Consider the following 72,089-nt stretch of genomic DNA (forward strand, 5'->3'; position numbering starts at 1 on the left):
TTCACTGCTGAACTGAAGCCAAGTACAGGAAATATTCTGGGCAGTTGGGAATTTCAGGAAGGTGAGGCTGAGCTCTGACATCACCCTGGGTATCACTGATTGCTCAGAGGAAGGAGGGCAGCCCAACAACCTGTTCAAGGCTGCAAGGACCACTGCAGCCTAGTTTTATACTCTGAATCGGATGTTTGTCAGCTGTGGACCTCAGTAGAATCTGTCACACAGTGGCAGAATGAATCTCTCAGTGGCCAATTTGTGTGGCTTCTTCCCCACTGCAATAGGGCAAGGGGTTATACCTGAGCACAGCCCTGCAGAAACACAATCAAAGTGCTTTTAAGCACCTCCACATGGCACTGGCACATCCATCTTGTGGTGAGGTGCCCTGAGGGAGCTGCCTCCCCTAGCTCCTTGGTAGGGCACTTCTGCTGCACACATCAAAACCCATGCTCTGTACCTGGGGGGTTTGCAGGTGCCTGAGACAAGCTTAATTCTATCAGCCTGCAATAGAACTCCTAAGAAAGGGAGTATTTCCTAATGAAAGAGCAGTTTGCTTTGACCAGATGGGGAGTGAAGGAGGAGTTTCTGCCAACAGAATGTCAGTGGCTGAAACAGCCACTCCTCATGGGCGTGCAGGATCAGGGAGGACTTTGGTTCCTAACAGGAAGTTTACTTCTAAGCTTGCAGATACTGCACAACATCAGCTAGTTTGGGTGAGCTCATGGCAGAAAACAATTGCAATGGTCACTAGAACATAATTTAGTATTCTGGAGTTACAAAAGCTCTTGTAACCATTCACAGTTAGTTTTCTGGATTTTAAAATGCCTTTCATATAGGAAACAGATGTTAAGAGATACTGAACTTCTAGTTTAGAAACAGTATTGCTACAGAAACATAAATATTCGAAAGTGTCCTGATTACAGCAAAAGCTTCAGGCCTCTGGATTGATTTATGGTATTACTGAAGTACACTCTGGCTTGAAAATTTTATTTGTATATTTTCAAGACTGATTGGATGGGAATAAAATAACTGTGGAATAACAATGAAAATACTATGACAAGAGGGTATTGCATAGTTATGTAATAATTTGTTATTTAACTATAACTGCTTTAAATATGACTGTGATAGATGCCATTTTCCTGTGTGTCTAGGACATACTCTTTAGACTACCACCAGTGTCTCATGACACTGGTGAGAATGATTCAAAGGTGATTTGAATGGATTAAATGTAGCTGCTGTCTTTGAACAGGTTTTTGTGGAACTCAACCTCAACAGCCTCCATATGAACCATGGAAAAGGGTACACAGGCATCTGTGGAAAGACAAGTCTGTCTTGGCCTTATTTTGTGAAACTTGGGGGTTAGTAGGGACAGCATGTAGCAGAAGAGCAAGAAAAGAAGTATCTTGATCCAAGATAATAGGTGAAAAGCTAAAAAAAAAATTCCTTGGCTGAGTGTCCTGCAAAAAGGGGAAAGACCTATGTGCAGAATGCTGAGCACTTGCTGTTTAATTCTTCCTGTGTTGAGGAGAAAAAACTTTGGGTGATCACTATGAATAGAGAGGATAGCCTAAACCTCGTATTGCTTAGTGAGCAATTTTTATTCCTAACAGATCCCACCTGCAGGACTGTGCATTGCAACCACTCAGGTTAAAAAGAAATAGTCCTATTTTCTTCTTAAACACTTTTAGAGTATCATTAAAGTTCATATATGAACTTTGCATGCAGAGCTATTCTGCAGACCTATTTATAACATTGTCTTTAGAAACCCTCTTCAGAAACATAACTCAATGTCAAACTCCCTCTAACCAATCAATCTCTGTTATAAAATAAACTGGTTGCTGATAGAACTACCACTCACTTTTTTTCCCTTTGAAAAAAACAGTCAAACCGTATTTTCTTTAGCACTAACAGAGGCAAGGCAGGAACCTGTCCTTTTCCAAAATGAGGTGATGTGCATCTGTGTGCTAACAGTAACTATGTTATCTAGAAATTCTTTCAAGCCACTGAAACTCTTTCAATAAGCTCCTTTATTTCCAGCTTCAACTCCCTTCTCCTGTAAAAAAATACCAAGTCTGGGTTGCTTTAAAAAAATCAAATACAAACTTACCTATTACCTTTATGCCTCTGAGAATGATGGTTGTGTGCTACAAGATGTAGCAAGCTCATGCTAAAACAAAACTCTTTCTGTGGCATATCCATTATTGTCCCCTACTGAGTAACTATCACCTGCCTTCTACAGATTCTTTATGGTTAACAGAGATGCTGCTTCTGGCCAGAGCAGCTTCAGTACAGAGTCATAGCTTCCAGGGCTGTGTTATCATTTACACCTGTGCAAAGTAGATATAAACTCACTTTGCACTCACTTCACACAGGTGCAGATGACTGCACAAGGTGAGAGGCAGTGGACAATCAAGCCCAGAACGACTGCAAAGTGCTTAGGCAGGGTATGATGGAGACCAAGAGACACACACGGGATACAGTGATCAGTAGGCAAGCAAATGTCAGCAGTGGTTTTGGGAGTCGATTTTCCCTCATTGTGCCAGCAGTGTCTATTATTTGCAGTGGAAGTCATCCGTGTGTGCCCAGCAGATAATAAATCAGCTGCTGTGTGAATACCACAGGCCTGCCTGCTCCAGCTCCCTCTGGCACTGCTGTTAGGCTCCGGCTGCAGCAGGAAACCTGTGCTGCCACCCGGGCTGGAGGATGCTGGGTGGCTGTGTGGCTCTGAGATCTGTTTATGTGGAGAATCAAGCTAAGCCTAGGGGCTTTGGCTTGGTTTAGGGAATGTTTCTTGTTGTGAGTTAAACAGCTTACGCAAAAACCTGGCTTGAACACTGCTGAAGTAGTACAGGTGCTCCTAGCCCTTTTTGTTATATTGCCTCCTAAAGCTGCCCAAGAGCTAAGGAGTGCAAGAGCTTTCAAAGGAAACTTTACTTTTTATGAGCTGTTGGATAGGACAGAGTAGACAGATCTAAAATTAATCTGCTGCCCTTTGTCAGAGCTCTCTGACCATACGGATAAAGACAGTAATTACCACAATGGGCTGTTTGGGGGATGTTGGAGAGAAATTTTTTCATGCTGAGTTTTTTAGCTTGAAGATTAGGGTTTATATAACAACTTTGCATGGTAGTCTGAAAAAGACCTTCTGAAATGTGTTCCTCTTAGCCTTACACCTGCCAGCTTTCTTCACTCTTCTTTCCCTAGCCTACTAATAGCGATGGTAAATGCATCCAGAGAAATATGGTTGCTATAAAGAACCAAAGTTTCTGTGTAGCGTGACATAAAATTTCTGAATGTGAAATAAAGTATGTGTGTCATTTTTCCAAGGGACTTTTAAAATGTGCCTCTGGATATATGTGAAAATATAAAATACTGCTCACAAAAAATTAAAGCAGAAAGCATACACTTGTGAAAGAAAACTACTTCATTTGTTACAGCTATCTTTTCAAGGCAAAGCAGTCACACTCTGTGTGTGACAGGCTGGAAATCTACGTGTCCCCACTGATTTTGCTGTGTTTGCAGTACCTGGTGTGAGAGAGGGCTGGCCATCAGTGCAGGAGTGTTTTCTCATGGCTACAAAGTTCTGCAGAGCCTGCTCTGAAGTCAAGCCCAACATTCATTCACATCCCACGACAATCAGGCTAAATGATTCACAAGCAAGATGATGACAGCTAGGACAAGGGATCATTTTTTGTTTTAAAACAAGCAATTTTGAGCATGTGATTGTGGCAAATAATCCAAACAGTTTCTTATTTAATGAAAGCACTTACCAATGACAGCATCAAAGATGTGGTGGCAAGGGAGGGTAGGTGAGGGGAGGGTACTGACCCACTGCAGGCCCCTATGGGCTGGAAAAATCAGACTCTAGAAATAGACAACTGTCTCAATACTTACATTAACAATAGAGTGAAAGAAGTCTTTTTTTTCAGGAACAGGATTGAGCAAAGGACTTTTACCCTCTATTCCTGTTTTCCTAGTAAGTTATGAAATATTTATTTACCCCAAATCAGGTACCTCTAGTGGCTTCTTCTGTAATGGGCTTTTAGGGGTCTTTTCAGCATGAGCTACAATTAACAGAAAGAACATGTTCCCTTTAGATAGAGCAGGATGAAAGCAAATCAGAGGAGGAATTAACCCCACACAAATATATTGTGAGAGATTCCATGTCAAAACTACAGCTTGATAGGGAAAAACTAAAGTAAAGGCAATAATACAAAAACACCAGAATACAACCCGCCAGCCTGTTGGTCAGGGTGGTGATAACAGTCCAGTTAAATGGTGGCTGCAGTCCCGTTGGAGTGATGGATGTGGTCTGGCTGAAGTGGTGATACTGAAGAAAGATCTGGTCTGTCTCTGGAGGTCCATTGGTGACTCTCGAGCTCTTCTCCTCTGGGAATCCAGTGGAAGTTATAGTCCAGTGTTCCAAAGTCTCAGTTCATACTCAGGAAGGAACGTTCAGTTCCTCCCCTCTGGGCAGGACATCTCACAATGGGATGACGTAATTCTGAGTCATTCCAGGTGACCTTGATGGCCCATTAGCAGAGATGGTCCCCACAGAATGGATGCTGCATCCCTGGAGGGTGTTATCAGGGCTGAGTCACAGAGAGGATAAAGAACACTGCCCCACTTACCTTAACAGCTCATAGAAATGGTAATAGAGCACATTTTTGGGTACACCTTCCACATAACCCAAGACAAGCTGCAAGGGCCTGAAGTTCCTTCAGCTGCTCTACTTCATCTTCTTCACCTGCAGTCCCAGATGCAGCACACTCCACGTTGCCTCAAAGCATGTGTTTCTTCACAGTATGGGAACAGCAGTGAAACGTCTGTACCTGGTTGTGTTGAAATCCCTGGAGGCAGCTGAGGTAAGATGTGGGCTATTTCACCATACTTGGCACTTGTCAGAGGATCCCTCCATCACCTCATCAATGACAGCTGACACCTGGTGCCCACAGTAATGCCCTGCTAGTCATGGTCCTTGGTGTGCACAGTCTTCAGCTTCTGTGAAATACTGTGACTAGATCCTTGCAGATTTATCAATATATCTCCTAGGTCTATCAAATGCCCTGAATTAAAAAGGCAGGCTGACAGCAGCCTGGTATCAGGTACCTTCTATGCTGCTGCTATGAAACCATTTTCTTCTTCTACCCAGTCACTATTAAATCTGCTGATATTTGCTGAAGGTATATTTAAAGTACTAAAATGTCTTTCCTTTTTAGTGGGTATTTTTTCACTAAAACATATCTAAAGCTGTGGTGGATTCTTTATTATTTTAAAATCTAAAGTCAAGGAAGATTTAAATAGCTAAATATAAAACAGATTATCTGGAAAACGGTCCCTTATTAAGAAACCATCATAGTGCCTAAGTCTCCTCTTCAGCCCTCATTTTTTTTTTGGTACCCAAGGAACCAACTTAGGTCAGTCCTAACTTATACCTAAAACCAGGCTTGAGATTTTTCTTTTTCTAAGTCCCCAGAGGATCCAGTTTTCTCTCATACACGCACACCAGATAATGCTTCAGCACAAAATCATGGAAAGTTTTTTCCTTAAAACATATCCAGCAATATGTCACCTGAGACTTCCACCTTGTCCAGAGTTTAGAGAATTTTGCTGGAAGCTGGAGGACCAGGTTTCAATGCTGTTGCATTCTCTCCTGTGAGTATGCAGGACCACCAAGAGTGCTGTGTGGTCACCCTGCTGGAAGGGTCACTCAGTCCCTTCTGCTGCAATGGAGCATTTCTTGTGAGAGGAAGATGCAGAGAGGGTCTGTGAAGGAGAGATGCAGAAAGGTAGAAGGGAATGGGAGCACAAGACAGTGAGGAGCTCTGGGAGAAGAAGGGTCAGGTCCTGTCCCTAGAAGCTCCTTGTAAGGGACAGGTGGGAAGCCCACATGCCCTTCTCCCAGCAAAGTGTTCCTACCAGTACACTGGCAGCCTCCACCTTCCCTGTGGGACAACAGATGCCTCAAAGACTGTGTGCCACATGCAGAGGGAGCTCCATGTAGTTTCTCCTGCCTGGACTGTCTGACAGCCTCTTCAAAGCTCCCCACACCAATGGGAAGCTGCTCACTGCAACTGCCTTATGCAGGTATTTGCTTTATCATTCATGCCTTGTGCACATTCCTCACGTTTAAACTATGGAAGCAGAACAAATTGAGCATGTCAACCTTTCTTCCCTCCTTCTTGTCATCCAGTTTGCTTCTACAGATCTTCTACCCACTCTTGAATGCTGCTATAGCATGTTAACAGATTGGCCTTCAAATGTTTCCATTTACATCTCTTTTTCCCCCAGTTACAGACTTAGCAATCTATAGGGGAAGCATCCAGCATGCCCATAAATCACAGTATAGTGGAGAATATTGCTTCTGTTTCCAGCTTGTGTGTAGGAACAGATCTATTTGGTCTGGAATTATCAACACTGACTGCACCCAGCACACACAAGCTACCACATACCTTTGCTGTCTGCGCCTGCAAAAATGAGTCTGCAAGTCTTAGAGATGTCTGTCTAAGACTTGGTATTGCTCCCTTGTGCCTCCTGTCTCCCTTTCCTCTGCTCTGGAGGGTTACTCAGCATGAACAAATGGACTTTCCTTTCTCTGTGGGCTCCTTGTTTCTATTTGCCAATGCCATGTTTTGGGATTACAACTTCTGAAAGCTTTCATGAGCCTGAAACTGAGAAGATCAAATGGAGACCATTGAACCCTAATGTGTCTATCAGCTCAAAAAGCACCTCTTTTTCACCAGTCTCTTATTTGTCTAAAAATATATTTTTACAAATGAGTGTGTACAAGCATGTGTGGGTGCAAAGGCAAGAATGCAATCTGAGAAAAAAACAGCCCCTCTTGTCCCCAGCTTGGCTGCCCCATCATTTGGTTGCACTTGCACTGCCTGGTTCTGGTCCTGTTTGGCTCAGGAAGGTTTGAAAATGCTGTCTTTTTTTTTTTTTTAACCAAATTCACTGCTAAAGTCCAGCAATCACTGACATCCAGTGGCAACTGAGGATAATTACAAATGTTTATTTTCGGAGAGGCTTGTTTGCTGCCTGGGGAAGACCCAGTTACACTGGAGGTTTATTTTTGAGCTCTACAAAAGGAGGATAAGTCAATTGAAGTAAAATTCTGCTTTTGTTAGGTGGGAGAGGGCAGGTACCTGAGAACCAGTATCAAAAAACGTCTCTATGTTTCCTCTACACAGGGTCTCCAAGTCTAACTGTGCTGCTGAACAGTTTGGGAGTAAACCCAGATGGGAAACTGAGTTCTGCCTTTTGGAAACTCCAGTGAGACCAGACCTGAAGTTTCCTGCCCCAAGCCGTTTTGAGTGGAATAAAATTAGGCCTTGAGCAACAGTGACCCCACTATGTTGGTCTAATAAAAACACTGTGCTGCAGGGTGAGCCCTTCAGCCTCTCCCCAGGAAGGCTCAAATATCAATTAAATCCTCTGGTGGGTGACCCTGCCTGAAGAAAACAACATCAAAATTATAGTTTTTGCTTAATTCCATTCAGTACAGATAATTAACAATTTATTCATACTGGAAGGGGGTTGGGAGTGCATTGTGTACCTTTTTTATAACAGTGCAAATACTACATGTTCATAAATGTTTGTTTACTCATCTTTATTTCTGTAAAAAACAATGTGGGCTATGGGACAACTGCTGAGAGAGCTACCTAGTTCTTTGGTTTGGTCTTTTTCCATGCAGTCACTCTCTACAGTGTTAGCCTGCATTTGGAGAGTGCTTAGAAGCCATTGTAAGGAAAAAAGGTCAAATTCCCATAAAAAGCATGGAGATAAGACTTTGGATGGCACAGCCAGGCAGAATTACTACAGTAAATCAGTAAATGTTGATTTGTCAGTGAAAGCATAACTATGAAACTGAACTTCTGTGCAGGACCTCTCTGATGCTTGTTTCTCTCTCTCTCTCTCTTTTTTTTTTTTTTTTTCCCTTTTATGCGGGGAAAGAAGGGTAACAAAAAGAATAAATTCATCTTACTTTTATTTTAATTCCTATAATTCTTTCAAGTGTATTAGAGTAGAAGGTAAATTTTGACAAGCATAAAATACTTCCCGTGCAGCAAACTTTAATGGTTGCTGACATCACTGTAATTTATACTTTGGGCCTTTGTAAACAGTTTGCACAGAATGCTTTGTAAGCAATCTGAGCTCATTGCAAGGGCTCTGACACTTTCTAGATGCATGACTTCATCTGTCTCTTCCCCTTCAGCCTCCAGCCCTTTTTTCTTCACTCCTTCCACCCTTTCTAATACCTCTTGCAGAGAGAGTATCCTTACAACTTTTCTGGCAGTCACCACAGGCCCCTTCTCACTGACATGTCACAGTAGTATCTCTTGGAGCTTTGGCCATAAGCAAGACCCCATCATAGGGCATGAGCCATTTAACAGATGCTCTCTGCTGCAAGGGGTTCAGAGGTGGAGGATGCACCCAACACAAAGGGAGCCCATAGCTCATGCTAAGCTCTGGCTGGGATTTGAGGCCACTTTCACTTGTGTGTTCTGCTCCAGGTGAGATGCACTGAGGAGCAGCAGAGAAAGCTGGGAAGGGAGAAGCAGCAGCACACTTGAAAGTGACAGATTTAAATGTAATGAAAAAAGGAAATTTCACTTCCTTCCCTTGAGTTTGATAGATTTTAGTTTGTGTCCTCTGCCCATCTGGGTAGGGAAATTTTCTGTTTTGCATTGTATGGAGGGCCAAACTGAAGAGCCATGGCCTAAAAAGTGGGAGAAAGGAGTAACACCTCCCTGGCAACACATGAGACCACTCTCCCTGGATCATCTTGGCTGACAATGCTGGGATGTGAGCAAGGGCTCTCCTCTTCCCCTGCTCTGTCTCACCAACAGTGAGAGCCATTGAATGCTCATGGAGAGCATTAAGAGAAAACTGCAGTGATCAGGGAAGTGCTCAAGAAGCTGAAGGCGCTGAGCTTAGTCTGAGGCTGACACAAGTCTCTACACAGCATCCCTAATGAAGGATTGCTCTGCCCATATTTGGGGAGAAAGCCAGAATCTCCTTTCTGATACTGAAATAAAGCAGCCCCCTTTCAGACCAGTCAGGAAAGTAATTGTTCATTCCTCAGGTTGAGCCGCACATATGCAATCTCTTTGTTAAGTAGCTTTCTAAATTTTTGCTCCTTGGCTCTTCCAGTCGCAGCCTGTGTGATTGCCAGCCCTGAGTGCTGGCCAGGAAACCCCAGCCCCAGCCCAGGAGGGGTGAGTGCAGCACAGCTCTTACAGCACAGACACGGCTGGAAATGGGCCGCTGCTTGCAGCCACTGGGGAAGCGGGGGAAAAGTCCATGCTTCCCAAATACAGCTTCCAAAATTCAATACAGGTCCTCTGGCTCCAAAGCATGCAGAGATCTTAATTCTAAGAGAAGAGCAGTGTGTGGAAAAGAAAGGGAAGCCTTGGTGGCTACTGCTGGCAAAGGTGAGATGGACGAGCAGAAAACCATCTTTTCTTACACAATATCTATCAGCCTCAATGTCATTACACTTTAGGTAAATATGCTCAGGCAGAAAGCCCAGCAGTGTGAAAGAACAGGGTAACTAGTTCAGATAGAAGGGAATTAAAACTGTGGCAAGCTAAAACCAAAGCCAGATCTGTTTGTGGTGTGGAAATAACTTTGCTACTGCCTTGAACGCCACCCTTCAGAGTGGTGGAGTTGGAGCATGCTGTGGGGGAGATGTCTTACAGATACCTGTCCCTCATCTGCATGGTCAGATCTGCAAAGTGGCAGTCTGTTTCTAGGATCTGGAAGTGGTGTTTAGGTAACCAAAGCTCTGGTTCCCATCTAACTTACAGCTTGCAAAGTCACCATATATCTGTGTAGTTTTGACATTAAAAACCACCATGGCAGCAAAATTACATTTTGTACCACTTTGTACAGGCATAAAGGCTTCGTAGACTTAGGCTGCAAAGAAATGAAGAGGGAGAAACCCTTGTCCCATATCATTCTCAGCGCATTGAGACTTCTGGACTGGAGGAAGGCAAAAAAGCATTGCTCGATTCATTTCCATTAGAAATTGAATGGGCTTCCACATTCCTGGACAGCACATGACAGGAGGCATTGGCTCATAAGGAGCTAGTTTGCAATTTAACCATGACTGGCTGAAGGACTTGGAAATAAGAAGTGTTTTTCCACATGGACGCTATTGAAACGTGAGCCTGAAAGTTTGTCCAGCCAACAGCTGGGATTCACACCTTTCTTTCTGTACCTCTATTTCTTGGTTCTGCCAAGGGTGGGTATTATCTGTCTGTTTCATAGCTTTAAGACTGGAGAAGGCCTTGGCTGAGATGAGGTAATATTTCTGAAAGCAAATCATAATACCAGGGTTAAGAAACAGGCAATTTTTGTTGCTGGTGCTGTTTTCTGCAAGAAGAGTCTCACTGTTGTGTGCTGAGCAGCCCAGGCCAGCGGCTTAGTTACCAGGCTGCTAGATGTCACATTAAGGACTGGCAGAAGGGGCCAAAAATAACTTTTCTGCATGACTCTTCTTCCTAACATAATGGGTGAGTGGTTCCTGTCTTCTATGACCACAGAAAGTCCTGCTCAGGTTACCAGCATCAATTACTTTATGAGATCTAAATATGTCCTTCTCAGGAGAAAAAGATGGTTATTTCACATTTTATGTAGAAACAGAAAAAATGAGCCTGCAAGGTCTCCAATCCAGAACACCAATTTTGAGGCTGTTTACCTACTTTGAAGAAAACATGTACTGAAGTCCCTGGTTTTTGTCAAATGAAGGGTTTTGAAATCTTTGCCTCCTTCTACTGAGCAAGAGAATAGCTCTTTGCTGGCTAGTGTCTCTTATGAACAGATCCACAGATAGACACTCAGCTTGCAGCTTAGCACTTGGGTTTTAATCTTTACTCTGGTTAATCCTAACACAAAGCAGAACAGCTTTAATTGCAGATGATGAGCATGAGAGAGAGCAAACCCCAGCATTTCTGGCAGCCAAATACTTGTTTGGGATTTGCCACAATGACAAGCAATTTGAATTTTCCTCCTCCATATGTTTAGCAACTATTATGGCCTGCTGGGCTTTTCTGAAATACAGCTGCCAGGCTCTGACCAGAAATTTTGTCATGGCTCTGAGAAGATACCCCATGCAGTCAGTATTTTCCTCTTGCTTTGTCTCAGGGCTGCTGCTCTGGGTGAGCGCTGTTAGCACGTCAGGACTCAGTAGCAGAGAACATTCCATTCCTGCTGTCCTCGTCAGGACCACAAAACCGGAATGATAATTTAAAAAATTGTTTTGGCTCAGACCTGGAGTTTCAATAATTCTTGAATTTTCAGCAAACCAAGAACCCTGTGCTGATTGAATGGGTCATCTTGTTTCCCTGTGTGTTTTTTAAAATAGCACCATTGAGCCATAGCAAAAGCAATGGCAACACAGATCCATGCACTCTTCACAGCATGTGGGGTGGCATCTCTCCTGCACCAGCCTCCAGAGCAGAAGGCAGGAGGTTTGTATGGGGAGGAGAGGTGGGATTTTACGTTGCTATGCCTAATGCAGAACAGTTTCCAACCAAATCAGGTCTGTGTGCAGCACACCCTAGTCATGTGCTGTAGGATCCATGGGGGTAGAGCACTCCCAGAATCCCCTCTCCTTGTATTTGACATATATCATTGCATATCTGTTGGAGGAGGAAGAAGCTGGGTTTGCCATTCCCACACTCTTCGGTTGTTTTTTGGTTGGACAAAGCAGCACATCAGCTGACACACCTCTGATGTTCTCAGTTCCTTCTGCATGAAATTTACCATTGAAAGGTTAAAAATTATCTCACCACTTCATATTGCTAATTCTTTTGGGTTGGTGAAAATTGCTGTGCTGCTATTTCTCTCTGGATTTTTTCTTCTTTTAGGCAAATAAATGAGATGTGGGGTGGCAAATCCCTCAGCCTACTACTTATGACTCTACACACAAGGCTGGGCTAAAATTAGGAGGATAAGCAGTGGGAAAGACCATGTCCAGTGACACACATTAATGAAAGAGAGGATACATGTGACAGAAGGCAGGTTTTCCATTTTGTTGTTTTCTTTCTGAGCCTACTCAGTGCAACTATACTCAGAGGCTTATATTAAGCCATGCTTCAGGGGGTGGAAATGAAGCAAAAAGATCTTCTGTCTCCTTGGGGTTGGGAGGCAGCTTGGGTTTTCTGTGGGGTGACTGGGGCAGCATTCAAAAGGTCTTGGGGGCTTTGCATGCTCAACTTCTTCAGCATACTAACTCACATCCACTGGCCAGTCTTTATGAAGCATTTAATTCTGTAGTTTTAGAGCTGTTGAAAAAGCAAAGGGAAGATTTATAACAACATTTGCTAACTCTAGGCCAACTGGTTTGGCACAGGAAAGAACTATGTTTTTCAGAACAGCTTTTCAACATTCCACTGTTAGCTAAAATGTATGAAAATTACAGTTTTTAAATGACCAGATGTTTTTCCCGAGAAAGAAATAGATTGCCTGAAAGGGGAAGATGAGGCCTGAACTCGGGCTTCTATGCTACTACTGTCAACTTTTCAGCTAATGGATGACCTACTACCATCTAAAACTACTAAATTTGTGTGATTAATGCTGCTAAATTGCAGCCACAGTATATTTATAATTTTCTGTGTCAGCTTGATACCATTTGTGCAGCATCACTATAAAAGGTGAAGGAGAGAAAAGGCGATTAATCTGGCGTCCTTGTACAGAACAATATGGCATAGCTCTCCTCGAAGCAGAAGCTTTCAAGTGAATTAAACTAATGGTTTCATCTGTTTCATTTCCAGCTCTATTTTTTTTAAATCAAGAGCAGCAGATCCTTTCCATGTTGTCTGCTTCTCTAGACAGAAACTGAGACTAGAAATGTTCTTGCTTTTGGCTTCAAATTGCTCGCTACAGCACGATCATCCAGTATTTTATTCATGTGACTTATCAAGAGCATGGGGATCTTATTTTGGCCACCCATAATAGTCTAATTGGACTTGCCTGTGTTAAAAATCTGTGCTGGATTGATGGGATTCTTCAAATGCTTTTCTTATTGCTCTGTTGAGCAGTTACCAGTCAAACGAGATTAAGAACAAAGAGCAGATATGATGGCCTTGGGTTTCAATCCTCCTCCTTACTTTATAGCCATTGTTTAAGGTGTCCAAAAGAAATCCCATAATAGAAAAGCTCTTTTTTCCTCTTCTCCTTCAAAGCAGACCCTTGTTAAGGGGGAAATTAAATGAAGCTGAAGATGGTGGAGGAGTTATTGAAAGTACAATTATGGCTGTGCAATGCCGTTCTCCAGTAGAAAAGAGCCAGTTCCTTTGCCAGGCCCAGCTGGCTGCCTCCATGCCCAAATACCAGGAGTTCTTGTTTGCCACCATTGCATTATAGGTGAGAACAGGAGCATCCCAAAGCCCCCTGACCAACCCCACAAGGTGTAGCTTAGCCCTTGGCAGGAGAAGCCAGGAGCAGTCAGCACTATGGGGATCAAGCCCAGAAAGTCCCTGCTTCTTCTCCTAAAAAGGCAGCATCACCTGGCTCTGCTTCTCTTCTAAAAGAGTTGACAAAAATGCTGCTTAAAAATCTGTTTAAAATTACGTATTCTCTGCTTGAGGGTTTGCTAAGCTCATTATAGAAGTGGAATGAAATTCCACAGCACGTTTAGCATTTTTCTTGTTCTTATTTTCTGAGCTTTTCCAACCTAATAGAGAATGACTGATCCTACTGGTGATCTGAGAGGGATGCAGTGGAGGAATCACAGCAGGCTGAGCACCATAGCAATACTGTGACTACCAGTTTGGCTACTTTATTGTGCAAGCTGATCCAAGGAGGGATTAAGAGGATTTTGTTTTCCATTTTTTAAGTTGAATGGGCTGGGATGAAAGCCTTTTACTGCATTTCTGAACAAGTCAGGATATTTAGAAAAGCAGGAACAATGGACTGCACCAGACTTGGACTTTGAGCAATATAAAATCATTTTCCATAGGAGACTGTATGAAACCACCCAGCTTTCCTGTCTTTGATCCTTTAGTGGTCACTGATGACCTCTCGTCTTTCTCTGTTCCTTAAAGCCTTCTGCAAGGAGCCACCCCGCCGCTGTCTGGTGAGTAATGGGAAAAACGCAGCCCTGAACGTCTGATTGCCAGGACATATTAAAGTCTGAGGGATGTGTGGTGGTTCAGATCAAATACGAATCAACAATAAGCCATGGCTTAAATTGAGTTGACCTTCACCTTCTGACAGGTTTGAAAATGATTGATTGTTTTTCATTTGTTCCTCCACACCCCCCCATGCTCCCCACCCCCAATTCCTAATTAAGGACAGAAGCAAAGGGAACAGCTAATTGTTATCACCAGTTTGGATTTCCAGACTAAGAAACGTCAGTTCAGGGAAATGTTGTCCAAATGTTTTGCTACACTGACCCACGGCCAGGAATTTTCAACACTGCGCTCATTGCTAATCTGTATGCATCAAATCATGCACATTTTTCTCTTTTAGCACTTACCACTTGTGCCTGCAGACCGTTCAGGTCTTGACCAGAGCTTCTGCCATAGAGGCAGGATTTCTCTTTCCCACTAGCACAGAGAGTGCAGGCAAGGAGGGAGTAAGCCTCAAGTTTAATGATCAATACCTCATTGCAGATTGCTGACCTTTCATCCCTGCCACCACAGTGAGCTGCAGACTTTGTTGACACTTTTGCAAAACCAAGGCCTCAGTACCTCACATATATTAGCTTTTGTGGCCCTTTGAAGGCTACTGCTATTTAGTTAACTTCACCCATATACCTGTTGCTTGATATGTACTTGTTCTACACAATTAAGGGTTTGCAGTTACATTGCTCAAACTGAGTACAGTTTTACTAAAACCAAGGCTGTACAAATGGCCAAGCAAGCTCTCAATTCAGCAGATTGCAAAGGAAGAAGTCTCTTGATCTGGACCACGCAAAACAGTACAAAATTTGTGACTAAACGTCTCCTGCAGCTCCTGTGAATCTACACAGTAGCGTGGGCACATGTGGAAGCAAAGGTTCATCAACTGGCTCCCAGAGGGGAGCAGAAGGAGGGTTTGTCTTCTTCCCTTCCCTCCCTCCCTCCCCCATGTCTGTAGCCCAGCAGTTATCTCAGCTGGCTTATGTTACAAATGACCCAACTTCAAAACTTGTCTGTCTGATTTGGAGGGCTCCAGAGGCTTACCCCAACTTTTAGCTTCTTTCACAAGGAATACCAGACATCTACACCAAGCAATTATTTTATATAGCTTCCCTTTAGGTCATCTTGCAGCAGGAGGCCCACCCTGGGAATCACTCCAGTCCTAGCACATGGGGACTCTCAACAGGCCAACACACTGAAGGACTGTTTCTGCTTTAGGCACTAGCAGCAGCAACCTGGGCCAATAAATCTTCCATCCTTCACAGAGGAAAAATCAGCCAGAAAAACCTGTACAAAACCTTATCTCAAAGCAGGTCACCACTAGGTTGATTATCAGGTGTATTAAAGTCCATTTTTGTGCTTAATTGTACTCATCAGAAATCTACCATATTAAAAAATAATGGGAAGTTCTTTTTCAATAAGTAAATGGGAAAGGTGTCAGAAAGACAACAGGTACTGCCAGCAATCACGTGTAATAATTTGGAAGCACATTACACCTCTAAATGAAGCATGTCTGTTAGTGTTCACACACATCACAGTGTCTGAGTTTATGTTTAAAGACCATAAATAACTACACTGCCAAAGTAATAAAGCACATGCAAGCTACTAACCTAGAGACAGCATGACTACAGCAGTCCAAACTGTCAGGTATAGTTTACAACTTCACAAAATTTTGGAAACAACAACTGTGAAAACTGGCTATCCACATGTAACAGAAATTTCTTCTACTGGCTGAGATCAAGCACAGAGCTGAATCCCATATGTGTATTTTTGTGAGTATCCACACTATAGGTATACATGCATGTGTATATATGCACAAATACTAAGAGTACCAAAGATTTTTTTTTAATTTCGGCATTTTCTAGAGCTTATTTAGATTTTTCTCTAATGGATGTAATAAATAAAAAACAAAGGAATTTAAATCATTATCAGGATAATCCACTACCATTCAAAGTTTTTAATAATAACCAGAGTTTTAAAGCACATTTAGCAAATTATGACCGATACACTCAAATTCAGCCCATTGGTCAGTATATCTGGAAGATAAGTTTTATTAATACTGATATCATACAAAAGAACTGCAAAGGAAGACAGTGCAGTCAGATTACTCTGTGTGAATGATATTATATTTATGAAAACACACACACATATATATATATATAGTTAAAATACTATGTACAAATAAATCTCAAGAAATTCTGTCAAAATCTAAATCTTTTTTAATGTATTCTTTGGAACAATACATACAAGCTTCAGCTGTGAGCTTGATCTCAGCCAATGGAAGAGATTTGTTGATACTCTCAGGTAGGTATTCTTCACAGTTCTCATTTCCAAACTTCTGCAAAGTAATAAATCACACCTGACAATTACTATTGATTTTCTGTATTTTGAAATTGCTTTGTTCAGAAATCAAATTAAGCTTGTGAAGTGGCAGCAACTGTACTTTGTCATTAGTTCAGATTACAATTTTTGTGTAGGGCATTTCTATTTGAGTGTTTTGAGTTATCACTGTTTTCTAGTTGGACATGTGATAAGTAAAATCAACCAGATCCACAACTGATTGTGATTCTTCTCAAGACAGAAGAGCCTCCTCCCCCAGCCAGTGGAATGTGCAGGATATTTCTGAGCAGACAGCATAAAATAAATTATGAGCTTAGAAGAAATTCCTTAACATTTTATTGGTTTGATTCCATAAAACATGCAATAATTATGCCCATTCTCAGTATTAATTTTAACACTTTCTAATATTTTTAAATACATGTATTTCTGTTTGGTGGTTTCAGTTTCCCTTGTTTAGTACTTGAAGCCCTCAGCTGAGATTTTGAGGGGAAAGAGTCAATTCCCATCAGACACTGGTGTTTTTTCTAACCAAAGGACAAAATCCCCATCCCTCTCAAATCAACGAAGGCTCAGGTTCTAGGCCAGAATCTGACAAGCAATGTGTTTGATGTTAATCACTTTCTCTTGGGTGTCTCTGTGGATGTGTTTCTGTGGGAGCCAAGGGGACAGTCATAAATCAGCGGCTCGCCTGGTGCTGTCCAAGGTAACAGCGTCCTGCCGTGCTGGGCTGCACCCAGGGCTGCTCCATGACACACAACTCAACACAACTGTGTGCTGCACTGCTCACACAGCCAGGGAGAGCATCACTTCAGCAGCATTGCCCCATCTTCTTGGGACTTGAGTATCAAAGTCATGACTGGAACCTCTCCCCAAGACAATACACATAGATCCAAGTACCAGCTTTTCAACTTCTCTGAATCTTAACAGGCCCCCTCAAAACAACCCAAACCCAGAAAAGATTAATATCTGTGTTTGAAGAGCCTGTGACATTTTGGCAAATGTTTAATCACAGTAATTCAAAATGCATCATCCATTATTTTAAGCTTCTTTAAACTTCCCAGAAACATGCCTCTTTGCTGTCTCAGTAAGTCTCGTAAAGTCAAAATTGCAGCGACACAAAAGTTGCATTTTTAACAGAGACTGCATGCAACCACAGAGATCTACTTGGCAGGAAGGGAGAAAGAGAGATCTGTGTGTATGCTTACATACACCTTCACTGTTTCAGGCAATGTATAATAATTTCCCTTGTGAATAGCTATAAAGTTATTGTAGCATTAAAGCTGGATAGACCTACAGTAATGGCATTTCCTGACATTTCCAAATGTTAAAAGGTCAACAAAAACAGTACGTATGGAAACAATCTCTTGTCATTACATTCTATACCACAAATTAAATAAACATTTCCTCTTTTTTCTCCCTTCTGCTGTCATTCAATGTAAAAACCTAAACTAAGCCATCAGAATAGCATGAAGGCAGTAAGAGCTTTAATTAAAGAAGAATTCAATAAAAGCAATCTATTCAGTTTCAGTTAGATTCAGTTTTTCTTCACTTACTAAGAATTAATGAAATTACAGCAGTAACCACTCACTTAAACATGAATCTGTGCAGAGAAACTCTTCCTCAAAAGGAAACTTCTAGTAGCAAGAGCCACCCATCCCTAACCAGTACACAGACTGTTAACATACTGTGATAATTCCCTTTGCTTTACACACTGTGCAAGAACACAGCTCCCAGTGAGGCATGAAAGCTCAGACACTGCCTTGTACACACCAACAAACCCATCAACAATAATTTTTTAACTGCTTTTAAAATCAGAGCAGGATCCAGCTGCTCCTAACATCAGCCTTAATCTCTATGGGTCACACCTTATTAGACAAATCAGCAATCAGCACTGGGATGCTCAGCACAGATGGTCATTGTCCATAAAATCACAGAATCATTTAGGTTGGGAAAGACCTCCAAGATCATCAAATCCAACGTATGTTTGAACACTACCATGTCAACTAAACCAAAGCATTCAATTCCATGTCCATGTTTCTTGAACACCTCCAAGGATGGTGACTCCACCACTTCCCTGGGCAGCCCATTCCAGCCCTTTCAGTGAAGAAATTCTTCCTGATACCTAACCTGAACTTTCCCTGGCACAACATGAGGCCATGTCTTGTCCTGTTTCTGTTTGCCTGGGGGAAGAAGCCAACTCCCACTTGGATACAATCTCCTTCCAGGCAGTTGTGGGGAGTGAGTGCTATGATAGCCCAAAATAGTATGACTGAGGGAGCAGACATATGTCTCAAAGTCAGCAAGAGAGACTTGGAGATGTCTTCTCCTGCCAATTTGTTTCATTGCTGCAAATTATTTTCCTGTCCTTTCCCTGCATCTAAATACACAAATAAATAGATAAATAAGGGTCTGTACCAAGGATGTTCCTCAGTTCTTCACCAGTTTCTTTCTTCTGCAGAAAATAACCTGGTAAAGCACAAGTCAAAAGGAAGATTTCTGAAATGGCACCACCACCTCTGTGCTGTCCAAAATGTGCCCCCTCAGGCAGCACAACCACACGAAGTTACATTCCCCCTAACAATAACCTGTTGTGTCCGTTGAGGAATACCAATGTTGTTGCTCAGGCAGTTTGCTATAGGCATCCTCAACGGTTTTGGTACAGCTTACCAGCAACATCTGGAGAACAGCCTGACATACTGAAACTTTTCTTTGCTCTCATTTTTTGTGCGGATGTGATGATAACTTCTCTTGTGGCCCTCTGCTTTCATAATTGGTGCTTCTTCTCTTGTCCCACATCTGAAAAAGGGCCTGAAAACTGTACACCTCCTAAATAGAAGTTATTTGCCCCACTGGCTTTGGCACTTCTTGGCCTTCTAGACATCTGTTATCTTCAAATTATTTTCCACGGACAGAAAATGCACAAACCCATACAGTGGTTGCACTGTCACCCTCTCTGTCCTAGGGCAAATTTTTCTCCTGGAGGAAAAATTACTTCTGCAAACATCTGGAATAAGGCATTTTTACTATTTAGACCCACTGCTTTCAGCTGCACAGTAGCACACACCTAATCTATGTGCAGAGGATGACACTTCACCTTTCACCAGACATGTAGCCTCGCATACGAAATGGAAAATGAGAGGCTCTGGTAATGTAACAGTTCAGAGCATAAACTGCTGGTTAGATCTTCAAACACACCCCATACCCCTCAGGCTGGTGGAAGACGCATGAGGCTCTGAGGACAGATTAGGGTCAACTACAGGAAGTTCCATCCCAAACTTTGTTTCCAGGACCTGGACCCAGAATGAATACGGTAGGAAAAACCTCCCTAATAAGTCAAACTCTTTCTTCTTTCACTAAATAAACCAAACATTTTTCTAACCTGTATTGTTTCTGGCTCTGCTCACTGCTCAGCCCCTTATTGCAGCTTACTCCAAAATTCCTTACTGGGTGTTTGGCAGAGTGAGTATGATCTATAGCGTGACCTTGCAATTCAGAGCACCGCTGTCATTCTGCATAATGCACTGTAAAGCATAGCTTTTATTGGAAATGAAGCTGCATAAATAAACACTCTAATGTGAAGTAAAACATTTTGCGTTAGCAATGTGCAGATATAGTTTGGGAGAAATTAGTTATTAGAGAGCCAAAAACCAAGCAGCGATGTGCCTACATTATTTTGATCCTTTAAAAATATAGCCAGACTCTAATAATTTTATTTCAGTTTTGTAGTCTTTCATTAGGGGGAAGATTTGTTTGCATACTAGAGAGAGCTGAATGGGATTAAACCCTTCTCCGGGGCTCTTTCATCAGAGATTCAACCCTCTACTTCACCACAATGTCTATAGACAGGCACTGATTGCATGACGTAAGGAAAGAGCAAAGTGAATCCAGTTTTGCAAACCTGATCAAAGATGGGTTGTGCTTTAGTTATCTAAGTGGAACCTCTTTGTCTCCACCAGAGTAGCTTTACTTTTCTTACATATGCTTTCTGACAGCTTGCTGAAAAACCATCTTGCTAATGCATGCATTCTAACATGCTTTAATTTTGTGCTTTTTCACTCCATTATTAATTGAGCCATCACTATTTGTTCAGAATTCAAGGCTGACTGCATCCAGTGCACTTAAAAAACATATGGGCAAAACTCATAGGCATCAGCTTTGCATACCATACAGCATGAGAGGTGACAGTACCAATTATGTGTCTGGAAAGAGACACTCCAGCCGGGCTACAGACAGTTAGCTAATATTATTCCAATGTGTCATTTTGAGAGGGAATAAACCTGTCCTGGTCATCAGCTATGTAAAATGCTGGAATCATTAGGCTAACTCTGGCAGTATCTTGCTGGTTGGGTTGGGTTGGTTTTTCAGTAACAATACTCACAGTCATTCAGTCAAATACTTGTGCCAGAGCTTTCGCCCACAGAAAAAGCTGCTCCTCCTTTATGAGCACATTGGTGCTTTGCTTAGCAGGTTGCAGTGTCACATCTGGCACCCCTTGGAGAGCCAGCAATAGGCATTCAACATGGTCTCTGCAGCAGACCATTCCTGGGGCAGTTGTTTGCTCCAGAAAACATACCCCAAAACAAAAATAAGAGAGAACATAATGAAAAACACAGAGCCACAGGATAGCAAATACAGCTGCTTTTTCCTTCCTCCATTACTTCAAGGCCATCCCTGCAATATGGGTTTCATTAATGGCTCAGAGACAACACTGCAGAACTACAAGTTCACGATGTTGTTGGAAAAGCCACCCCATGACATTTTATACGGTTTGGGTCAGGGGCAGGGAAGAGGAGTTTTAATTTTTTTTTTTTTTACACAAACCAACTTTAAAGAAAATTATTATTAGGTGCATTTTAACACTGGCAGCAGCTGGGCTGAAGTGAAAATATGCATGTACACTTAACCAACAGCAAAAACTTTCTGTGCAGCTTTACACAAACTAGAAAAAAAAAAAAAAAAGAAACATAAATATGAGACATAAGCTGGGTTTGAGCAGCTGAGTACAACTCTTGAATTTGCTCAATTTGAAAGGCCTTTGGATCAGGGTCAGTCACTTCATCTGTGCTTAGCTATAGATTGATGGATCTCCCATCCTCTATTCATAGTTTTCTACTAAATCACACAAACAATTATTTCACAGTGTCATCATATTTGAAAGTCAGGTACTATAAAAATAAAGCATAATGATATCAGACAGCCCGATGTTAGTGAACTATTGAAACACAGTATTTACATCAAGAAATATATGGATTTCACCTTCAAGTGAGCTTTCAACTTGGCCAATTATCAGAGTTTCAGATACATAAAACAATTCTGTGAAAGCAGAGTGGAGATAAAACAGTACAGTTCTGAAACTACCTCTAAGACACTAATTAGTATTTGAGGCTGCCATACAGCCAGCCCCACAGTGGCCTTTCAGCCCAAATAACTGCTATGCCCATTGCAGCAGAGCCTGGCTGTGCTGGCAGCAGGGCACCAGTGCCAGGCTCAGCTCCTGTGATCGTCCAGCCTCAGCCATCCCTGTGCCCCACCACACTCAGTGCTCCAGGACAGCCACATCTCCACCACTCAAACAGGTGCTTTATTCATGGCTGGCAAAACAGAATAATTTCACAAAGCCTGAAGTTTCTAGTCCAGAGGAAACCTTCCCAGTGGTGTAGCAGGATACAATGGCCTCAGCTGGGCACAGCCTGACAAAGCCCAGCCTCCCTCAGCCTCACCGAGGCTACTCTGCTTCTCTCACCATGTGGGAGAGCACAATGGGGCTGCCTGCACCTAACAAGTCCCTAAAGAGCTGCTCACAAAACAAACCTACTGGATACATCACCTGAAACAGAGAACAACAGGAAATGTTTCAATTTATGAATTGCTCTGCTGCAGTCCAGGACGAAATCACATCCCATGTTCCACCTGCTGAGACAGGAAAGGACCTGCCCAGTGAATGAAGGCTGTCTAGTCTCTTGCATTGCATCTACAAAGCTAGAAAAGTCAATTAAGAGGCCTCTGATCTGGAGTACATTTATGTATAAATATTCTAGGCTAGGCATACTCTATATATACATGTCATAACAAATTTCCTTGGGCATTTGTGGTGAGCTGTCCTGGTACTACTTATTAGAGAAAACACTGGATACTGAAAGTCTGCTTGTCTCCTCACACACTGCTGGTGTAAGAATATTAAACTCATATCTTCAGTCTTACATTATGTATTCTTTGCCTGACTTTGTTTTAATTGTTTTTGTGTGTGTGGACAAATCCCAAGGCATATGTGCAAATTAGGATTCCTGTCCCATGCCAGTCTGGGCACATGACTTGTTTACAAGCTCATTTAAAAATGTGAGTCTTGTCATTTCAATCTGCTACAGTAATTTAGCTCTAATGTGGAACTGGTGCCAGGGGTTTGAAGGGTTATTTTTCCTCTCTGTGGACAAACTGCTATATTGTGGTTACATTCCTACTTAATGGCATGAAGCCACTTAAAAGAGCTAACCTGCTCTATGCAAATGTTAACAATAACAATTTTCTGATAATACCATTCCACTTAAAATAAAATAGAAAATCAACTGCTGCTGTTACTGAAATATGCAGGTACTCAGACCCATGGCATGATGGCAGAGAGTGCTCCCTCTGCTTGCATCTCTGTCACAGACAAAAGCTGGGCATGAGCTCTGAAATAACTGGATTATTCTCGATATGTTTGCAAAATCAGATGAGCTTACTGTTACCGCCATGTAATTGTCTCTCCCATAATTCCCCATTCTTTTCCTTTTCCATATCATGACAGAGAGCAACACAGGAATGCAGTACTATGCAGCATGGCTAAAAGAGCATCAGCAGCAGACTTGGAGACAGGTAGATGGCTCTGAGGCCAAAGCAGAGGCCCAAAGCAAACCAAAGGGTAAGAAAAGCGCTGGCAACTGGGTGCCACGTCTGGAAGATGTATAACTTCATCTTGCAGATGCAGTTAATGCTGAGTGGCCAGAGCAGTTGTCTTCAATTATGGTGAGAGCCAAAGGGTAGAGAGAAACATAGAGGGTAATGAGAACTAGATGCTGTTCTGCCAGTTCTTGAAATATTATATGTTTATTCATTTAGTTACCAAAACACCAACTGTTTTCAAAAGAAATCTAAACTTTGTATATGTCTGGGTGCAATACAAGTGCACAAACTAGTCTGCATGCAAGACAGTAGTTAGCTACAGTGGATGGCAATGGTACTGATGTTTATAATTCATAACACCCTCTTGGTCAAAATCCAGGAATCTGGCATAGGTACTGAGGCATTATGAAATCCCCAGAAATTGTCATCACAAGTAATTCAGAGATTATTATCTGCAGAACCCCAAGAATGTGCTTTGTAGCACACACTGTCCTTGTCCTAAATGCTTATACTCCTGTTTGAAATGTCACTTGTCACGAGGGAGGACACTTGTCCAGCGCAATTTTAAGATCAGTAATGGCATGATTTATGGCAGAAAGATCACAGCTCTGCTCAGGAGACATTGGCAACTCCTCAGGAAATATTGATTAGATGGTGAAAAGCTTAGCTTCCTTCTCTGTGGAACAATAGACTCTAGCTGGGTTCTTTGTACTGAAACATATTGTATACAAAGCAGATGACAGGCAGAGAACATTGACTCAGATGGAGAAGAGACTTAATTCATGTCCTCACCCTCTCCTGCTTTCAGAATTGCCTTAAGCCATGCAAAACATCTCTTTGAGGCACAGGCAGTACAGCTACAAATAAAAAATCAGGCCATTTTTAGCTCTGTCTCTGCAAGTCTCCACAGCTCATGTCATTCACAGCTCCCCTTAGTGCACTGCCTCAGGCTTAAGTGTAATTTACTCCCAAGGCTGTTCCTCTCCCCCTGTTAGATCTTCTGTCACAGGGTATCATCCCTCCCTTCCTCCTGTCCATCACTGGGTTTCGGTCTGGGCACCACCATCCACCACCTTTCTCAGTGCAGCACTACCAGAAGGCTGATTGCTGCTCAAGGTATTCCAAGGAGTCAGACTAAAACCAAGCTCTATCAGCCTGCAGGATTTCTCTTACCATGCAAGAGCAAGTTCCACTGTTCCACACAGGCATCTCGTGATTAATGTTTTTCCCTTTCCTGTATCAGGTCTGGTTTAAGTTGTAGATGTTAATAGTTGACGCTGCCCTTTTACTTAATCTAAGCCACCTTGAAAACTCTGGGTGGCATTAAATAACAAAGTGTGTGCAATAAAATAAATGGATTGTATATACCAGTAGGATAACATTCTTCAAATGGTTGGAATCTCAAATGAAGCATGAATAAGGAGCAGTCTAACACCTTTGGAGTTAGACAAATCTGAACCAGCCAGACTATGGGTACTTGGCTTTTCAGATGTAAGAAATCAGTAATTTTCTTTGTCAGAACCTACAGTAGGCTTTGAATGTTTTTCTTATTCCTTGGCTAAAATAATAAATCAAAGAAATTCATGGTGTCATATGCAAATGGAGATACTACCAGTTCAAAACAGAAGGAATACAGCTTAAGGCCCGGCTGTCTGAAATCTTAACCTTTTAAATGTTAAAAAAAAAAAGAAAAAAAGAAAAAAAGGACTGATATGATTAATTTTGTTACTAGATCCAACAAAACGTGGACATAATAAATTACAGTGAAGAGAGAGCTATGATTCCTATATCTGGATATCCATCCAACGCTGCAGGCAGCAGCACTGCAAACTGTGCCCATAAGACTCACTCCTTCTGGTGAATTGAGGGTCTTTTGTTAAGCCTCCAAAGTTTCAAAACATGCTGTTCTGAAGTCCATAGCCTTTTGAGTCAACGGTTTGTGAAAATAATTCACCAACACACACAATGGTTCAAGCACTATGGCATATAACACACTGTACTGGCTGTATCAATCAGTCGTAGTGTTGAGGACACTGAGTTTAATACAAATTGTTTGCCAAAGGAGAACATTACTTGAAAAGAAGAGAGGTTACTCAATGTTTTTCTTCCAGGTCCGTGAATGCCTTACTTTTGAAGGTTACTTATGCCACCAAGTTGTCCACATGTGCAGTGCTATAAAAATTCCACCATTGGAGTTCAAGAGATATTTAAAAAGTAACAGGCAGAATCCTAGCCAAAGAAGTATTTTATCTTTGTAGACAGAACTTGGTAAACTAAGTTTCATGTCTTCCTCAATCAATTTTTGCTCTTGATGGAATATGTAGATGATAAGCACATCATGCTGTTCAAAAGCTGACTGTGAAAAATTCTTACTTTATATTCTGCAAATATAAATACAGCCCCTGATTTAGCAAATGAACACAACATCTTATGGTTTTGTGGTTATTTTTTTTTAACTCCAATAATGATGAAAACCTTGAACAACCAATTCATAATTTATACCTGTTTCATGCATGGGCCATTTGTTAGAACTAGAACTGTTAGCAAGAAAAAGTATTTATTTCTCCCTCTAGCTCCATCTTACCCTATTTGCGATCTGATAATCTGGTTTAAAATAGTTAGTTTATAGGTTTATAGGAGTCATATGTGGTCAAACAAAGAACACACCCTTGAAAATACATATTTGAAGTATTGTCTCAAAAGAAAAAGTTATGTTTATTTACCTAAAATCTGTCACACACATGCAAAGTATCAAGAGTCATTTGAAACTTAAAGATCCATAATAAAGTTCTGAACAAGAAAAATAAAGGCTATGAACATACGCTTACAACCACTCCATAATTATCAACAAGGCTTTCTTTATGAAACTCCTGTTTCTCTTAGTTGCTGCTTTAGTTAAATCCACAGAGGACCACAGAAAGGGAAACATCTCAGTTCCTGTGCAAAACACAATCTTTTCCCTTGATGGCAAGAGGAAAATCATGGTGCATAAGAATTCTTTAATATATTTGCCTTTAGAGTTTATTGACTTTACTTCTACTGGTATTCTACCATATAGGAATAACATTTAGTTACCAAAACTGAATCCTTGCTGACTTAAAGACCCATCCATTCAACAACAGTTTTGAATGAGTTGTATTAATTTAAGCAGTAGGAAGCTAGCTGGACAGAGAGCACTAGGTCAACTAACTATATTTTAAAGGTTTTCTTTCTTAAAAAAAAAGGGGGGGAGGGAGAAATCAAGCCTGAAAATGTGCACCATAAATTAGGATTCAGTGGCTGAAAGGCAGAGCAAACATCCCTCTGGGATAATAAATCAAGTAATTACTTGAATTTGTATCATCTTAGAACATTTTTCAACTTTATTTATTAGGTAGCTGAATGATTTTATCTTATCCATGTGTAGTCATCTAGTTCTGCCTGTATCAAGCTGTTCCAGACAGCATCTCTCAGAGCAGCAGCCTGTACAGTGTTGGAAAGAGGCTACCATTGATGAGTATGGTTTTGATTTCGGAAAAGTGAGCTGTCTGTCTTTATCATGGATTAAGGTATCATTCGAAGGTACACAGTACACTTGGCTTGGAGTGAGCCAAGGTAGCCTCCATCCCCAGCAGCCCTCCAGCCAGGCTTCCCATCTGGTTCTCATAAGGCTCCCCAGCTACATTTCATCCTGTAAGCTGAAGAGACGATGCTAGATTAAAAGCAGGCCCAGCAGCGATAGGTTTCAGAAGTTGGGGCAGGTATTCTAATTATGTAACACATGTAGTCATTTCTGGTACATAAATTGGCTTCTTACTGGTACATATTTTATTGGTACCAGTTTCTCCAAGAACAGGCATGCTAAGGTAAATCATATCAACCTGCACCAACCCATCAGGGTAAGGAAAATTTCTGTTTGTTTTGCCTCTTTAGTTCACTTTTAACTATCTTTTAATTAAACACTAGAAGACTAGTAAATACAACCTGCTTAAACCCTTGCAGCCACAAAGATGTCATTGTCAAAGATGCTACAAGAGGACTCACATTTTCTCAACCCCAACTTGTCACTCCATTTTCAACACCACAGCCTCCCTGGCACAGAACCTCAAGCTCACACAAAATCCCCCAGAGCTCAGTGGGATTCGAGGGCTGTAAGCTTCCTAACAGGCAGATCCTATTGCAACACTGGGGACAATTGTACCAGAAAAATGGGATTTAGAGTTGCCATAGGTACTATTTCAAGAGCAGCATACAAAGCCATGTAGCAAGCATTACACTTGCTCAGTGATATACTTCTGTGTATTGGTTGAAGTTACTTCCATTGTTTTTGAAATAAAAATGATTTATTTAGGCCCATGTTCAGGAATGCATTCAAGTATAATTTTTAATATAATAAGCTAGAAATAGAATAAAATAAATCGTCTAAAGTACATTGAAATATCTGGGATGGATTTTTTCTGAACCCTTTTTTAGTAGGTTTCTGACATAGTTAAAACAGAGCAGAATTAATGAACATCCTAATGCAAGGAATCACATGGCTTGTCTAGTAAATAAAAGGTAAATAGCCTCTCTCAGTTGAATACTGACACTTTTAAAACACAACCTCTCCAAAATCAAAACAAAGTCAGTTTGCAAAGTGGTGCAAGCCAGAGGTGACTGTGTATGCTATTTCTCTACTCTAATGGAACAAGTATCAACCCTTTATGTGTTTCCCAGACAACTGGGCTTATCAAGCAAAATACTGAATTTCTACTGTTTTTTTTGTAAGACAAGCCAACACCTATTGTTAGTGTCATGTCAGGATCTGGTCAGAGGAACAAGTATATTTGTACCAAGTGTCAGCTCTGGTGCATACCACGGCAAGTCAACCTATTTTAAACCTATTGATCAGCTTCCTGACTTTTTTCTTCACCCAGCCCATGAACAGTGAGTGAACTAGCAAACTGCTTTGATATACAGCAGACTTGAAAACTCCCCAGAAGCTACCTCCATCTAACAGAGATTTTAACAGATTTATTGGATTTCTCAGTCTTACTTAAAGCATTGTGCCAATAAACAGAATAGCTTCATGTTTGGTATGAACCTCACATTTCTCCTGAACTGCTCTGGAATCTTGAACTTCCACCTGTCTGACATGAAAGGAGCATTTCACAGAATTTACTGTTTAGTGGATTTTACTCTACTGGATTCCTTTTTTTTTTTTTTCCCCTCTCATCCCATTGAAGGTTAAGGCTTCAAGACTGTTGAAACAGTTCAACAAGGGATAGCATTATACACACTGTGTGCATTGTAGCCCTATATTTAAGAATACATTTAGTTACAATTTATTTCCATGGCTTGCTTTCTTTTTCAGCAGCCTGTGTGAATTCTTTTAGGATGACATTAAATCATTCAGCTGCACCCATTGTGTTGGATTCAATACAGAGTGGACCAAAGAGCACACAGGCCCAATGCCACTCTGTCTCTTAGGAATTACATGCTTGCTAGAAGTAAATTATGGTGTACTGTAATACAAAAACTGTCATGACTTATTTGTGGCTAAACACCAAAACAAAGTAATATGTGGCAACATCTGATACTCAATTGACTTTAAGATATTTGTTCCAAGGAATTAGTTACTAACCAAAATTATTGCCATTAACTTGTTCTGTAACAAAACTCCACAGGAAAGAAAAGCAAAGGCACTGTATGTGGCCACAAAAAGCCCCATCCTTAGGCTGACACTCAGCCACATGTTGGGCCAGCCCTCTCAGCCTCATTCACTCCACCTAAACTGAATAAACCAGGCGTTTTACTTTGAACTTGGTCCTCCCCATCCAGGTTCCAGCTCTGTGTTGATCTTTTCCTGTGCTAAGTGCCACAAGCCAACTCTGCACACTCAGTGTTCCCCATACACTCCAAACTGCTCTCGTTACTTTTCATTTCACCCATTTTTTTTCCCCAAGCCCTCTGGAGCCATCCTGACCAGAGTACTCTGGATGCTATCAAAAGGCAAATAATCTGAGGTGCAATAGATTCTGTTCTGAAAGTGAAAAAAAAAAGTAGACTCTTGAAAAGAATGTGAACCTTTCTAGAATAAATACATTTCAAATATTATTAAAATAATTTGCTTTCATCTCTTTTTATTTCTTTAGAGTTAATTGGAAAGAAAAAAGGAAAGAAGTCACCAGGACACACATTCCAGGAGTCTCCTTGGTATAAATCAGGCAACACACGCACTGCACACCAGTAACAATGAAATGACCCCTTAAAATACTGCATTTCTTGCCAAGCATAACTTCTTTGAAGACTTTAAACTTCACCACTGGCCAGAAGTTGTGAGCTCAAAGTCTTTCTTTTCCTAGTTCAACTTGGGGCACAGTACAGAGAAAGGAAGAAAAGTGCTAAAGCAATTCATCTCAGTTGATGTTTTCAGTAGAAAAGCAAGGCCTGACAGTTAAGAGAGAGATGCTCTTGGCCTCCAAAAACCCAGATTCTCCTTCAGGACTAAAACTATCACACTCCTGTCATCAGTAATTTGGGCACATCCCTTTCCCAGCATGTCTGTGGAAACCACTCACACTTGCTGTGCTTGGCCCACTCACTTGCAGCCAAGATCCAGCCCTGGGGTCCTCACCAAGCCAGAGCACCAACTGGAGGACAGGGGAGCAATCCCAGAGCTGGCTCGTGGTGGACCCCATTTGGGCTGTACTGCAAGAGTACATCAACACCAGAAATCAGAATCACAGAGTTTAAACAGTTTAATAATTAACAGAGGGCAAATATTACAGAGTCTTGCTCCTTCCAGTCTTCAAGTTTGTTGCTGTGGCTCCTGCGCACTTGATAGATTGGATACTAATGTGCCACAGGAAACCAAAACATATGACTAACATTAGCCAGTAAGTGTAAGCACCAGGGAAAGCAAAAACAGGCTGCTTCTCGCTCCTCCCGTGTTATCCAGCTATTCAGAATAAACACAAACACTGAGAAGATTATTCATAATTTGTACTTAAATGGAATCTTCTATTAGTGGGTATCACAGCAGTTTAGGGCTGTTAAGTACCAAACTTAACAGGATAAGTGTCTGACACTCATCTGCACAGAAAAATGCATGAAAGAAAGGGAGACAGTCAAACTGCACAAATGTATTGCACACACCACTGTGGGTGTTACTGAAAATGTGGAAAACCTGTAGAACGGAAAGTGAAAATAGCTGAAATACAAAATCTTTTCTGTCATAAGACTTCAGAAAATAGTTCTTCTCATGTTTTTCCATCCACTGTTTTCTGTTAGGGGTGAAAAAAATCCCCTCTTTCCACAGTCTCCCTCTTCGAAAGAAAATGAGTGTCTGATTCCACTGAAAACATTTGTGTCATGAAAATGAACTCCAATTATTTGAGGAGAGAAAAATCTTAACAGTTTTTCTACCTCTTCTGTTCACAGAACTCAAGTAGCTTATGGCAATTATTAAAAAATAACTGCACAAAGTGAAACTTAAAAGATATATCAAAATAGGCCAAGCAACCCTGTCACTCTCCCCACATCCTGCACACTAAACCCTTATGAATGCAAAAGCATCTGTGCCTGCATTTGGAAAAAAAAGAAAATTACCACTGTACCAAACAACAGAAAATTGCTTTCCACATAAAGTAATATTCACAACTGATCTATACTGGGACAAATATAAGGGATCTTTACCAAGAAAATAGAACTAAAGCCTTAGACTGAATGCCTGTTTTGTAGAGCTTCCAGCAGATAACCCTTCACATCAGTCTCCCAGTCCAGTTCACAAAATAAGCTGCTGCCATCTTATGGAAGAGAACTTGAAAAGCATTTGGTCCAAAACCAATTCTGCTCTTCCTTTTCTGTGTTTCTTCACCTTCCTTGGTTTACTCTGTGATAAATAACTTTTCTTTTTCCCTAAGAATTTCCTTGCCTTGCAAAAATCTGCCTTATTGAGATGAGGTATTCTTTGGGGAAGTAACTTTTTCACCTCTGATTTTACAGTAACTTTCACAGCATCCAGAAAGTCAAATGGAGTAGTTTTCCAAGAAGGGGAACAAACCAGCCAGGCTGTTAATCCTGACACTGCCTCAGACAGAGGTTTCTTGTAAGATAAAACAAAAGCCAGCTGGAGCCATTCAGCCACTACAGGATAGAGTCATCAATTTTGCCCAGTTTTAAGGCAGTCAGTGTGCTCCATCTCTGGACTTCTCCACATGGCCAGATTGAACCAGTTTAACTAAAGGTGTGACTTTTAAAATGCTAAGATAAAAGAAAATATGCCAGTTTAAGCCTGAGGCCAGCACAAAGGTTCGATTTCTCCATCTCTAAGTCACAAAGAGCTGCATTTGCAGGACACCAGAGAGCTTTGCTGAGAGATTTTGCTTTTGTTCTGAAAGGGAAATCCTTCCACAAGTTTCCGTGTTATGCTTTACAGGAAACCAAGTTTTCAGATAAGAACTGCCTGTGAAAGGAGAGTGTTCAGCCAGGCCAAGATACTGTGTTTGTGTGAACACAGGACTCCTGCAACTTCAGCACTTGTCATGACGTAGGACACAATATTCAGCTTGACCACCTAAACCATTAGATTTGAAAAATCATAAACGTTTTTGGAAGGAGTATGACTAGCATGAGAGAAGCCAAGTGTCCTCCTTGCCCCTCCTACAGCAGGTAACACTGACACTCTACCAGCAAGCCTGAGCACTTTTTTTTCTCCTCTTCCCCCTCATGAAATAGTTTTCAACCCACTAGTAAACAGGGAAGATGTTAAAAAATTCCTACTGTGAATGAACAGCTACAATGTACTAATACTACATTATTAAACTCTGCTAGCTAGATTTGGGTAGTATGCAACCAAGGCTCCTACAACGTAATTGCCATAATTCCTATTTCCCCATATGCCCAATGCACCTAAATGAAGTTTATACAGAGCACCAGAGAACCATTACAGGAAAGCTACAACTACTGAACTAGGGGCAGATAAGTGGTTGCCATCAAGGACACTAAGTGGGAACCCAGGTATGTTAGTTCAAGCTGCAGGTTTCTGTTCCTAGTAAGATTTTGCGCAAATAATTTGTGCCCAAATACCCAAAGGGAGTTTGCCACCTAAATGCTCCCACAGCAAACAAGACCTATCTTGCAGTGCCTCTGCAAGCCTCTATGTGCTGCAGTGGACTAAAGATTGTGGACAACTCAAGCTATGGAGAGGGCCAACTGCAGGTGCCTAAGTCAAATATCTTCTTTCTATTGTATCAGTTTGGCAAGTCTCATTTAGCAGAATTTCTCAGTTAATGTCTGAAAAGATCATATAGTGTTCACATTGGCCTTTAAATAAAAATTCCAGCACCTTCATGGCCCCTTATTAACTGAGAGATATAAAATTTCAGTAAGGAAAGAGACTGTGGTTTCAAGGGTCCACTTAGTCTCTAATCAGAGCATAAAAGATTTTTTTAAACATATATATAAAAAACACATTGCCTTTTTTTTTTTCTTTTCTTATACTTTTTTACTTTCCTTACAGATTCCTCCAAACACCTTCATTTGAAATGGGTTTTCTATAGCATCCAGTGTTTTCTTTGGCAAATTTGGAGACCTGTGTTTTGGGACAAAATTGAATTGTATCATAAGACAAAAACAGATTAGGAGATTTGACAGGACTTGATAAAAATCCATTGTGCACAGGCAAAGGGAGAGTTTTTCAACAGGTTATTTAAAAGACAAAAGCTCTGGAGGAAAGAGTTCTGCTTGGTGGCAAACTCATCTAACTCCTGCAAAGCCTAGAGGCTGCAAGGGAGGTGGAAGTTACAGAGCACAAGAACACACACAGACTCTCACATCCAAAAGTTATTTTACACATGATCAGATATCATTTTGCATACAATGCACACATGCATTTGAACAAAGGCATAGTCCAAACGAGGAGCATTTATGTCCATCTGACTTGCAAACAGTTGAGGGGTTGGGGAGGCAAAAAGGAGCGGATTCTCACTTTATCATTTAACAGGCCATCCCAGGTCCATACAGCCCAGCTACCCTCCAAATCCTCCAAAGCTCAGAATGAAACCTGGATCTCCACTTTTGCCTTATATGAGGGATCCTGGTAGGTCACCAGGGTGTGCAGGACAGACAGTAGCCAAGTACCACCCCTTTAGCTCCTGAGGGAAGCAGCTGGAGGGGTAAGACCCCAGTGCAGAATGTGGGACAGACCTGCCCCACAGCTTTGAGGCACATGATGTAGGCTGCCTTACAAGCACAGCTTAAAATACCAGAGGACAGGAAAGGAAAGGAAGCAGCTCACTGTCATACTCCCTGCTAGGAAAGGCTATCTATTGCTGTAACTGAGAATATGTTTTTCTCCACCTACCAGTTCTTATCTCTCAAAAAAAAAACAGTTGTTCCAACTCGTTCTACAGTTTACACACCTTTCTATGCTTGTGCAGCTCAGTGACAGGAGAACTTCACCAACAATGCACTCAGCAGCACTCCAAAGCACAGCCCTGCAGATTAGACTTCCTAACTTTCAAGAGCAATTAAACCATTTTCAAGCCAACATTTTGCTGTATTTCTTTCACCAAATGACTACCATCAAGGCTAGAATATTAAAACAGTTTTGTTCTGGCAGAAAACTAGACAAACCAGGTACAGATTCACTAGCTGAACAGGACTCAGTTCCTAGCACATATCTCAGTAGTTCATACCGTTTGGTTTCCACCAATACACAGGAGGTAGCAGCATTTCTTTCCCCTGTATTCTGACACATTAGCATGTCAGGTTTGCTGCAGCAGTGTGCCTGCAGTACCACTCTGTCGCTGTTCAGCACACGCAGGCACCACCAGCAGCACTTATCACACAGCGTCAGGAATTCAGCTCCTCTGGGAAGTGCAACACATCAGTCTCTGTGGCGCAATCGGAGGGCGCGTTCGGCTGTTAACTGAAAGGTTGGTGGTTCGAGCCCACCCAGGGACGGAAGAGATCCCTTTTAAGGACCAAAAGGAACCTTGTGAAACCCAGTAAGGAGAAGTGCCAAGTCCTGCCCCAGGGAAGGAACAACCACAGGCATTGGTAGATGCTACAGCCACCCCACTGGATATGAGCTTCGCAGAAATCGACCTGTCACAATGGCACTTGGCTGGCTTGTGTTCACTCAGTGTCTGCCAGAACCCCCAGGTCCATTTCCAGTGCTCAACTCTTCACAGAATATTCTGAGTTGGAAGGGACCTCAAAAGATCAAAGTCCAACTCCTGCCCTGCACAGGACAGCCCCAAGAGTCACACCCTGAGCCTGAGAGCATTGTCCAAACACTTCTTCAACTCTGTCAAGTTTGGTGCTGTGACCACTTCCCTGGAGAGCTGTTCCAGTGCCCAACCACCCTCTGGGTGAAGAACCTTTTTCTAATATCCAACCTAAACCTCTCCTGACAATTTTATACCTCAGTTTCCATCCATCATGCTTCCAAAAGCATCCCGTTCTGGATGACACCTGGCCACAGGCTTAGTATCTATCTACTTATCTATCTTCCCCACACCTACCCTGAACTAAAATAATTGTCTAAAATTGAAATTCAAGAGATAACACATAATCCCTGATATAAAATGTTTATACATTTATGTTAAATATTTTATTAACATATATTAATACTGCTGTTAGCTATACTAAATATGCTTATCATATTGTGCGTTATAAGTTTCTGTTTCATGTACACAGTGTACTACATATTATTAAAACTGTCTTCACAGTTGAGGGGCTGCTACTGCTCTTCCCTGAACCCCAGTTTACAGCTTCACTCCTAATCCTAAGTAGCTACATCTGGACCTTCTCATTACTGTTAAAGAACAAGTTTTGTGCTGTCAACAACATCTGGATAGCCACATTCCACACGAAGTCCAGCCTGACAAGCATTAAGAACTGGGAACCGAGCATTCCTGTCAAAAGGATCCAAGCGGACTTATTACCAGATGCTAGTAAATCCAGAGCTGATGATACACAGAAAACACTAGAAGAGTTTCCTTCCAATCATTATTTGACCCTTCTATTTTAAAACTCTTCTGAGGTCGTTTTAAGCTTCTAAAGCAAAGAACTAGAGCCCAGAAATTCTAGAACTTGACTGGGAATTTTGCTATCACTGTACATAAAACATGCCTAGATGTTACAGAAACCGGGAGCACAAGAAAAAGAAATATTTACTCACTGTGACCATTTTCACTCTAACAGAAAAGACCAGATGCTACAGAGGCACAAGGATAAGGACAAAACTTCCATTGCATTATAATCAATCACAGAACATATGCACGCAGTAGTCTGAAAACATATCTTCACGGTTCTTTACCCATATAACCCTTCATAAATTTTTAGTTAAGGTGCCACAGGTAGTCACAAAACAAAGGGTGTACAAACAAACAAAACAAAGGATGTACAAACAAACAAAAAAACCAAACAAACAAACAAAAACACTTGGAAGTTTTAATGGAGAGCTTCTCTCTTTTTTTTCTTCCTGCTGCTGGACAGTGGCCAGGAAAAACACCTTATATTTTGCCCTTGGAGGCTCAGCTGGATCTGAAAAATATGCACGACTTGTCTGGTGACATGAAAAAGCCCAGCCAATGCTAATGTTGCTTATTGATGCTTTCATCAATAAGGCATTATTAAGGCATCAATAAGGCATGCAGAAGGACATCAAGACACAAACCTACTACAGGGGCTTTGGAGAGGATAGGACCTACAGGCTAGATGCAGCTCCAAGTACACTTGAATCAATCCTTCAGTAGCTAAACAGCAGTAACTTGTATTGATCACAACACAGGCTGCACAGGTTTTGCAAGAGTTTGAAAAAATGCATCAGTTTGGCCTCAAAACTTAGAATTACTGCACCAAATTACAGAGCAAGATTAGAAGGGTTATTGTGGTTCACTGTATATCAGGTTATTGGCAAACAAGGGAACTAAAAAGGAATCATACAGAGCAGTTATCACTGTGGTACACAATGGCAGCAAGACCACCATGGCCTGAAATTCTGCCATGGCTGATGAGGCAGTCATTGTCATTGTCTGGAGACTCGCTGAACTCTTGTTTTCATTTAGTTAAGACTTACTTTGAACCAGCTGCTGATCTCATTATTGCAGCAGCAGAACAGGAAAAGTGATGCTGTAGTTTGGACAAAAGCCCTACTAGCAATAAAATCGCAGCATCTTGAAACCTCCATCAGAAACTTGTCCCACCTCCCTTTTTAAAACAGCAGCAGAAGAAATACAAGACAAAACCATAACAGCACTTAGCACTATTCTCAAGTGTAAATTTAAAAATACGTAAGTGCTGTACCATATTCTTCCAGGCTAGTGTAAAGCCTACAAGAAACATCTGCCAGGCCTGAGTACTAAGCTGCTAATCAGTACTTTATTGACTAGAGTAAATGAACTGGAAGCAACTTCAGTTTTAACAGCCTTTCACAATCACAGATTTCTTAGTTATCTCATTATGGTTTAGTGCTTTAGTGTATAAAACTCCTTGCCATGAACATGGACACATTCTCATCACTTGAAGAGCAAACAGCTCTCTCCCTCTGCTACCTACTGAGGTAAGCTGAAGAACCTGTTGCATATACTTCTCTGGATGCACTGTTCCACAAATAGGCCTAAATCAGTTTTGAGCACAGCTTGTGATACAGCTTGTAGTAGTTTCAGATATGCTTGTATGACAACTACAACAGTGGAATCGCACTTGGAGATAACCTGAGCTACAAAGGGGAAAAAAGAACTTCGAAAGCATGGCAACAGGTGTATTTGAAGGATGGCAGCTCCACAACCCACCCCCCTCTTAAAACAAGGTGAGACAAAGAATTTTAAAATGCAGCAGAGTAAGAGCAACTGTTGCTAAATTTGCTTTAACAAACCCTGGAAGCACAGGAACCCAGCCTTCCAGTGTACAGCTTCTTGACAGAGCAACGATGAAAAGAAGTGAGACTCTAGGAAAAACATTCCTCAGAGACATAACCAGACATGCTTAAAAGATGAAGACAGAAAAGCTAGTTGCAAGTCAATTAGAAAACATGTACATAAAAAAAAAACCAACCTCTAACCGCTCTCAGTCTCACTAATTATGCTGTTTCAGAATACTTTTCTCCCAGAAATATTTTGCAGTGAAATAAGGAATAAATGACTTAATTCTTTTGCAGAACAATACCCACTATTCAGAGCGCCCTGCCATTCCCTCTCTCTGACAAAAGCTGTCAGATCTGGCAAAGGCAGAATAAAAGATGAATCCAGGTCCTGTGATAAAAGGACCTTCAGTGAGAAACCAAAAGTTAAGTCTCATAGCACAGGACTGCACCCAAACTAGGGGGGAAACATATATATAAACTACAGTCATCTGCCAACATTATGATACTTGCCAACTATTACTGACAAAACAAAGTTATTCAGAGTTTTAATTCACCTACAACTTTTCTCTACTGTGATCCTACTAAACCCAAAATCCTTTGACCTCAATGCTAACAAACAAGATCAGCTCAGCCCACATACTCTGCATGCAACAGTAACGCAAATCTAAAATTTTAATGTTTATGCATATTTAATATTAATTACATTTACATATTTAAATTATCCTACTACATTAAGAATACTAGATACAATATTCAGTAAGAACAACTAGCATGGTTAAGTCTTCAAATTTTGGTAGTTTTCTATCAAGTATAAAACAGAATAGAAAACAGAGTTTCCATGTGAAGAAGAAAGCGTATTTTAACAGAAAAAGCCAAGACCTGTTGCAAAACACAGATCATGTATGCTAACATTCAGACAAAACCTTGCAGTAATAAAAGGTACTGTCATTCACTGTATTTACAAGAAACTGCCTAATAGTTCAGTTACTGACTGCACTACAGTGATTATTTTAAAAAACCCACACAGCACAGCATGTTTGTCTTGTCCTTCAGAAATAATTTGTACGTACGAAATGACTTTGTTTAAACCATATGTGCTAGAAAATATAGAACTCTGCTATAGAAAGAGGTTAAAAAAGTTGAATACTGTGGAAAAAAATTTATTAAGTCTATACAAGTCTTCTGAAACAAACCATTGGCTTTGATACAGTAAATTCAAGTGAATACTCATTGCAATAGTATTTTTTCATACAGAGATTAAGAAGCCCTATAGCTTCCCATTTAGTGTCAGTGACAGAAGTTTTATTTCTGAATAAGTAGCTGCACAAAGCAGACGTGATAAGAGATCTCACAGCCATCTGAGCTATAGTTCAGATAAACTTATATTACAAACATTTCAGAAAATTAGGAATCCATACTGAAGTGTGGCAAATTGATTCACAATGAAAGAACAATGACATCACTCAGACCCCTTGCCAATAATGAAGACTTTCTGCAGCAAGTCTAGAGCAGACCATCATAAAAACCTAGAGTGCAAGAGTACCACAAATTTAGTATATAAATATCACAGGATTAAAACTCCAGTTAAGCCATCAACTGAAGTGATGATTAAAAGGAAAACATGGCGTCCCCCAGCTTTGCAAAGGAAGCTTTCAAAGCATCTCTTCAAGAAAGTGCTGATGCCAACTAGGGCCTGTGCCAATTTGTGTTTTAGACAGCACTGCTGAAAGACAAAATTTTAGCAGATTTGTCTATGGACTGTATCACCCTGCTGCTTTTAACACCTTAGAGAGAAGCATTTACTAGAAGAGATGAAATGTAACATTTATAGCTCATACTGTTTCCAAAAATCTGTGCATACTATATAGTGCTATAATTTCAACAGAATTTAAAAATAAGACAAAGAGCAGACAATGCAGTAGTGTGTTTGTTAGATGGATTTGTTTAGAATAGTTACACAATTAATGTATACAGTTGTAAAATTTTTAGTGCATTTTTCTTGCACATTATTTATGCTACTTATAAAAACCTGAAGATTGCAAATTGGGCATGCTTACCATAACATTTTCAAACTGGGAAAGCTGCAGAACATTTTTCCTACAAGTGTTCACTGCCATGATACAAAACAAATATGTGCAAACTGCAAGGTCCCTAAAAATAGCATTTAATGACTTTATGTACAGAAAGATGTAACTATCTGTTTAAATATGCAAAGAATAAGCTTCCCAAAGTTTATAACATAGAACAATATCCACCACATGCTCCTCCTCCTCCATATCCTTCTTCCTTGTTTGTTAATTTTACACCTCTGTTTTGGCTTTCACTCTCCCACAGTCCAGGAGTCTGAATGATTTTTTCAACAAGTTCTTCAAAGGCACACTGCACACCATCACATGTTTTTGCACTTGCCTCTGAAGAGGGGACACAAAAGTCAAGTGTTAGCAAAACTTCTAGTAACTTGTTTAATATTTCTCTTTCTGTTAAGTTTCAACCTACAACGGACTTCTACAATATATTCTGTAAGAACAGAGCAGTGCCAAAATGAGCAGGTATGCAGAGTTATCACCACACAGGTAGCACCTCAAAATATTTATAACAGAAGAGCTTTCAAGCTGAACTTCACCAGAACATATGAAGGTAGCTATATTTAGCTTTATTTTTCTGTAGAAAGCTTTAAAAATAAAGCTTTCTACAGAAAGCTTTTTTTTTCTGAGCTTTATTTTTCTGTGGAAAGCACTCCAGTAAGAAAAACCAGGATTCTTGTCTGAAAAACCTGGTTGCTGTTCTGTATTTCAGTTCTGTACATTAGTCGCAACAGCGGTACCATAAAGAACCAAGGATCCATACTGCAGGATTGTGGGTCAGTCTCTAAGATAAAACTCATTGATAAAAAGCAATAAGGGATCCCACTTCTTTTGCAGTTAGCAGAATTTTAGGTGATTTCACTCAGGATCCTTACTTTGACCAAGACTAAGAAATCTGCTCACAGGTTATATTATGAGAACAACAGACACCATCAGAAATCGTTTCGTTCCGCAAAGGCAGATGCCGTGTTCAGCGATGCAGCCATGCAGATACTTAACATTTGCAGCATGCAAATATATCTCATACATATATATATATATATATATACACACACACACTTAGTTAGTCATAGTCTGATTTTCATTTTTGTTTTCATCTTCCATGCTCTTAATAGCTTGTGCCTGAACTTTGAACTTTTATTTCCACATCTAACACTGCAGCTGAAGAGAAACACAGCAGATCACTAAACAAAAATAAATCTTTAGTCAGAGATAAAGAATGTATGTATAAGTACAGAACATGTCAATGAACTGCTTTGCTACTGGAATCATCCTGTAAAATAATCCCTTCTGATCCTTAGGTGAAACATGTAATAAACATATGCATAAAGTGTCACTTCAACACCCATTTTTTAATTTATCATTACATGGCTTTGCCTACAAGACCCATTTCACTTTGCAGCAGGATGAGACCAATATACTGGCTCCAGTCATAATTATTCAATCCCACCCACCACCCAATATATAAGTTAATTATATACCTCCCTATTTTTACATCCCAGTTCTAATACAGATTTCTCTCAGGTACCAGCTGTTTTGCTATACTGAAGGCTGGCCACTAGCACCAGTTTTCTCTCTTTTATTTTCGTTCTGTTATTAATTTAGCAAGCCAGCTGGGAAAAGAAATCAGACAAAACCCAAAACCCAAAATAGATTTCACCAGGCTACAAAGGGCTTTTATTAAGGATGCCCATCATCCTTATGGATTTCCATATAATCACCCACAGTTAGAATAAAAAAAACAGGAATACCCGTTATCTTTGTGCCTACTGCAGGTGAGAAATATCATTAATTGGACTGTACATGTAAAGACTATCCATCCTACAGTAGTGATACTTTTCTTTACATAAAAAAAAAATCGAGAAAGATCTCTGCAAATATCTATAACATACCTATGAACAACATGGAATGTTTTCTTGCAAATTTGAGGCCTTCATTTCTGTCAACTTCACGGTTTTCCTATAATAAGACAAGGCATTAGTATTCATTATTAACAAAATACACCAACAGATTACTTACTGCAGTTGAATTTGGTTTACCTTATCAATCTTGTTTCCAACTAACATTTTCACTATGTCATTCCTTGTGCAGTATGTTTCCAATTCATTTAACCAGTTATCCAGCTTGACAAAAGTATCTCTTCTCGTGACATCATAAACTGAAAGACATTAGCCATATTATTTCCACAATATCTTCCCAAGAATTAAATCTTATATTACAAAAGGAGCAAAAATGATGGCTTTTTGAACCAGGACACTGAAGGAGTCCTAAGGATTCAAATTTACCTTCTATATGAGTAACTAGAAAACAAAAGTAGGACATCCACCAGCTCAAATCACTGAAGCAGAACAACTGTAAGCTTCAGCCACCTACGGTTCTCCGTCTAATACAGCTTGATACATCCCAGCTTACAGGCTAGAGACTATCATTCTCCAAGGAATTCTACACTTGCAGATCCCCTGATGTAGGATACATACCTTAAATCACTACACAACAGCTATGCAAAGAGGATGGCATTATCTTCAGCATTGAGTTAATTATTACTAATCAAGGCTTGTTTAACACCACTGCTATGCTTCTGATCTAGCTAAAATGTAAACGGATCACCAGATGTTCACATATACTAGTAAACAACTAAGTTTACAATATTTTAGTGTTTTAAACTATTTAGTATTTTTGTGAAATATAAGATACACTAGGAGCAGAAAGTCCAGGAAAAAAAAAGGCAGATAAAAATCTAAAATCCACTACCCAGTAATTATTTAATAGCTACCATTTCAAGCTATGAAAGCAGTTTTTCCTTTGTTTTCACATGCCATGTGCAGACAGGCACAAACAACTTGTTTCAATCAAATCTGTAATACTTGGCTTGCATGAGCAACCTTATTTTTAGGAAGACAGGTAACAACCAAACAGAGGATACTGAAAAAAATGGGAGAGCAAATCTCAACAGCAGCACCTTCAATCTCCCAAACAGTACTTGTTTACAACTTTCAACAGTAAGTGGTAGGTTCTGTGCAACTAAGCAACTTGACAAGACATGCTTTGACAGCACCTTCCTACACCAGGAAGAGAATACAACTCACAACTTGGGAAACCTCCCAGGAGGTCACATGACAGATGTTATTCCATGTTAAACCATTTGCCTAGACATTGTATTTTACCAAGATTCTCTAAAGGCAGAAGCAACTTCAAGAAGATTAAGTGTACTTCCCTGCCCTTACTTCAGTCAGCTCCACTCTTAGCAGTGGAGAAGCAGAACTTCAGAGCTCACTGCCTATTTAACAGGTTACCATATACGAAAAAAAAGCAAATGGGACTTCATTGTGAAGCTGCAATTAGGGGTTTTCCCTAGATTTCTCATGTACAAATTTGTGCTTTGTACATGTGCAGCTAGTCTTTTCTAAGTGATTCTGACTGCATAATATTCCATCAGCTGGGAGACGAATAATAAAATACGCCAGCCAGATCTGTGGTGGTTTTGATTGACCCAAACATCAGTAAAGTATTTTTAACATCTAGGAGAAATTTGAACCCCTCAGAAACTGTTGTGGTAGGCCTGGGGAAGTGTCTTGAGGGGTGGGGAGTGGCACATAGTTCCTGTGTGTCCTGAGTGAAAGTTCTGGAAGTTGTTTCATCAGGTCCAGCAGAGCCAATCTCTGATGGCTCTGAAGGTGATGGACATGCTGCCAGCCAAGTTTGGGCCAATTAGAGGTGCTAGTTACGCCTCTGTGAAAACATATTTAAGAAGAAATCAAAACAAAGCAGGCACGCACTTCTTTGTAGTTAGAGGAGGAGGAGGTGCAGGTAAAAATATGTGAAGGGAGAACAGCATGGAGATGTCAGTGAAGAAGGTGGGGGAGGAGGTGTTCCAGGCACCGGCGCTGAAAATCCTCTGCTAGCCATGGTGAAGGCCATGGGGGGAGCAGGAGGTTTCCCTGCAGCCCATGGAGTCCACAGGAGTGCAGAAATTCTACCCACAGCCCACGCCAGAGGAGCAGGTGGATGCCTGGAGAAAGCTGTGATCCAGTTGGAGTCTCATCAAAAGAGTTAAAACTGAAAAGGCCTTGACTGGGAGAGAAAGGCCTTGCTCCTGGCATGGAAGCAGCCTGGCCTCGGCTCGGGAGAGTCTGCACAGCACCTTATAGGCAAAAGAACTCATGCTGCAGCAGAATTTGGGCGAGATGTTGCTCATGAGATTAGACCCACGCCAAAGAAGTTCCCAGAGGACTGTCTCTCGTGGGAGGGACCCCATGGCTAAATAGAGAACCCCTCTCCCTGATGAACTGACCAGAGAACACCCCTCACCCTGCCCCCTGCCCGTGTTGCTGGTTTGGAAAGAGGGAAGGGGGGTGAGCGCAGAGACTGCTTCTTAAGAGGGTGGGAGTGAGAGCAGGAAAACTGTCTGGAGAGAGAGAGAGAGAGAGATAAGTAGGGATAAAGAGTATTTGTAGTAGAAGAATTGTGGTGATGAATAGATTTATGGACCTGCTCTGTGGACTGAGAAAATACCCTACACCCTGCCCCTCTACCCGAGCTTGCTGGTTAAAAAAGAGGAAAGGGGGTGAATAAAAATGGGTTCGTAAGAGGGAGGGGGTGAGTGAACAAAATAGTGTATGAAAAGTTTATTTTTGCCTTGCATTTATCCTCCAACTCTGTTAGGTAATTAAATCACTTTTTGCAACTTTAAGTTTAGAGCCTGTCTGCCCTTTCTTCCGTGTGTCCTCCTACCAATGTCCTATCTCACTTAACTCATGAAATTGGTGTGTGTTTTTACAGGTTTTTTTATTTTGCAGCAAGAGAGTCGAGGTGCCTGGTGTTTAGTCAGGGTCAAACCCCGACAGACCCTACAGTGCTTTTATTAATTTCATTAGGAAAAAACAGCAGGGAGAAGAAAAAGAAAAAGCTGTATCATACTGATACAGAGAGATTACACTAAGGAGAATTTTTTTTTTATTCTGCACTTAGTAAGCACAGGCAAAAATAAAAAGCAATAAATAAAAGACAAATTCATGACAGCACAAAGACAAAAGCTGCAAACTATCCCTTCAGATAGCAGTAGCTTTTATTCTCGTGCAAAAATCATAGCTTCTCAAGCCAGTCAGATTGACTACATGAGAAAGAGGTTGAGACAAGATTCTTTAATGTGAATTGTTCAACACAGATGTAAATATTTTTAATATCAATTAGATATTATATAAAGGCTATATGAGTTTGTATAACCCTAATGCACAAGAAAACCACAAACATTCAAACTGGCACGCAAAGGACACTTACCTAGGATAACACCTTGTGCACCTCTGTAGTAACTGGGGGTTAATGTTCTGAACCGCTCTTGACCTGCAGTATCCTAAAAAGCCATTCAAAAAGTTCCATTATTAGAACTTGAGCAGAATGTAGTTTAGCTTTCAGGTGTTCTAATGCACACACAAAATAAGATTTAAACTATATACCACTACCAGATTAGCTGAGTTTATTCCATCCCCTGCTGTTTTACTGTACATTGAGATTTTATGTATTCTGTCCTGGGAAACACCTTTGAACTATTAGATGCAGTATGTAACTGGATTATGTAACAGTAAGACAGACATTTCTGCAGAGCCATTCGACCTGCAGCTAGTACTGCAGCAACTAGCAAGAAAGCAGCATAGCTGCAGTACTAATATTTTGTAACAAGCATCACAGCCCATGACAACAAAACCAGTTCCCTCACTTCAATCACTTACTCCAATTAAATTTGATTGAGTGTCTGAATAAATGCACTAACATGCTATTGCACAGCAGAAGCAGAAATTAGTCAGAGGTTTTTCTGGTTTTAAGCAAAGTTGAGTCTACAACCTAAAATTCAGACAGTCAACACCTCTGGAAAAAAAAAAAATAAGAAATCCAAACAAAATTAGAATGGTGTTTTATTATCAGATATTAAGTTGTAGTGCACACTCATTAAAGACTTTATGCATAGAATATTTAAAAAACTTTATCCAATTTACCCAGGCTAGAAGTGACACATGAAACACTGGATTCCCTGACAAAGAACCTGAATAAGTGAACTGGACCTCAACATTCTACAAGCCACTCAGTCAATTTCACATCTCAAACTGGTTTTGTGTCATGATGTACCTTTACAAGCTTTTATTTTCCAGTATACCTCTTTACGTTTACCACTATGAAAGCAAATATTCCTCATTCTATTATAAGTATGGTTTTCCTCCTGTATGCCTGGTTTTCTTCCGGTCAAGCTATTGCATTTCTTTTCCTTGTCAAACACATTTATTTCACTGATGATTACTATTGTAACTAAGCCATTAAGTCCTGTTTGTTAGTGAGGTATGAAGTGCCCTCCAAGCTATAGAAACATTGCAGTACACATCATGTTCTACTACTACTTCCCAAGGAAACAAAGGTCCAGTACGTTGCTTGTATGAGAAAAAAGTTTTATTCTTGCTTGCTACAAGAAGACACAACTGGGCCTGACTAGTCAAAAGGTGCTCCAAGTTTCGTAAGTGTGGACGCTGGTTTACACAATGGAGAATATTTTTTAAAAGCTTGGAAGTACCTTTTCTTCCCTTGCCATAATAAAAGTTCTACTTTTAATTAGAGCAGAAGTTGAACATTCTAAAGCCACAATTACAAACATTGCCCTCTCTCTTTGAAATCCATCTGCTACAAATAATTCTGACATTGAGCCTACAGAAGTCTTCACATGAGGGCTATGAAGTTTAGACTAAAAATGGGTTTAGAGAGGTAACATATGAGCATGCAACTGTAATTCTTGACCTATTAATACACAATCTCAATGTTACAGGAAAAATTTAGTAAAGAAGAGCACCCTTCTACTGACTTAATACCATTTAATTCCTCCTTTTCTCTAATTCTATCCCAACCACACCAGGAATTAGTACTGCAGAAGCTCACAAGCATCAGAACTACCCTTCAAGCCAGTTGTCCCACAGTTGATTGCACCTTCTGAATGGTGCAGTATTAACCTCCCACTTCTCAACATCACCTTCATATTAATAAAAAGGGATTCTATACAAACTGTACTAAATTGCTATTCCTAAAGTAAAGAAACACATGAAGAACTTCGGAGACACTTACCCATATTGCCAGTTTAGCTTTGTTTCCATCAACTGAAATTGTTTTCACCTTGAAGTCCACACCTAGGAGGAAAAATATTTTAGTTCTTCAAACATACTACAGCTATTTTTGAAAAAGAAAATGAAATGGAAAAAATAAAATCAAACTCAGAAAAAAAGCTGTGTTTTGACATGAACAGGAAGAGTAAGTTCCATTAGCTATTTATGAACCTCGCTCAAAATGCAAAGTTTTCTTGCTGACAGGCTTTTGCAAAAGCCTAAGGGCCTTTTAAGCCACTGACTCAAAATATTTTATGGAAGTAAGGCAAATACTACATCTCTTGTATTAAAGCACATATTCCAGGACAAATTTTCAAGTTTATAATTCAAATGGATTAACTTTATTTCCATTACTCACAAACACGCTCTCCTAACAGACAACAAGGTAATGGTTCTGCTGCTCAGCCATCTACCCCAACATGTAACAACTCTTCCCCCTTCATGTGTCCTCCATCCTCAGGAACTAGCAGCCTATCAACTGCTCAAGGACAAGCTGCATGAAACTCAGGCCAGGGAGTGCAATACGTTAGTGACTGCAAATTTAAAGGACATAGTGACACACATGTTTGAAAGGCTCAATAGAGTTATGATCCATTATGCTTTAATTTAATCCTTAGCTTACTAATAGCAAGTAACTAACTAGAAATACATTTCTAGTATTTTGGAGGGACTTCCACTTCCCACAAGACAGCAGCTCTGAAATGGAGTGTGGAAAGTTGGTACTTTTGTAAAAACAACTTTCAAGTGCAACAGCAAACTTTTTGCATTTGGAATTACAATGTCAATCATCACACTGCCTACCAGAAAAAGAATTCAACTATTCTAACCCAAAGTGAGTAGGGCCCCATGACGAGTGTGTTGCACTTACATTCCCAAGGTCACGCACATTACAAACAAATACAAACAGCTGCCAAAATACATTCAACTTAAAGTCAAAAAGGATATATAGGATGATTAAGAAACTGAATACTACAAGCAAATTTAAACTTCAGTTGCACTGAAGTTTAAAGAAGCTTTGTTTCAAATAAGATAAACACAATTTTCATTCCATTGTTTCACAGCTTCAGCTCACTGAAGTGTTCCCTGACTTGTCAGGTGATTTTCCGACAACATTCTGCACTGGAAGAAGCCCATAATCTATTTCAAGCAAAATTTTCCCAAAATACATCAACTTTTGTACTAACTGAACAAACTTCATTTTTTTCAGGTACTAGGACTCCTAGTCCCTAACTTAGCAGCAATACAACGCTCAATACCATGCACAAGGATGGTACATTATTCCAGAGTTATGTTCACAGAAAAGAACAGTTGATATTAACTTCATTTGAAACACAAAGTTCTTAGAACTTTACCTAGTTCACAGAAGAGTGCTATGCTAGCAATTTGACTCAAATTGATCCTAAAGAACATTCTGTTCTGTCCACTTTTCAGCACTCTGCAGTAACTTTTAGACTAACAGAATCTCTTTCTTCCACTGTAATTGCATGTTTCTTCCCCTTAACTGCAAAAATCACCATTTTCAATTCAGTCAGTAGATCCAACAGTTCACAGCGCATGCTTTTATCCATTAGTCTGGCACCAAAACCTGTAACTGCAGATATTACAAGTCTATTGGATACTTAACATGACAAATTGAAATACGTGGTAATTTCAAGAAACAAAACTTTCTTCCTTAAGATAAGCATAACAGACACATTGTGAAGCCACAGCATTCTTCTCCCATTCAGTAAACAGATTCAGTATCCTGTGCCTGCACAGTTCAGCAATTTTCATTTAATGGAAATGGATATATATACACCTTTATGTTACCCTTGCTCCTGGTTCTAAAATTTACTTTCAGTTTTGCAAGAGCAATGCAAGTAAAATAAACTAAAATAGTGACTAAACCCCATGTTTTAAACTGATTATTGAAAAGCAAAAGTATGAAAATGAACTAACAGCACATCAAACTAAGTGTAAGCGATCACTTTAAAGTGATCAAGGCATGTCAAATATAATTCTAGCAAACAAAGGTGCTCAACACATACGAAAGCCAATTAACAAAAAGAAAACTTTAAAATACTTAGGGTTTTGGTTAACAATCTGCCATAAGAGAGGACAAGTAGAAAAAAAACTTAAGGCTCAAGAAAATCTTGTTGAATTGAACAAACAGGGTACTTATAGTCTCTAAAACCAATAGTGAAACACAGACATGTTTGTGACAGGTGTCACTTCTGACCTTGCAAGAGTGATGTGTCTACCCTTGACAACAGAAAGCTGACAGTGCTTTCCACCATGCCTTGGAAGGCAGCCAGAAACACGACAGAACTACTAGACTGTACTCCTGTGTGTTAACACCTCCTGCCTCAGCACTACACGCTAACATACTATGGACTTACAGTCTGCAAGAAACAGCTGTGTCACCGATACTGCTCTCACATTCAGGCTAGTAATGCCATGCTGTATTTATAGGAAGTGCAAAATCAGCTACAGTGTAGTATTTGTGTTGTAGGTAAGTGATAAGATGGACAGCTTAGGAGTTTGAGGACTTCAAATGCAAGGAAAGTTAAAAAGAGACATCAGATCTGTGCAACACACCATTTATGAAATAGGGATTGCACTGAACACTTATCTACCATCTCTCATACACAGAGCAAGCAAGTGAAGACAAGCATGAGCAGCAATGACAACAGAAAATACTGGGGTACATGTAATCTGGCAAAATCCATGTGATGAAGCCCAACTAACAAGTCAGCCTCAAGAGAATACAAGGAGGACAGGTAGTCTGCTGGGTTAAATACAACATGCTTAACCCAACTGAAGCTGAACTATTTGCCAAAAGCAGCTTATTTTTCAGAGAATATCGCAGGATTTTTACAAAGATCTGAAACCCCCCCCCACAAAACAGTAATTTAGGGTTTCTTTTAAATTGGACCCAACAGGTCTGTGCAGTCTATGAAGGCAAGGTATGTCTCAATAGGTCATCACAGGGGACCAGTTGTGCTGCAGTCAAGGCTTTCCTCAGTACTGTGGGTTTGTGTGCAGTTCTTGCTGTATATTAAAGAAAACCAAACTAACAAAGTTCTCTTCACTTTCTAACCCTAATAAAACAAAATATAGTCACTTTAGCAGCTCAGCAGTCATTCTGTAGATAACATTGAAGGAAGACATTATTTATAGTCCATTCATTTTGGAAAAGCACCATACTCTTAAGTTTCAACAGGAAAGCCTTTAAAACCTCTTCCGTTCCCTAACTCAAAACAAAATAGTGTTTAATTAGGACAAAAAGAACTCCAAGCCAAGACTCAAAAAGTGTTTTGACATTTCACCATCTTTTAAGTACCTGAAACTGACATCTAGGGTCTGTCTTCATGCAGCAGAATAGTTACCTCTAGGAAGTCGCTCCAACTGCTTTATCTATATGAACAATAAATCATGCCCTGAATTCAAAGTCAACATGCTGCTTCTTAGAATTACATTCACCAGAAGAGTGGCAATGCAACTGGACAGTAGTTTAAAAAGAAAAACAGAAAACCTAAGAACCCAGATTATGTCCTCTTCCAGTTAAGTGGACAACAAAATTAATCTGCTAGCCTCCATGAGAGCTCCACCCATCATGATGTAGGATTTACACAGTTGGGGTACACAGTAGCTCAATGCTACTGCAGAACACTACCTCAAACATCAGCTAGACGAGCCTAACACAGTGATCTAGACCAGCATTTGCTCAGTCTCTAGAAACTGACTTTTCCTGCCAAATGATCACATTCATTCCAGGTTAGTGTATTATGTTCTGTTTCAGAACTCAGACTCTATCTGAAGTAATGCTTACATTGAGTACTCTTCCTCCTTTTCCACATCAGAAACACAGTGGATTATGACCTGCCAAGTAGGATCTGCCAGCAGTACACCTTCAATTGATGCTATTTAACAACAGTGATTAGCCACCACAAATGCTGTTGTGCATTTTAACAAACCCAAAGAAGAATTACTTCAGGAAATAATTCCTTAGTTTCTCAAACAGTGCACTGATACCAGGCAAAAAGTATTACACACAAACAGCAGAATGAAAAAAATAAACCCCACGATTAAAAACAAACAAACAAACAAAAAAACCCAAAAAACAAACAACACCCTAACAAAGATGCCCACACAGAGATTGAACTATTCTTTTGTTATCCAAGACATTATGAAAGTAGCTATTCCACACTAACTTCCCAGCTCACACGGTTGACCTATCAAGAAAGTAACAGGACCTGAAGTATATACAGTGCCAAAACTATTAGATTAGGATCCAAGATTGCCATCTTCACCACCTGATCTATTTCAATCCTGTTTCCTTCCACGCTATCCTCCCTCATAAACTGAGGTGGGGCTACTTGCACAACTTCATTTTTTACGAGCAATGGAATGAACAAAAATAGGCCACATTCCTCCCCTTGGCTTCTCAGTGCTTTATATGAAATAGTACTCCTGAATCTTATTAATGTAAATGAAAAATAGACCAATTTATTTAATTCTTAATAAATTAGACAGAGCCAGCTTTGCTTACCAACAGCTGAACTCAAAAAATGTTATATAAGTTCTTAGACAGAACTCTTCCTACAGAGAAAGTAAAAAATGCAACTGATATGATTGTGTGAAAAAATATTTCTATTTTCCATTATTTCAGTTATTACTTTGGCACAGAGCTGCACCACATTCTTAAAAGCTCCATTTTGCTTCCTTTGAGAACAAATTTACTTAGTGTATCCGGCATTCTGGGTCACTCTCCTCCAGCACAGCTGACCTATGCTGGTAGGTATAATGCCAGCACAGCAGTGACACATCACTGCTTTTTTTCCCAGCACCTCTAGATTCTTGGCTCTCTTCCACTTCTCTCAGGAGTCTAGCTGCCAACGGACTGTTTGCTAAGTAGAAGGAAAAAAGTAACATTGTAATTTCCTCCCTATAGTGGAAAAGCAGAAGCCATAGAGAGCCCAGTACTCTCAAGTATTGTCAGAAGTTGCAAGAGCTAACATTCCCTACTAAAGAGTCTTAAGATAGCTACCAAGTATCACATTACATAGACACAAGGTCTGGACAGCAACATTACTATTCAAAAACTTGACAGCGATCTTGTACAGATAAATCAGTACGAGAGTAGTAGTTCTTACAGAAAGGCAGACATGCCTTAACTTCATTACATGTTAGACAAGTCTGAACAAACCACAATTTTACACCGAAAATGTTATCAATTTTTCTAAGGCAGTATCAGCACATACTTACCAATTGTTGCTGCAAGTTCTGGGTCAAATGTATCATCTGTGAAACGCAGCAGAAGGCTGATAAGGAAAAAAGAAAAATAAGAGATACTATTACTGCAGCATATCCATACCTTGCTGGAAGCCTATAAATTACACCTTTGAAAGGAACAGCAAGATCACATAGCTAAATAAAAACACTTTTTTTTTTGGTAGGAGCGAATTCATGGAAAAAATATGATAATATGGAAAGAATAGAGCAGACATGCTCTGTTAGCTGAGCTCATGTCTCTTCTCTGTATGTATTACCAAGTATGTCTCTTTGAAAACAAAGTACTACACAAATTGTCAAATCAGTTGCAAGAACAGTCGTGTGATCTGCTTGTCAAAGCATTTTACTTCAACTTTATTCTATTTTTTTTCTCCAGAATTCAGTATAAAAGTAGTATTTTTTTGTTTTGTTTCAATATTGCTTCACACAGTATTTCTGCAAGCTTGAGAAATAGATTCCAAGTCAGCTTTTCATCCCAGAAATAACTCCTTGAACTGGGCCCACAGGGGAACACAAAGGACAACAGCCATCAGAAATAAAGACACAGAAGCTGAAGAATAGCACTAATCCCCATTGTTTAATGATTTTGTATCTTTTTGTACATAAAGACTTACGTGCACACAATATTTCCTCCTATCCTGATGAATGTGTTTGCTACCAATAAAAGAAGTTACAACTAAGACTTAATAGAACATCACATATAGCAGTGCAGAGTCCCTTTAAGTGGCCCATGATGCCACTGGTATCAAATGTAAATACTTTTTGTGGGAGACAAGGATTCTGAGCATACAGTTGCTAAAAATCACACTTCTTAGGCATCTGTGTCAAGTGCATATTACCATGTGGCAGGCAGCTGTTTGCTATGACCACAGCTTCTACTCATTTCCAGGCTGGAGAAACAAAACAAAGCCTTATTTACTTTTTGGTCTTCCCCCCCACCCTGTTCTTTTATTCTCTTTTTGCATGTGAATTTAGGAGCCAAGTGCTTTTTAGCATTTGGACAAAGTCCTGCATTGACAAAAAGAGTAACCACTGAAATTCCTTTATTTCAATGAGGATGGGTGACAACTCCAGAGTTAATCATAGACCAGCCTTTTTTCTCACCTTAGTCCAGATCTCCAAAACCAAATGGCAGCTTTATTCATCAATGAATAATTAAAATAACAACGTTTTTAAAAATCATGGCACACAGGTTTTTACCAGTACCTTCAGATGGTTCAACCAGGATGCTATTTAAGAACAGTTCTTTTTAGTTATAACTATTTTCATTCGGAACATACAAATTATGGAACCCTTATAGTGCCACTAGAATAAAAACATCATTTTACCAGTCTTGCATGCCAGCCAACTTCTATATTCCCCACCTTTTTTCCAAACGTAGCTATGTACAAAGCACAGCACCCTCAAAGGGACCACATTTAAGACAGCGTTTGTTCAGAAGTCAGGACTCCAGCCACTTACTACACCATGCTAATACCAGTTTAATATCTGATCTTTCCTAGTCAAGCAATAAGAGACACCTGAATACCTCAGTATTAAGCTCCTGTACCTGAACAGCAGCACTGTTATCATTTAACAGCATTTTATTTCCTCCACATAATGCCTCTTTTAACAAGCTTTCTGATATAAAGAAACAGGTATGTAAATAGGTATGCAAAACCACTGTGTGTTTTATCTGCCCCAGGAAAAATTCTTCCATATGGCCACTCATATATGAGAGATGACCTCAACTAAAAGAAATTTGCTCAGATCATGCGTGTCATCAGGGGCCTACTGTACTAATTATCGATTCAGTAGATAACTCAAACGAATAACTGACAGATTTTTAACGAATATGGGCTCTTTTTTTTTCCTAATTAGCAATTTGTCTGTAATTTACGGTCATGGCAGAGGACACAGATTATTGCCATAAAAACATCAAATCTAAAATTACTGGTGTGCTACGTTCCCAGATGCCCTCCCACATTTATATCCCACTCCCTTTACTAAAAACTGTATCACTACCAAAAAACCAGTTTAAAAAACCACACACAAAATAAAATGCCGACCCCTTAGGTTTCGGATCTACAGCTTAGCCAAAGCCATGAATAGGCCAGGGAGGAAGAAACCAACTTCGAAGTACTTCATAAAGCCTGTAATTACCAGAAGAATGTCTGACAGAACTATTTCGCTGCGTCCCCCTGCCCCCCGCACACATCCAATGCTGGGTCACTTGTGACTCTGCATATATCTATTATGGACTAGCCATTAACCCCAAAGCGCCGTGGAGATGTACAAGGGCACCTATCTCTCCACGACGCGACGCTGCCCCGGGCATAGGGCGGCCCAGGTCACCCCGGTCAGCCCGACAGAACCCCCGCCTCATCCGTCTGCAGCTGGGCCTGGCGGACACCAGCTCGGGGCCGGCGGCTGCGGGAGCGCTGCGGAGGAGGAGAAGGAGGAGGAGGAGGGCGGAGGGGGAACCTGCCGGCCGCCGGGGGGCTGGCCGGGAAGGGCCGAGAGCGCTCCCCCCGCGGGCCTGGCCCTGCGGGGCGCAGGCCGCGCCCAGGCGGCGTTGTCCGACAAGGGGCCTAGGAGAGGCCGCGGGAGGCTGGCGGACGCCCCCTCACCTGGACTTGCCGACGCCGCTCTCGCCGATGATGAGGATCTTCAGGGTGGTCAGCACGTCCTCGTCCATCCCGGCAGCACCCCCCGACCGGCCCCGACCGGCCCCGACCGCCCGACGCTCCCTGCGCAGCTGCGGCGGCGGCGCTGCGCCTGCGCGGGGCTGCCCGCGGTTTGTTTACAGCGGGCGGGGCGGGGCGGGCGGTGCGCGTGCGCGGGGCTCGCGGCGGGGGGAGCGCCTGGCGGCGGCCTGAGGGGTGAGGGGGGTTTGGAGCTGCTGGCGGTGGCGGAGAAACCGGAGACAGTGGCAGCGAGTTATTAGACATTGGAACGGGCTGCCCGCCGAGGTGGTGGGATCCCCGTCCCCGGAGGTTTTTAGGGGAAGACTGGACGTGGCACTCGGTGCCACGGCGTGGTTGACACGGTGGTGATCGGTCAGAGGTTGGACTCGATGAGCTCAGAGGTCTTTTCTGTGATTGCTTGCGGCGCACGAAGGCTGTCGGCCAGGGCCCGGTGCGGGAGCAGAGCCAGCTGCCCATCCCGCGGGGAACAGCTGGTCCGGAGCCTGCCACCAAAACATGGGCTGCTTGGGCACAAACCAGAGTGCAGGCCAGCTGGTACGTGACACCACGGACTGTTCTACCAGCATCTTACATTCGCCCTTAAAAGCCCTAAATGTTTGCTTTTAAACTGATTCCTGTGAGAAAGTCTCTTTATAACCAACTCAGCTAACCTGCTATTATGGCTTGGGACCTACCTCAGGCCGTGTGTAAACAAGTGCAACTCTTCTAAAATTAGCAGAATATGTGGCAGATGTGGGTCTGAGATTCCTTGGCTGGTGGTATAGCCCTTGGCCCAGCTGGGCAGCCTCTGGGCAGTCCATAGACTGACTCCATCACACACATGAACGAGTTCATGCTCTTCCGTAGCCACACCAATCAGTCACACCAAAGGAAGAGATCAGGCCATGTCAGCAGTTTGCACAAGGCAGGTTTGCTTGCGAGGCTGTCCTGATTTGTGTCAGAATGATGGCTGCAGTGGGCACAGCTCTTCCAGCAGAGTCCTGACTCTGCTGAGCAGTTGCCTTCACCTGAGTTCCAGATCAACACAGAAACCGCTCTCTGGTGTTTTTGTGGTAAACCTCTCTGTTGCCTGGCTCCTTCCACTTTCAGGATCTGGTCTCCTGACTCTTTTACCTCAGAAAAATAGCTCCCAGGATGAGTACAATAACAGTAATTATCCTATTAAACTATGGAGACATTCTATAATTAAACGTGCAAATGGCTGGCTGTGTTTACAACAGCACTGTGCTTGTTTGTAATGAGTAACATAAAAGTTTTTGAAGGTGTGACAGTTTTCATAGTTTGGATTGTGTTTTTGCAGTCATGCAAGAAAGCAGAATGTCTATACTCTCTAGTTTTTGTTGAAGCATACAGGAGCTGTGGGGTCTTAGTGTGGATCAGGATGAGGATTTGAATTCGGAAGGTATATCCAAACAGCAAAGTATTCTACTAAGGCTATTGAATCTCTTGAAGTCAGAGAGTATTTGTATTGTGGGATTTGATTTCCTTTTTCCATTGCAGCCATAGAATTAAACTATTAATGTGGATATTAGTCCTGATTCAGATCATAATCCTGTACCTCACTCAGAATGAAGGGTTGGTCAGGGTGGCATTCAGATCTTTGACTTTAATGATGAGCAGATGCAAGAAAAGAGGGAAAAGCTGCCCTAAGTAAACAATTCCATAGCTCATGCTTATGGATGTGGTGTTTTAGACCCTCTTAGGCATGCACTTTGAGAACAGGTATTTCTCCAGGTTGTCCTCCTTCAGTTGGAACTATGTAGTCCTCTCACTTTGAGATTGGATCTGAGTGCCACAATCAGCCTGTCTGCTGTCTGCATATCTATTTTAACTCAGGGAAGCCAGGCCTATTGCAGGAACCACCTGTTGGGTAATTAAAGTGTCTCATCCTTTAAAACAAGAATATTATTTATTCATTGAAAGATGTACGATGATCAGGACATATTTCAACAAACTTTAGCAGAGTTCTTCATTGAAGCCATTTCTGAACTGGTAGAGGCACCTAGCCTGCTGTAATTCATGGGTGCCTGTCTTTTTTCTTGCCTGCTTTTCAGTTCTCATCAGGAGTCCTCTTTTACTCCTCAGAACTAGCCTAATCCCTTGAATAAGGCTGGGAGGGTTTCTTCTTTTATTGTTTATTGTCCCATTTGATCCTGATCTCAGATGTGGGAGAGTCAAGCCACAGCAGTGTGGTTGGCCCTCCCTGATAATCAGTCTTCCTAGAAGAACACTGATGATTTTTTTTAATGCTATGCTGTTTCCTCTTGATTTCATCTTAGCAATCTCTGCATTTCTGACAGAATGGCACATAGCAGATCAACTTGTCTGCTTAGAATATTTATAAATAATTATGCATAGAGGCTTTCCTTATTCTGCATACAGTGCTAAGGGAAGCAGTCTGATGGTGGAAAACTAGTGTAACTGATTGCAAGGAAGGTCACTGCTATGGGGAGAGAGAGAGAGAAAGGAACATCAGCTATGCACTTCAGTTTCCCCTCATGCTTTGCAGTCTTGCATGAAGGCTGCCTGGTTCGTGGTTTGATAAAGGGCTCAGAGAAGTAGAAAAATGTCAGGTCCATCTCAGCCTGTGCAAATGTATGCGATCAGTTTTCCTGAGCTTTTGATTACTTCAGGGATGTGACAGAGAAGGAAAGACATCTTGACAGTGATATCCTGTACTCTCACCATTAAAATTCCCTGTCCACTGTGTTACAGACTTGGCTATATCTTTGATCATGAAAACAGATCATTAGGACTGAGTAACTGTGATTACCTTTCTCAAAAGATGGGAAATTATTTATAGTCACTCCCTTGGGGCTGTGATCTATAATGAAAGGGCCACTGCACTTCATGTACCCTCAAGGGACTGTAGAGCAGCTGCATAGTGCAGTGTCCTTACGCAGCACTGAGAGCAAGTAAAGGTGAGAAGGATGTCCATCTTGTTCCTGCTGAACCAGCTGCAGGGTAACCTTGGCAACAGAGATGAGTGTGTCAGTAATAATTAGTCAGTACCACGGGTGACAACCTGCAATAAACAACAAAGAGCTCCCTCAGTCTCATTCTGTGTCTGAAAGACACCTGGGAGGTTTGGTAAGTTCACATGAACCATCTGCCTTACTTCCACAGCTTAAACGTGGGGATAGTGGTATTTGCTATAGAGGACTGCAGAAATAGCAATGTATCAAGGGAGCTAAGCTGCCAGCACTGCCTAGTTTAGCATGTGCTCTGAAATTCATGATGGGAGAGTGTCCCCTTAACTACATGGCTATCTTCTTGTCTTTCTTTGCCACCACCAGTGAAAACAGGCCCTGAAATGTATAGGTTTTGCTGAGGCTGCCTAGGTACACACAAGTCTCAGGAGCATGCACCTCTCTAGGTGTCAAAGTCCTTAATTCATTGGTACTCTCAAAGATTTTCTCAGTTATGCCAACCTTGCACAGTGTGTAGCAGAAGCTGAGAAGCTCAGCCACTTCAGAGAGAGGTTGACAGCAATCTACAGGTCTCCTCCTGCAAAGACTAATCCTGCTGTCCCATTTTCACATTGTGAGGCTGACCCATATGTTGTTGTGGCAGTGAGTCAGGAGTTATGATTCACGGTGAAACAAGCACGATTGCTAAACTCACCAGTCCCTCCCAGCGGAGGTGACACACAAACACACGCTCATTCTTTTTTGCTGCTTCATGAAGTAATTTGCAAGGTTTGTAAAACTGGCACCATATGTGTCAGAGTGGGGGACGTTCCTTTTCTGTGTGATATCCTTAAACACACTCCACACATCCATGTGATTTCACATGCAGTGAATAAAAGCAAAGAGTGAAAGTGCTGCAGCAGTCCCAGAACTCTGGGCAGGATTCCTCTGGAGACCACACTGCAATGCAAAGGATTCTGCTATGTCTGGCCACTCCTTTTCTGAAGAATCCAGCCTATTTTTATGAAGAAACTACATAATAATCATTCTCTCCCTGCCTCCAGCAGCAGCCAGAGCTGGGCACCCATATCTGTTGATCTTCTCAGTGTCTGCTTGGTTTCTGTGAACAGTAAGGGGGATTTAAGACTATAAGCACATTAGCTCTGGGCAATTAAAAACACTGCTTATAGTCAACACAGTTTAAAAAACGTGGATTATACACAGTATTGGGGCTGTGACTGGAATCGGCTGTTTGGGGAAGAACAAGAAAAAATATTGTTTCAGCCATTCAAACAGCCATGGTTGTATATGAGAATGATATGCCAGTATTTTTTACAGAAAACCAACATGTATTTTGAAGATCATTAACTGTGACTTGCATAATGACCATGAGTAGATTGCTGAGTTTGTGCTAGAATAATGTGATTGCTGAAAATAATATGAAAAAGTTAATTGCATGCTTTGGAATTTTATTTTGCTAGATACAAGGTGTAATTTATGGACACTACATCTTGCCTTTCTGCTGGAAATTGATGAAAAAGGCTAGCCACCTCCTACTTACATAAAACTTTGTTCAGATAAATTGGTTAATCATTTAATCCCAAGTAATGCAAGCAATAATCTTAAAACCAACAATTTATCTTTCTCCATTGTGTCATGAATCTTAAACCAAAGACAGTTTTTGATACTGAAAGACCTAAATACTATTTTTTAAATGTCTCTAAAGCAACCATTGAAATCTATAAACATTAATAATAGAGAAGTAGATTACTGTTTAGGAATGTTAGATTCCTTACAAAGCATTAATTACATTTTAAACAATAAGAAAATAGCTTTGATATTTGAAGTGAATCTATCATCTACTGTACATCAATAATGAAAAGGGTGAGACAACAGATTTCAAAGGAGACACAGCAGGAACAACAAAGTTTGAATGTTAGTTTTCCCACAGTTGCACTTCATGTGCCCTTCACAAACATACGGAACTGTGAGTGCTGTGAATTTCTCTTTTTTCCTAGCAAGTGTAATTGTATCCAGTGGAGCACAATATATAATATTTATAAATTAAAATTTAAATATATAATATTTACCACTCAGATCACAGAATCACTTACATTATAACAGACCTCTGAGATAACTGAGTCCAACCTTTAGGTGATCACCACCTTGTCAACTAGACCATGGTACTGAGTGCCACATCCAGTCTTCCTTAAACAGCTCCAGGAACAGGGACTCCACCACCTCCCTGGGCAGCCCATTCGACTATTTAACAACCCTTTCTGTGATGAAATTCCTCCTTATGTGCAACCCAAACCTTCCCTGGCACAGCTTGAGGGCATGTCATAGCCTGTCCAGATCTCCCTGCAGAGCCTTCCTGCCCTCCAGCAAGTCAACACTCACACCCAACTTGGTGTCATCTGTGAACAATTCAATCCCCTCAACCAGAAATCACAGATTATCTGACAAACCAAACTGATAGGAAGTGTTTCCTCTCAGTCTTAACAAAATAAAAACTAATACGTGTCCAAATCTTACTATTTCCACCTTGGTGCCTCTGTTTTTCAAAAGGCACTTAAGGATTCTCTTTGGGCTTCTGATGTTGGAGGGACAGCTAAAGATGGATTTTATGAATACAGTAAACCTGCTAAAGGAGACACAGTAGGTATGCAATACCTTTCTGCTTAGGCAAGGTCTGTATTTGTCACAAGCAAAACAACTCTGGCTCCTTCTCAGAAAGCAGCTGTTCTGAAAGAACTCTTCTTGTTTTCAAAGAAAGTATACTTTAAATTATCATTTCAAGGTGGGGGTGGGGGGGAATATGGAATGGAGTGAGTTTGCATTTAGTAAAGAACTTATTTCTCCTTCTCCAGTTGCTTTCAGTACTTAATACGGGGGAAGGGAAGGAATAACCCCTTCCCTGCTGTGAGACCATTTTATCCATAATCCCTTCTGAAGGGATAACATACCTCATCCAGCATTAGATTGCACACGCCTCTGGGATTAGCTGTGAGAATGGGACGGGGTGGATTGAATAACCACTGCCATCAGTATCCTGCTCTTTGCACTACATTATGTGAAGGAGTGCTGGTAAATCAGAGAATCTGGTGGGCAAGGGACATAGACATAATATCAAGGCAGGGATTGCCAAGTAAGCCCCCCCCCCAAAAAATTGTATTAAATCTACAATGATTGTTGGAAGAAATGCACACAGAAGTGTAAATTCATATGAGGGCAAATCAGGGCCTACTATGGCAACTAGTTTTATCAGGTCAGAGCAAAGTCCATCTGTCACCAGTGACAGTAGCTTTGCCTAGGCAACAACATACAGACAGGACAAGCATGAAGAGCACTTGCCAAGAATGTTACTGCAGAGTGGAGCAGCTTGTGACCCAGACCTTCTTGAGCCCATTGTGATGGTATATTCATATATAATGGCTGTATTTCTCTTAAAGAGTAGCAGTATTTCTCTTCACAGAAGATGATTTCTCATCCATGTATTTTTAACCCAAAAGAACACATAGAGCCTCATGTGGCAAAGTTGCACAGATTAACTACATATACATCCTTATTTTTGTCTTATTCTTTCTGCCTACTGCCTTCATTTGATTTCCCTTCTCAGATAAGGCACAACTGTGAGCAACTGTCTATTTACTTAGCCTATTCCACTCATGATTTTGTAGATCTCCAGCATACTCTCCCATAATTCTAATTTTTTCAGCCAGAGGAATCGTGATCTGTTTAATCATTCTTCATATGGAAGCCATTAAAACATTAATTATCATCTTTTCACTTTGCTGTGCAGATGCTTTCCTGATGTATCATTTTTCAGATGAGAAGACTAAACTAGGGAAAGTACAGAAAAAAATAGTGCCCTTAGGGCTGAAAACAAGATGTTTCTGGTTTATTCTATGAGAGATCTTTAATATTTTCTAGCAGTCTATTTGTTTTAATGGTTACCAATTTGCTCTGAGCTAACATTTTCATAGATCTGTACATTATAATGTTTCCTAAATCCTTCCTTTGCCTATTTATTCATGTCCTTTTACTTCTACAGTTTAAACAGTATTTGTCTGTTTGAAATCCTGCCCTCCCATTCATTCTGGAGTGGTAACAGCCAGGTCAGTGTTCTTCACCACAAATGTACTTTTAGGATATTTTTAAAACAGGATCACAGAGCAGAAGGATAGAATTTTTGCGTTTTCATTTGTGCTCATTGCCACTTGCCCTGTTGCTGGATACTGCTGAGAGGAGTCTGGCTCTATCTTCTTTACTCCACTCCCACCAGGTGTCAATCCACATTGACAAGATCCACCCTCAGCTGTCTGTTCTCCAGGCTAAATGGCCATGAGGAATTGTGCGAGGGATTTAGAATTCTCCTTTATCTTGCTCTTTACCCATGTTGGCCTTTTCAGTAATTCATAAGTTGCTACTGACAGATGGCTTACAGTTACTCTGAACTTCAAGTATGGTGTCCTTAACACAGACTGCATTTTGCCTGCTATCTAGTCTTTAGTAATCTTTAAAGTGCTCTTCAATGGGGTTTTTTTTTTCAGTTTTTCTAGGTGCAGGATTTTCCTCCTTTTATCATTTCTGCAAGACCACTGAATACAATTGTTACTCTAAGACTTTTTAACAGTTATGTTTTGACTGTGGGTCAAAGTATCCCTTCCAACTCAGGACATTTTGTGATTCTTTGGTTCTGTTCCCATCATAAGGGCCAATATCGATCATTGTTCTTCCTCTCGTGCTGAACTACCTGTTTAGAGCTGTAGTGGTTCACTCCTCTTCTCCCTCCTTGGGCCACTTTACAATCTCAGGAATTCTCATTAGGCCTTGGCTTTTGTATGAGTTGTGAGAAGTTTCCATTGCCCACAGCAGGAACTCTTACATGGCTAAGGTGGGGGCAGCACTGATCGCACCAGCTACTCCTGTTTCCTGACCACAGTGGGGAAAAAGAGAGACTCCATCAACCCATGACAGCCTTGGATCGTTCTGCACCCTATTTGTAGCCTGAGTGGAATGGTACCATTGTGACTGGACTTTTGAATATTACAGTATTTTACTGACCTGTATTGAGGCCAGGATGGAAATTTGCTGATAACTAAAGCAAAATGTTTTGGGAGCCTATAAACAGTGGTTCTAGGGAACACCCTTTAAGCTTTCCTGAAGTGCAGTGGGCTGTGACCAGCATCTCCCCCTGAATGGAACACATCTCAGAGCTCACCAACTCTCACATTTACAATACTTGAAGGACTGCCACTGAAAGCCAAAGACAGGTCCTGGGCTGATAGTCCCAACCACTTCTCAAGGCTCAGCCCTTGCCCATTGAGAAATAACAAAGCATTTGATGTGAGTAGTTCAAAGGGAATTTTTAACAGATAAATCCTTATATATTTATGTATATGTATTTTTGTGTCTGGTGCATGTGGATATGAATTGATTTAAATACCCTGTAGCAAGTATAGTATGAATATTGCCATCTCTGATCTATAGTAAAGTCACTGTTGTTGTTGTAGTAAATCCTATTGAGTCACTTTGTAAACGCTCAATTAATCCTTGATTAAGTGCTGCTAAATCCTTTAAATATAAATCCCTGACCCAATCCGAGACTAAAGTTGGCCCTAGCTGTACTTATACTTCATCAGGAGTTTAGGAAGGAAGGGGTCCCCTCTGAACCTCATGATTCAGTGGGAGTGTCTCCTTTATCCTTTTGCATCTCTCATCTCCATGGAAACCATTCTAAATTGATTGTAATCCAATTCTCCTTTGTATGTTTCAACCATGTAACAAGAGAGTGAACCTTGCCACTGAAGTTTAAGTCATGCTTTCATTAAATTTATATTAAACCTGTTTTTTCTAATTCCTTTGATGTCAATTCCTTAAGTGGTCTAAACCAGTCATTCCCAACAAGTGAAGAAGTTATTTTTTAATCCAAACCTTTATTCCTAGGACCACGTCCAGACATGATATTTTGCAGCTAACTGAAGTTTTCATTATTATTTGAGTTTCTTGTCCTGTACACGTGGCTGGGAAGCTCTTCACTTCATTGTCCCTGCAGTCACCTTGGTCAGGAAGTCTGTTGCACACTCCTAATCCTACATGGTTGTTGTCTGCCTGTTAAATAATCAGTTTCCAATCAGGAAAAGTCTTAATACTAATATTCATAATAAGCATGTGGCTTAAAGGTTGTTCTAATACCCAAAACAGCTGATAAGATAGGAACTTACAAACCTATGAAAGAAGACACATAATAATTTCTTTTTGGTACATGGTGAATGTGGCAAAGGGTTGCAGTGGGAATGGCCATTTGGAAGAGGTTGGGCTCTCTGTCTCTGGGAATATCTCCAGCAGATGGAGTGCCTTCTAAATTTGGGCTTCACTGTGAATGCATGGGCATTAGAAAGAAATTCAGCACAAAGAATGTGACATTCTTTTCTCCTTCATGATCATAGTTTATTTCATCCACCAACAGACTTGGCAAATGACCCTTGTTTCTTTGTCCAACAGCGGGCCTATGCCAGGTTTTCTGTAATTTGACTTTGGTTGAAGCATGTTCCTTACTAGGTGGCCATGGCAGCATGATAACAAACATTGTGCATCATTAGGTCTTCCCTCATAAAAGCTGCACCACATCAGTGTTTGGGAAGGATTTGCAGTAGTGTGGTTGAATAGCTGTCTTGCACTTTCATCAGGTTTCTCTTGCTAGAGAGAAAGTATTAGAGTATGCTAATATTTTGAAACATTCTGTTGAGACATGCTGATAATCTATTGCACTTCCCTTTTAAGAAAAGATGTAGTAGTCAGTTCTTCTTATTATCAAGTCTATGATAAAAAATTACAGTGATTATATATTTGTATAATCCCTTTCTCCTGCATGTTATCTGTAAAATTTGTAGGATCTTTGACATCCAGTGAAGTGCAGCTCTCTGAGGTAAAAGCCAGAAGCCATCAATCTTGAAAACCAGTTTAGAAGACAAAGCAAGGCAGAACACAATCTCCATATGAAAGTGAAGCCAAAACATAGGTGGACGCAGTCAAAATGTACTGATGCTAATAATACCCTTCTACTGTTAAAAAATTGCAATGGGAATCTACAGCTCATGTTTATAATCTTTTTCCTTACTTCTCATCTGATACAAAACAGTGCCAGTAAATGAGCAAATCTCCTTAATATCAAGCTGTGGTACTGATTTCCTATTATTTTTATATTTCCACTGCGTGAATGCCTGGAGACTTTCATTAGAACAGAGCCCAACTGTATTCATTTCTGCAAAATCACAGGCTTCTGAAATTGTTGAAAGAGAAAACTATCCCTACTTATTCAGGCAGGATTTTTTCCTATAACAGTTTCTGTAGTGATATCTATCTTATGATAGTGATCAGGCTACGTGTCCTGCATAGCAACATTAAATATAATCTGCTGTCATCTCCTCATGACAACATGTAAGCTAAAACACTTGCAAATAAACCAAAATATTTTCTTCTGGATCAGGAGTTTGAATTAGATGACTGCATTTTCCTGGCATGAGAGGATTATTCCTTGTCTTTCACCTAATCCTCCTCTGTTATACAATATATATAGTTACACATAGTTTTTTGTTTCCCATGAGTTTGAAAAGATTACTTTTCCACTGGGTTTCCTGCATCCCTGTAATACTTCCCCTTGATTCTCTGGTTTCGTCTGCTCAACTCTGTTTATGGAGCGTCCAGTAACCCGAATGAAGTTACAGTTTTTAGATCTGTCATTGAGTCTTTGGATAGACTACTAGAGGCCCCAAGGTCTTGTATTCAACCCTCAAGGTCTTTTGTTCCATCATCTGCCATCCATTGTGTCAAAGTAGTTTTTCCCACAGGCATTTCAATCATGAAGTGATACTTAGCATTTGCTAAGGACTTTAAAGCCTTTGGTTTCCATTTGTCACTTGAGCTTTCCACCTCAGGTCCTAGAAGAGCACTGAACTCTGAAGCACTTTTGCAGATCTGGTATATATTTGATCCTTTGATCTTAAGAATCCTTTGGATTCGCTGTTGTTTTGACAAGATAATACAGGTTTAAATCACCTCCATTACAATTTGAGTCGGTGAGGCACAGTACGTTCCCCCCTATTCTGAAGTCCCATGATAGAAGTAATTTCCTGTTTTCTGTGGCCTTTGTGTAATCTGTGCACCCTCAAACAAAATCATTTTTCAAGATGCAATACCTGTGTCCCTGTCTTGACTAATACTTGACAATGCACAAATACCTATTACTATTGCATTTCAGCAAACATGTTATTAGGCATTTCCATGGGTAGTCAGGGATCTGGACTTCTGTGAGTTTGTTGTTTGTTTGTTTAGCTGTTGGTTTTTCCATGACTCTCATGTCCATAGTGTTATTAGTTACTAGTGGACAACTCAGAGGTGCTTTTTCATCTTTATTGCTGAGTATAGACAGTTATGATGACTTCAGATTTTAGCTTTTTCTCAGCTCCTGTTAAGATCAGTGAAATTAATCTCATTTTCATTGAAATGTCAGCATGATAAAGTTAATATAGATTTTTTTACTTGCACATTATTTCTGAGCTTTACAGTCTGTTTCAATACATTTACATGCAAGTGTAGATTGTGAAATTAGAGAAATTCCTCAAATGGTATTAAGAAATTATTAGATTTTTTCCCTATAGGGGCAAAAACCCTTTGATGTTAAATTGCCTTCCAGGAACCTGGCAACTTTTTATAGAGCTATTTAACCATGAGTTTTTGTTATTTTGAATCTATGTATGTCACAATATCTGAATGCAGAAATTGAGCAGGAGAGAATGTAAACTGTCACCAGTTCAGTACCAGACCTCTTGTTTTTATTCACTACCCAGTTATACAGGGTTTGGTCCTGCTCCTGCAAAACTACTAATCTCACAATGATTTCTGTATAAGCAGAACTAATCCATAATGGTTTCCTCTCATAAATCATGCACTCTACTTCCTTCACACTTTGCAGTGATTTCTTGAACAGAATTGCTGGGTGGTTTCAGTCTTCTGCTGGTTTTGCCTCTTCCCTATTTTTTAATTTGATCTCAACTGTGATTTCTTGGTGCATCACCTTACATAGTTTGTTTTTTAAGACTCACTGAACAAGCAACTGCAAGCATATATTTTCCATAAGTTTTTATTCATTTAAGCTGATTTGGTGTGTTGTGTTGAGTGGAGAATGTTCAGAGCTATATAAAAGGAAGTATTTTTATGTGATGTTTTGCTTTTCAGATTGTGTTCATGGACTTGTGTAGGCAGAAATGGCTGGAGACTAATTTATTAATGATAACCAACAGTCAGCATCTTCAGCTATGTGAGATACTCCAATATTTTCCTGTACTTTTCTGGGAAGGATGATGTAATTTATCAGAAAATATCAGCTTCTTATTACAAAGAAACATGAACATGGTAAAGAATTAGTGTAGAGCTGTTCTCAAGGAAGTCTTGACAGAGTTCACCTAGATGAAGGGATCTTGGAAACAAGGAGAGCTGTGATCAGAGGTCAGGATAAAAGAGTGATTGTGGAGATCAATTTGTGGAGGACAGAGGAGGCTAGTCAGGAAACCAGAGGATGCTTTTCAGCCAAATCTAAGCAACAGCCTAACTTTTGGCCAAATAAAGAAAAACAGGTTCTATACTAGTACCTTTTATATACATGTACAAACCAACAGCTCTTAAAATTGGTTAGAGCTTATTATGTTACACTTCCTGTTCAATGTAAACAATCTATCCCTGAGCATGACTACAGGATGTGTCATGATATACGACTTCCCATACCAACAACAGGTGTACCACTGTGGCTGAGTACACACAGACAAGGCTCTGTTACATAGTTAGGTAACACCATGGTGATTTGGTGACCAGGGTGCAATTTTGAAGCAGTTAGTTGGATAACCTATAAAAATTAAATTATATATTTATACTATCATTACCTTCCTTTCTTCATCTGTAAATTCAGTACAAGAAAATAAGCTCCTTTACGGAACATTTCTAGTGACGGAAAGCATCATGAAAGAGCTAGACATTGCTACAGAACCAAACTGTGAGGCAGAAACAGTGTGAAACTTTAGCTCTGTGTGCCGCATTGTGTCTTAAAAGGACTACAAAAGAAAAGAAAGTTGATATTAGAAAACTTCCTTTTGACCTTTAGACACCATAAGACTTCTGCTTGTAGGGTACATCAGCAGACTGGCCGACATGGGAAAAGCAATTCCTGTATGACAGACATAAGCAGTACTGTCCACAACTTCACAGCTTCCTTTTATTCTAAAGTTCCATTGCCTGCTGAGATCATATTCCAGTCAAATTCCATCAGGTCCTACCTCTTCCTTAGCCCAAGCGGAAGGCATGGCTCTGCTGTGCTGCCTGTAACATCTGAGGAACACCAAAAGGAGATTGTACATGGTCTCTATGCTTTGGGAGCAGACAGTGTAGGGGTACACTGCTGGATGTTATTACTACCAGGGAGACAGGGCAGCCCCTGCCAGCCATTCCCTCACTAATTCCATGGAATTGCAATAGATTATCTGCACAAGCCAGTGTAACCACAAGACTATACTAGCAACATAGAAAAGGTTCATTTTTTCCCCCACAGCTTCCATGGAAAGGCCCTTCCACTGGGATGAAGGATCAGGCTGAATGCAGGTTTCTGGTTTTGTCCTTTCAATAAAGAAAATTGAAGGAGTTTTTCTTTGTCTCATAGATATATGCTAAATAAAGATGTAGCTATTGGTAAAAATATCCTATTGATTCAACTGGTATAAACAAAATGCTGCTGCTTTCTTAATCAGATGCATCATGAAAGGAGCTGGCATGCTCTGCCTGGATGTTACAGGGAACTACAGGCTTTGAAGGGTTATAGACTCTAAAGCCAAAACTAAATTAATTATTAACTTGTAAAAGAGATTGATTATGTCCAGGGCAAAAGTTGAGATTATAACCATCTCTAATTTAGGAAGCATGTAATGTTATTATTCTCTCACCTCTCAAAATGAAGGCCTCCTTCCTAATCCATTAATACTCAGCAGCACTTTTTCAGGAAAGAAATATACTTGTCAATACAACAAATGAGTTACAGGATTGAGGGGCTACAACATGATGAAAAGAGTTTGCATAGCTTCTACAATCTTGTTTTGACTACAGCTAAGGGGTGGCTTTATCATCTACCCAAACACAGCACAGGCACCCATGGAGCATGCCACAGGCTGCAAAAGCCTGTCAAGACCACGCTGCTGTCAAAAGCAGGACTTTTTCTTTGTTCCCACTCACAGCTACATGCCCCCACTGCCCCCTGACCATGAGCAGTGGGAAAGCTCCAACTCCTAACTGAAAGCAAACTGTGCAGAAGGAAGGTTTCTGTCAGGTCACCGAGTTGCTGTCACTTCCCTGTGACTGCACTATATGGGCAGAGCTGGCACAGGTGAAGGGACAGGAGAATGAAACCACAGGGGTCCTCCTACAGTCTTAGGTCCACTTGAGTCACTCCTGCAGTTCCTACTCAGTGTGAATTTAGACAATTTCAGGTTATGCAAACAACAAGAAATTGATAAGCTTTATGTTTATTAGAAAATGCCTTATTTTCTATAGCAATCTTCTATAAAAGTAACTTGCACTTCTCCATCTTAATTATGTCAATGAAGCAGAAAAAAAAGGACTTTTTATCTGTACCAATTTTCTTCCATTTCCATTTAGTTTTATTTCTGGGAAAACTTTTGAAAATACTTGTTCAAGCAAATAGGTACCACCAAGATCTATCTTGATTCATAAACAGAACTTGAAAGTCAGAAACTGGCTTGTAACAAAGAATATAGCCATCTGCTTCGAGTACCACTATTTTAGATTCTGCAGACAACTGATGAAACCAACTTTTTTTAATGGGAGATAATAATTCAAACACACAAGGGTAATTTCAGTCTAGAAATTCCACCCACCAACACTATGGAAACAGCATGCAAAATTGCAAACATTACATCATCAAAACTACATTGCCTCATAATACCCTTGTGTACATGAAACAGGAACTAGCAGCTTTGGATAGTGGTTGACATCTTCTCCAGACATCATATACAATATTGGGCTCAATGCAGTGTCCTGGGAGTTCATAACAAGCAGATAATGAATTCACAAGTGATACAATCTTCCATTGTTATCCAATTACTTTGGGGTTATATACAACTCCAAGCTTCTTGTCTCATTTAATTTTTCTTGAAGTGGTGGTGTGTAGATTGATACCATTCAAGTTGAAACAGGACTGTTTCAACTGTTTAGGGAAAGAAAGAAAAGTTTTTATAAAAATTGTCCTAAGACTGATAAAATCTGGTGACTTGCTAAGAACACAGTATCTTCTCACCACTGTGAACTAGATCATTAATTATTGTTTCGCTAAAAGATGTCACAATAAGAATTTCACATTGAATATTTAAATATTTCAAGATTAGGAGGCACCCAGAATTCAGCAAGTTTGAACTAATAAGCTTTCTGTAAAGGATCACAGATTATTTTCTGCTACAGCAGGACTCAAGAAGTATTAAAGTATAGAAATTGCTTAAACTTTTGGAACTCTTGAGGGAAAAACTGAGGAATGGACAACAAGTAAAATAAACATTGTCATCTTCTGGTTGTGTCATGTTTTATTTATTGTTTTTACAGCTCTTGGACTTTGCACTTTTCTTCCAAAACTGGTTCAACATGCGTATTGATCATGCCACGGATAAGATCTCTGAGATGGGACATGGTCTGTATATAAATTTTAAGTAAGCAGTCAAGGGCTGGATGGACCTTTTTCCATTAAATGCAACACAAAATATTTCAGTAAAAATGCATGGGATTTTCTTCTTAATTCTGTAAAGTCTGTGCTACATCCTTTTATCGAAAACATTGTAATGCAGCTTTTTCTATGCTATCCTTAAAAAGTCTGACTCTTTAGTCCTAGTCTGTGAACCTTTCACTTTATAAACAGTATCATCCCTTTTTTTTTTTTTTTTTTTAATGTGTCTCATCTGAAATGTGGCTGCCCAGCACATCCCCTTCCATCACAGCAAGGGGTGTGTATACGTGTGTTGGTGAAGAAACCTGACCACGGACTGTCTGTGTACTCAGCATTCCATCTAGTGAAAAACAGAACATGATAGGTTCATAAATTGTTTCCTATGACCTAAACTGATCTGTCTAAAGTCTGCTCTTTGGGATTGTGTTGTAACTGCTGTCTAGAAGCTTCTTTCCTGGTTGCTTCCTCTCAGCCCTGGCACAAGCCCCATCTCCTAACAAGTGTCTTTCCAGCAGAGAAGCACTTAAGGGTCTTTCACCTTTTGCTCTCAACTTCACGCTGAGCACAGGAGGTTGGAGGAGGCTGCTAAGGGGCACTAAGTCTTCTCCCTAGCTGTGTCCTTGTCCCCTCAGTGCTCCCACTGGCTGAGATCTGGGGAAAATCAGTGACTCTGCAGTGCATCATGACATTCTGGTGCAATGCAGCTATGTAAGTCTAATCCTGTGTAATGTAGTTCATCTTTTGTTCTGCAAATCATGCTAGCCTCCTGCAGACATGGCATACTCACAGTGTGAGTACAGATAACCTCTGAACTCATTTGCCAGGATATGTGCCTGGTTTCACACTGGCAGAAGCTTGGATTTACTGATGCTAAGGAGTTACTAAACAGCAGCTGAAGAGGCTACTGGAGCAGCCACAAGACCTGTCTGCTCCCATGTGGAGGTTACATTTATCTGCACTGCACAGGGGCTTACCAGACAACCTGTAATGCCTGAGTCCAGATGGCTAATTGTCTCCTGCTGCAATCTCAGCCTGTGTTTCCACAGATCAAATTTTTTCTCTTTATTAAGCATTCAACCCTATGGGCAAAAATTCCAAATGTTCTTTATGCTTGTGCTGGGCCCTCTGCCTTATGGAAATTCATGATGCATTATAGAATTACTAGCGGAAACCATCCAGAATCAACAGGAATGACAGGTGAAACTCACAGTTTCCCTTGTTTTACTGCTTTTCTGTGATCTCTGCTTGCTTTGATAATTAGCATTGCTATTGATCTCTCGCTGGCTAGCAAGGAGAAAATGCTCTTGGAGCTGTCAGCTTCTAGCAATGTATTTGACAGTCTGCAAAAAAAGTTTTGCAAATAGAGCAAACCTACTGGGTTTGGGGTTTCTAATTTTTTTTTCAGTGATACTAGTCCATACCCCATCAGTATGGCAACAGTAGGAAAATGGTAATGAAAATACAAGGAAAGTGCACATTGACTGGACATTAGTACGGAAATAATTTTTAGTTCACTTACTTTTTCTGTAATCCTACTTTTGAGGTCATCAGCTGGCAGCAAAGGGCTCTGCTGCTGACCTGGCAGGAGCAGCATGGCTGATGACAGTGAAGTGCTGGCACTCAGCTGCAGTTGGTGCTGAATTCACCTCTGCAGCACCCAATGGTGGGACCCCTCACTGCTCACATAATTCTGGTTACCAGATAAACTTTGCCAGGTTCTTCTCCCTGCAGAAAGGAACAAGCTAATTTGAAGTGTGTGCACTGACTACTTTTACCCCAGGTTTTCCTTCTTGCTATCTCTCTGGAAACTCAGAAAGTCAAATGACAAGGCATAAGCCTTGAAGGATTGGAAATTCAAAGGACTGTCTGTCCCTAGGAGTCTCTGTTCTCCAGACCCCATAATCTGTGTGGGAAGAAGCTGCTCACAGCACCTACACTCTGTGCAGGCTGTAAAGCAAGTGCCATGAAAGCAGGAAGGTGCTGTCAGAGCATGTTTTCAATGAAGGTTTTTTGTATCTTCATGGGTCCCAGGACCTTACTCAGTA

General features: G+C 40.7%; 1 protein-coding gene, 1 long non-coding RNA gene and 1 other non-coding gene across 4 annotated transcripts; 1 reads left to right on the forward strand and 2 right to left on the reverse strand.

The window, feature by feature from the left end:
• Positions 1 to 3,717: 3,717 nt before the first annotated feature.
• LOC146440853 (uncharacterized) lies at positions 3,718 to 25,035 on the reverse strand. Of its 2 annotated transcripts, none has more exons than XR_014849699.1 (2): positions 22,294 to 25,035; positions 3,718 to 5,760 (listed from the first exon to the last, which is right to left on the reverse strand). It is a non-coding gene; the product is annotated as an uncharacterized LOC146440853 (long non-coding RNA). The 2 variants fall into 2 exon arrangements; XR_014849700.1 differs by lacking the exon at positions 22,294 to 25,035 and adding an exon at positions 20,845 to 21,591.
• A 9,162-nt stretch (positions 25,036 to 34,197) lies between these two features.
• On the forward strand, positions 34,198 to 34,271 carry TRNAN-GUU (transfer RNA asparagine (anticodon GUU)). The gene has a single exon. It is a non-coding gene; the product is annotated as a tRNA-Asn (tRNA).
• Positions 34,272 to 38,323: 4,052 nt separating this feature from the next.
• RAB18 (RAB18, member RAS oncogene family) lies at positions 38,324 to 54,450 on the reverse strand. Its single transcript, XM_085050456.1, has 7 exons — positions 54,283 to 54,450; positions 51,647 to 51,702; positions 46,362 to 46,423; positions 44,541 to 44,613; positions 41,303 to 41,421; positions 41,156 to 41,222; positions 38,324 to 39,590 (listed from the first exon to the last, which is right to left on the reverse strand). Exons 1-7 carry the CDS (start codon positions 54,348 to 54,350, stop codon positions 39,412 to 39,414), a joined length of 624 nt encoding a protein of 207 aa, XP_084906582.1. The 5' UTR covers positions 54,351 to 54,450; the 3' UTR covers positions 38,324 to 39,411.
• Between the last annotated feature and the right edge of the window lie 17,639 nt (positions 54,451 to 72,089).

Source organism: Lichenostomus cassidix, chromosome 2 (genome assembly GCF_008360975.1).
Source record: "Lichenostomus cassidix isolate B80296 chromosome 2, HeHo_3.0, whole genome shotgun sequence".
NCBI classification, from domain to species: domain Eukaryota; kingdom Metazoa; phylum Chordata; class Aves; order Passeriformes; family Meliphagidae; genus Lichenostomus; species Lichenostomus cassidix.

Bases quoted from the DNA above. Each gene is read 5' to 3' on its own strand.
- RAB18 (XM_085050456.1), bottom strand. From the start codon at position 54,350: ATGGACGAGGACGTGCTGACCACCCTGAAGATCCTCATCATCGGCGAG. The intron at 51,703-54,282 runs GTGAGGGGGCGT...TTTCCTTATCAG, and splicing joins AGCGGCGTCGGCAAGTCCAG to CCTTCTGCTGCGTTTCACAG. The intron at 46,424-51,646 runs GTAAGTATGTGC...TTTTCCTCCTAG, and splicing joins AGAACTTGCAGCAACAATTG to GTGTGGACTTCAAGGTGAAA.